The sequence below is a fragment of the Nicotiana sylvestris genome, chromosome 4 (assembly GCF_000393655.2).
Source record: "Nicotiana sylvestris chromosome 4, ASM39365v2, whole genome shotgun sequence".
Classification (NCBI taxonomy): Eukaryota; Viridiplantae; Streptophyta; class Magnoliopsida; order Solanales; family Solanaceae; genus Nicotiana; species Nicotiana sylvestris.
The window spans coordinates 17,188,658-17,260,746 of record NC_091060.1 but is presented as its reverse complement, the minus strand read 5'-3'; the positions used below and the strand labels follow the sequence as shown (position 1 = coordinate 17,260,746).

Below are 72,089 nucleotides of genomic sequence, written 5' to 3'. Positions count from 1 at the left end.
AGTCGATGTTTTAGCATGAAGGGTTGCAGAAATTTAGTTTTGTGCAGGTGTAATTTTCCTATACACCTGGCGCAATCATTTTTATTCAATGAATGGTATATTCATGGTCAATTCTTTTTCTTTCTTTCAGAAAATTATTATTATAAGTTTAGTCGTTTTCCTCAAAGCACCTTTTAGGTGAGGTTTTTACTATTATCAAATTAGTTTGGGAGTGTAGTTATCTTCACAAAATATCTACAAATCTGATTCGAATCACTTTAGCCAATTTAATTTGTCAGTTTATCTATGGCATGTGCAAACTAATAGCCCGAATGTATCTTTTTCAATTTCATTGCTTTGAAGCTAATATGTTAGTAAAAACATATTGGATCACGTATAAGGCACGGCAACCCATATCTAGTATATAAACATACAAAAAAATAATAATATTAAATAAAGTAAAACAAAGAGAGTAATATAATCTATACGGTCAATTGCTCACTTCCATATCAAGCGATATGGTGAGATGATAGAGATCTCTGTCTCGACTTTTTGAATAGAGAAACTTTTGATATAAATACAAAATATTTGAATTAATCGAGTCAATAAATTAAAAATTTAGATAATGGTTAAACCCAATAATAATATTCAATAAATGGTGAGTTCATTCCGTCTAAAATAAGCCTCTTCACCAACTAGTTCCGCTAACCTAAGCCTTTATGCGCATTATTACCATTTTACACACCATGCCCGTGGGGCTCAAACTCACCGCTAGTTTCGCCTCTATTTATGGCCACAAGCCCTACACTTTCTTCCCCACCTTCACTTCCACCACAACCTCCACCTCCACCGCCGTAAATACAAATCATCAGGCGGTGCCGCCGACACTCATCTACCGTTGCCGGAGGATCGCAACTCCGGCGCCGGCGTATCCATTTCCGGCGAAAGTCTTAGGTGTTTCCTGTCTTAGCATGGGCTCTGCATTTCGGCCGTCATCATCTCCGTCAAAGTCTGCTAAGTTGCTTACATTGCCTACAATTTTGACGATCGGCCGGGTTGCCGCAATCCCGATTCTCGTAACCAGTAAGTTCTGCTAAACGAAACAAAAAGTTATTTTTCTTAACCCTAGCTAATGAGAGTGTGTAATGTGGTAAATTTAGTTGTGATATTTGAAATTGCAGTTTAATTAAATCTGATTTTTCTCCTTTTCAGTGAGTTCTTATGTTATTGAGCTTTGATTAGTAGAATTGATGCATTTAGATTGACTATTCAACTAAGTACGTATACATCTCACATTAAAGTTACTAAATTTGGCCCTAGGGGCTTTGGTCTAGTGGCAGTGGATTTTCACTAACGAGAGTCAAAATATAAGGAATTAAATATACGAAGAAGCCAAGGGTATTCAACATATAGTATATGTACATTAAGATTGATCTATCAACACTGTATAATTTCCAGCTACAGGGTGTCAATTGACTCCCTTTGGACAAGGGCAACTCCGTCCCTGTGACTAGTTTCAGGGACTAGTTCAGACACGGTTAGGCACACATCAGGGCCTCTAACAAAAGCCTGTTTGAAGTGGAGAAGGATAGAGGGCAGGCCCATTATCCAGTTTTTAACCTTGCGCCATTGGCTCATTTCTCGATTATAAAAAAAGGGTTACTCAATTAGGTGAGATGATTGGTTTAGTAACTAATGGAATCTGGTCTTTAGTCGTATTGTATTTAGCTGTGGAGAGGAGATGCACTGATATCCTGCAAATATTCCGTGCGCTAAAAAAACTAGTTATATCTTTGTGTAATGGAATAATGGTTTAGGAAATTGAATAAGGAAAGAAGACTCAGTTTTTCATTTCCCTTTTCTTTGTTGAACTGCTAACTTGCGGAACACGGTGCATACTGCTTAGAGACAAGAGACAAATGATACATCACGAGGGAAACTGTCCCGGACTCTGGGTCTAACCGTTGTAAAACTTCCGAATATTTGAATAAAGAGAGTGAGAGTTTCAGACATCTGATCATTTAACATAGCTGTCTTGTTATTAGTCTATTGTATGCTTTTATGTAATGTTTTGTAATGAGTGGCTCATTAGTTTGCTGATCTGTTTCATTACTTAATATAAGAAATTCTTGGATTTTAGTTTCAGTTATTTCCCTTTACACAGCTATTTTACAAATTATGCCATAGCATTCTGTGATTCTTTTTTTGTGGGATAGCATAATTTGTTTTCAAATTGATACTCTGTTAAACAAAACTGATTTTGTAAAGCCTTTTCAATATAGCATTTTATGTTGATAGCTGGTGGGGACCAACCGCTACAACAGGTATATTTATTGCTGCAGCAATAACTGATTGGCTTGATGGATACCTTGCTCGCAAGGTACATGCTTGTGGTATTTAATAGAATCGTCTCTTCTCGAATTTTAAATGCTTATATCTCAACTTACAAATTTGGATGGTTTGCCACGTCCAGATGAACTTAGGAACTGCCTTTGGTGCATTTTTAGATCCAGTGGCTGATAAGGTATTTTCTCTTTATTCTTTGGTCCACATGCATATTGCCTGGAATTTTTACAAGTTTGCTAGCAAAGTTGTTTCGATTATCTATAATTTTTGAGTCACTTCAGCATAGTTGCTTGTAATGAAGGTGCAAATGTCCTGATACAATTCTTCTTGACTGCAACAGCTAATGGTTGCTGCCACCTTGATCTTGTTGTGCACTAGACCTTTGGAGGCTAGTGTGTTTGGGCAATTGCCATGGTTACTAACTGTACCTTCAATTGCGATAATAGGCAGGGAGGTGAGTGATCAACTGTACTTTTGTTCATTGTTGAATTTCCTTGCACCTGGTATACTTTCACAAAGAAAACTGTAACTCTATGATATTAATTTTCATGGGATCAGGAACATTGACATAGTTCCTTTCTCTTATAGGAGATAAGACCATAATGGAATCGTATTTTCCCTTTTTTACATGGTTTTAGTTGCTATGCACCAGAGAAACATTTTGGATACTGAGTTTCTGGGAGAGTTTTTAAATGCTCAAGGTGTAACTAAGATTATATTTATGTTAAATATAAGGTACCCTGGCCTTTAGGGAAATTGAAGATGTTAGATGGCCATGAAAACAATAAGGATCGCATGAAGGCTTTGATCCTTTTAGCATTCTATGCACCCTATCTGTGGCATCCGATTACGTCTCATGGAAGCATGTCACATGGTGGTCGTTTTCCACTGCACATTGTAGTTTTTATTTATTTGTTTTTTCTGAGGATGTGGGGAGGTTGGGCGGAGTAGCAGGGGCCATCAGGAGGCTCTGAAAGAATAGGAGGTACCTTAGAAAACAAGTTCAAGCTTCAAGGCATATAGTGTAAATTTTGATTAGCAATTTGAGCATCTAGTATGGTTTAAGTACAAGTTTGAAACCTGAATTCTTAGCTTCTGTAAAAAAAAGTATAGTAGTAAGTAACCACAAATCAGTGTTATAACTTATAAGGAAGGGAAAGGAAAATGCCATCTATCATGAGGTAAATTGTGTTAGTTAATATTACTTTTTGAAACTTACTGAAGTAATAGCTTATTTTCAGTCATACATTCGCCACATATAAGTTTTAGTTGTTCAAAAGATGATATCTTTGCTGTAGTTTCCCACATAATTTGGGATTACATTCCACTATTTTTCAAGAGTTCCATGAAGCTATAGTTCATATCCTTCCTGAAATGAAATTTTGGTTATAATTGTTTTTTCTTTTCATATCTCATTTCTGTTAAGTAAAGTAGGAAATATCATATTCTTAAGTAACGCCGGTGGATAAATTTCTCTGAATTGCACTAGCTGCTAATCAACTTAGATTGCAAAGAGGGGAGGACTTTGTGGAATACTTGGGGGGGGGGGAGCGGGGAACTATGCCTCTTAACAAAAGAACAAGGAGAAAACTTAAAACACTTTATGCTGATGTAGACCATATTAAATAAAGTAATTTAATTGATGTTGCATATACTTAACACGTTTTAAGTCAATTATGTTTCCTAATGTTATTCTCTTTTTGTTAATGGGAAAATATGAGCATTAGCAACAAGAGGGACATTGAGTAACATAATGGAAGCTAAACATACTATAATCAAACCATCAATAGAAATACATTAAAATACCATTAAGCATTACCCAAGCAGAACAACAAATAAACAAGAACTAAAATATAAACTAGTCAATGCTTGGTGCAAGGGATCTAGGAGAAGTGTAGAACTAGCCTGCATTGTCGAGATGGAGAAGGATGCTACACAACATATTCTTGCGCCTGCAGGTTTCATTGTTGACACACTGATTGTGATCAAAGACGAATTCCATGGCTTCGTCCACTATGTTCCTAATAACACCGACACATAGACTTGTTGAGCTACTTGCTGATGCCTTAAGCGTCGCTTCTTCTAGGAGGTATTTTTTAAGGTTTAGGGTGATGTGATGGAGAGTGACTTGATCCGATCTCCTTTTGATAGGAGAATGACATAATTTGAAAAGCTATCACTAATTAATACAAGTATGTGAGACATGGGGGTAGGTAAGAAGTGCCAGTTAAATTTCGGGTAAAAAGAGAAGTTTGGGAAAAAATTTCCAAAATGAAACTTTCCACGTCAAAAAGTTTCATTTGTTCGTGAAAGAAAAAGTTTCCATATTGTTGCTTTGGGTGGAAGAAAATTAAATTACTGTCACGACCCTAACCTCGAACCCGGTCGTGATGGCGCCTCTCATGAAGACAAGGCTAGCTAGACCAAAACAGAACACCTCTTTTAAACAGTTAAATACCATAAATAGTTCTAAAACATGATATAATAACCATAATTTGCGGAATTTACGATAACAACAGTGGAAACCATCCCGACACAACCCAAACCGGGGTGTCACAAGTCATGAGCAACTAAGGATCCTGATACGAGTCTACTAGATATAATATCTGGTACCACTGTTTGAAGAATATAAAAGTAATAAGATAAGGGAGGCACGTGGGCTGCGGATGCCAACAGCTACCTCGTAGTCTCCGAAAACACTGCCTGGACTGGGAGGATCAGCTCTCAGGAGCGAACTCTGCGATGCCTGAATCTGCACACACGGTGTAGGGAGTAATGTGAATACTCCGACCAGTGAGTAATAATCATAAATAATGGCTGAAAGCAAGAAAACATGTAAAGACACAAAGCAGTTCTATATCAATCAGTAAAATCACTTAAAGCAGTAAATCAGTGAAGAAGTCAAATGGAATCCCTTTAAACCAAGTAAAACAGGTATTTAACAAGTAGAAATATGCCCTTCGGGCACAATAACAATCGCTCAGAACAGTATCAGCCCCTCGGGCTCACTCTCAGTACAGTATCAGCCCCTCGGACTCACTCTCAGATCATGATGGGTACCCGCGCTCACTGTGGGTGTGCAGACTCCGAATGGGCCCCTTACGGCCCAAGCGCTATATCAAGCCACCTCGTGGCATCATCTCTCGGCACTCGGCCTCACATCACTCAAGCCACCTCGTGGCATATAAAAGTATCTCAGGCCCTCGGCCTCATATCACTCAGCATATCCTCACATATGGCCCTCGGCCTCACTCAGTCCGAAAATTCATCACAAGCCCCTCGGGCATTAGTAAAACAATAGTTTTCAGCCCAAAACATCATTTAGAAATATCATTTAAGTTTCAAATATGAGTAACAACGGTTGAGTTTTTAAAACAGTAAATATCAACAGGATTGAGTTCAAGTAATAAGTCAAAACAGTGAGGAATTAGTGAAAAAAAAATCCCCGAAGGGTTCAAATAATTGGCACGAAGCCCAAATATGGCAATCAGCCCAAATCGTGATGATAACAATTAAATTTCAGTCAAATACACGGTAAAATTATCAATCGGAACGGACTAAGTCACAATCCCCAATAGTAAATGACCCCACGCTCATCATCAAGCGTGTGTCTCACCTCAATATAGCACTACGATGTGCAATTCGGGGTTTCAAACCCTCAGGACATCATTTACAATCATTACTCACCTCGAACCGGCTACAACTCTAGCTCGTGACGCCTTTGCCCCTCGAATTGGCCTCCACGCGCATCGAATCTATCCAAAATCAGAACGAATACGTCACAATATGCTAAGGGAACAAAACCCAAGCGAAAACAATCGAAAAATATCAAAAATCCCGAAATTAGCAAAACCCGATCCCCGGGCCCACTTCTCGAAACTCAGAAATTTTCACATCATTAGATTCCTTATCACCCCACGAGTTCATACATATCAAAAGTTCTCCAATCCGACCTCAAATGGTCCTTCAAATCCCAATTCAAAAGTTCAAAATCCCAAGCCCTAGTTCTTCCATTTTTAGCTTAAGTTCCAAGAATTTCTAGGTTGATTTCACAATAGAATCACGTTTTTAGGTTCAAAAATCTTACCTCCCATCAATTCTCCTTGAATCCTTCTTTAATCACCCTCAAAAAGCTCTCAAAATGCTTAACTATGGAAGAAAAATGACTCAAAATCGCGGATGAAATAACTTCTAAACTTTCTGCCCAGGTCTGACTTTCCTTCTACGCGAACGCGGTCAACCTCTCGCGTTCGCGTAGCACAAATTTACGTTGACCAACTTTTACCTTACGCGAACGCGACACGTCAGTCGTGAACGCGATGCCTCTTCCGCCTTGACCTTCGCGAACGCGAAGAGCAAATTCCACTAGACCCCAAATCCTTATACGCGAACGCGGAGAGCCTCATGCGAACGCGAGGCACCTCTCGCGAACGCGAAGGCTTAATTCTGGCCTTCCTCAAATTCTTCTACGCGAACGCGAAGATATAATTCTCTTCAATAGCTGGGCAGATTTTTCTGCAACTTTCAAACTCCAAAATGGTCCGATTGACCATCCGAAACTCACCCGAGGTCCCCGGGACCTCAACCAAAAGCACCAACACATCCTAAGGCCTCATTCAAACTTGTTCCAATCATCAAAACACCTCAAACAACATCAAATCCATCAATTCACATTGAATTCAAGCCTAAGTTTTCTAAAAACTTCTGAAATACACTTTCGATCAAAAATCCAACCAAAGCACGTCCGAATGACCTGAAATTTTGCACACACATCACAAATGACATAACGAAGCTACAACAACTCTTGGAATTCCATTCCGACCCTCGGATCAAAATCTGACCTACCCACCGGAAATTGCCAAAATACTAACTTCGCCAATTCAAGCCTAATTCTACACCGGACCTCCAAAACCAATTCCGATCACACTCCTAAGTCATAAATCACCTCCTGAAGCTAACCGAACCATCAGAACTCACATCCGAGCCCTCTAACACATAAATCAACACCCGGTTGGCTTTTCCAACTTAAACCTTCTTAAAAGAGACTAAGTGTCTCATTTCTTACCAAATCCTCTCCGAACTCAATCTAATCAACCTGATCACCTAAAACACGAATAATGAAGCATAAAGAAGCAGAAATGGGGAAAGCGGAGCGGTAATTCATGAGACGACTGGCCGGGTCGTCACATCCTCCCCAACTTAAACAAACGTTCGTCCTCGAACGAGTCAAGAAACATACCTGAAACCTCGAATAGGTGAGGATATCTGCTCCGCATCTCCCGCTCGGTCTCCCAGGTAGCCTCCTCCACGGGCCGACCTCTCCACTGCACTTTCACTGAAGCTATATCCTTTGACCTCAACTTTCGAACCTGACGACCCAAAATAGCTACTGGCTCCACATCATAGGTTAAATCATCATCCAACTGAACCGTGCCGAAGTCCAAAACATGAGACAGATCCCCAATATACTTTCGGAGCATAGAAACATGAAATACCGAATGCACACTCGACAAGCTGGGTGGCAAAGCAAGCTCATAAGCCACCTCCCCAATCCCCCGAAGTACCTCAAAAGGCCCAATGAACCGCGGACTCAACTTTCCTTTCTTCCCAAATCTCATAACACCCTTCATGAGCGAAACCTTCAGCAAGACCTTCTCACCAACCATGTAGGACACATCTCGGACATTCCGGTTCGCATAACTCTTCTGTCAAGACTGCGCTGTACGAAGCCTCTCCTGAATCACCTTCACCTTCTCTAAGGCATCCTGAACCAAATCTGTCCCCAATAGCCTAGCCTCGCCGGGCTCGAACCAACCGACTGGAGATCTACACCGCCTCCCATACAAAGCCTCATATGGAGCCATCTGAATACTCGACTGGTAGCTGTTGTTATAAGCAAACTCTGCAAGCGGTAGAAACTTATCCCATGAACCTCCGAAATCGATAACACAAGCACGCAACATGTCCTCCAGTATCTGAATAGTACGCTCGGACTGCCCGTCCGTCTGAGGGTGAAAAGCTGTGGTCAACTCCACCTGAGTACCCACTCGCTGAACAAACTTCCAAAACTGGGAAGTAAACTGAGTACCCCGATCTGAAATGATAGAAACTGGAACACCATGCAGCCGAACAATCTCTCGGATATATAACTCTGCTAACCGCTCTGAAGAATAGGTAGTACACACAGGAATGAAGTGCGCGGACTTAGTCAGCCGATCCACAATCGCCCAAATAGCATCGAACTTCTTCAAAGTCCGTGGAAGTCCAACAAAAAAGTCCATAGTGATCCTTTCCCACTTCCACTCAGGAATGACCATCCGCTGAAGCAAGCCACCCGATCTCTGATGCTCATATTTCACCTGCTGACAATTGAGACACCGAGCGACAAATCCCGCAATATCTTTCTTCATTCTTCTCCACCAATAGTGCTGCCTCAATACATCTTCGCGGCACCCGGATGAATGGAATACCGCGAGCTATGGGCCTCTTCCAGAATCAATTCCCGAAGCCCATCCACATTGGGCACACAAATCCGGCCCTGCATCCTCAACACCCCAGCATCACCAATGGTCACATCTCTAGCATCATCATGCTGAACTCTGTCCTTAAGGACAAGCAAATGCGGATCATTATGCTGGCGTTCTCTGATGCGATCATATAAGGAGGACCGAGAAACCACACACGCCAACACCCGACTGGGCTCCGAAATATCCAACCTCACGAACCGATTAGCCAAGGCCTGAACATCAACTGCAAGAGGTCTCTCCCCAACTGGGATGTATGCCAAACTCCCCATACTCACTGCCTTTCGGCTCAAAGCATCGGCCACCACGTTGGCCTTTCCCGGATGGTACAATATAGTGATATCATAATCCTTAAGCAACTCCAACCATCTCCGCTGCCTCAAATTAAGATCCTTTTGCTTGAACAAATGCTGAAAACTGTGATGATCGGTGAATACCTCACAAGATACACCATACAAATAATGCCTCCAAATCTTCAATGCACGAACTATGGCAGCCAACTTCAAATCATGAACGAGGTAGTTCTTCTCATGAGGCTTCAACTGACGAGAAACATAAGCAATAACTCTACCTTCCTGCATCAATACACAACCAATCCCAACTCTCGAAGCATCATAATACATGGTATATGAACCTGAAGCTGATGGCAAAACCAATACTGGAGCTGTGGTCAAAGCTATCTTGAGCTTCTGAAAGCTCTTCTCACACTCGTTCGACCATACAAATGAAACACCCTGCTAAGTCAACTTGGTCAAGGGCGATGCGATAGATGAGAATCCCTGAACAAACCGGCGATAATAGCCCGCCAAACCAAGAAAGCTACGAATCTCTGTGGCTGAGGACGGTCTGGGCCAACTCTGAACTGCCTCTATCTTCTTTGGATCAACCTGAATAGCCTCGCTGGACACCACGTGCCCCAAGAAAGCCACTTAACTGAGCCAAAACTCACACTTGGAGAATTTTGCATAAAGCTTCTCCTCCTCAATCTCTGCAATACAACTCTCAAATGCTCCGCGTGCTCCTCCTGACTACGCGAGTACACCAGAATATCATCAATGAATACTATAACGAACGAATCAAGATAAGGCCGGAACACGCTGTTCATCAAATGCATGAACGCTGCTGGGGCATTGGTTAGCCCGAAAGACATCACAGGGAACTCGTAATGACCATATCTGGTCCTGAAAGCAGTCTTAAGAATATCTGAATCCCTGATCTTCAACTGGTGATAACCCGAACGAAGATCAATCTTGGAGAACACCCTCGCTCCCTGAAGCTGGTCAAATAAATCATTAATGCGAGGCAAAGGATACTTGTTCTTAATTGTTACCTTGTTCAATTGCCTATAATCAATGCACATTCTCATGGTGCCATCCTTCTTCTTCACAAACAGGACTGGCGCACCCCAAGGTGACACACTAGGCCGAATGAACCCCTTATCTTAGGAGTTCCTGAAGTTGTTCTTTCAATTCTTTCAACTCTGCTGGTGCCATACGATATGGCGGAATAGAAATGGGCTGAGTGCCCGGCACCAGGTCAATACCAAAATCAATATCCCTGTCCGGTGGCATGCCCGACAGGTATGCAGGAAACACATCGAGAAAATCCCTCACAACTGGGACAGAATCAATACCGGGAGTCTCAGCTCCAACATCCCTCGCAAACGCTAGATATGAAAGGCAACCCTTCCCAACCATACGCTAGGCCTTCAAGAAAGAGATCACTCTACTAGGAACATAATCAGTCACGCCACGCCACTCGATCCGCGGTACACCCGACATAGCCAAAGCGACTGTCTTAGCATGACTGTCCAGAATAGCACGACACGGAGATAACTAATCCATGCCCAAAATAATCCACCATGCTCAATAGCAATAGATCCACTCGGGTCTCCAGACCCCCAATAGTCACCACACATGACCGGTACACACGGTCTACAACAACAGTATCGCCCACCGGGGTAGATACATGAACAGGTAAAGCAAGAAACTCACGGGGCGTACCCAAATAACGAGCAAAGTATGATGACACATAAGAAAAGGTGGAACCGGGATCAAATAATACAGAGGCATCTCTATGGCAGACTGAGACAATACCTGTAATGACAGTATCTGAAGCAATATCATCGGGTCCAGCTGGAAGTGCATAGAAACGAGCCTGGCCACCGCCTGATCGACCTCCCCCTCTAGGGCGACCCCTGGCTGCCTGACCTCCACCCCTAGCTGGCTGGGCAGGTGGTGAAGTAACTGGAGCAGAAGTCGAGGGCTGACCCCTCTGTTGGGACGAACTAGCAACACGACGAGGACACTGCCTCCACACATGCCCAAACTCTCCACACTCAAAACAACTCCACACATGCCTGGCCACCGCCTGATCGACCTCCCCCTCTAGGGCGACCCCTGGCTGCCTGACCTCCACCCCTAGCTGGCTGGGCAGGTGGTGAAGTAACTGGAGCAGAAGTCGAGGGCTGACCCCTCTGTTGGGACGAACTAGCAACACGACGAGGACACTGCCTCCACACATGCCCAAACTCTCCACACTCAAAACAACTCCCAGGTGCTGGAGAAGGGAACTGAAGGGAACCCCTCGCACCGGAGTGACTAGCTGATGCACTCTACATATAAGAACCCTGAGCCGACGGGGCACGGGATGAACTTTAAGCTGGGAGGGCGCTGAGTGAAGGCTGGCCTTGCTGAGACCCATGATAACCACGACCTGATGCCCCGCGATACTCTGGGCTGGCTGACTGAGCAAGCCTGAAAGAACGACCTCTACCATGCTGAAACTAGCCCCTCGAAGGAGCACCACCATAACTGCCCGATCCTCGAGGCTCCGCTCGCGAACGCGAAGAGATAATTATCTGCAACAGCTGGGCAGATTTTTCTGCAACTTTCAAACTCCAAAATAGTCCGATTGACCATCCGAAACTCATCCGAGGCCCCCGGGACCTCAACCAAAAGCACCAACACATCCTAAGACCTCATTCAAACTTGTTCCAATCATCAAAACACCCTAAACAACACCAAATCCATCAATTCACATTGAATTCAAGCCTAAGTTTTCTAAAAACTTCCGAAATACGCTTTTGATAAAAAACCCAACCAAAGCACGTCCGAATGACCTGAAATTTTGCACACACATCACAAATGACATAACGAAGCTACAACTCTCGGAATTCCATTCCGACCCTCGGATCAAAATCTCACCTACCCACCGGAAATCGCTAAAATACTAACTTCGCCAATTCAAACCTAATTCTACACCGGACCTCCAAAACCAATTCCGATCACTCTTCTAAGTCATAAATCACCTCCCGAAGCTAACCGGACCATCAGAACTCACATCCGAGCCCTCTGACACATAAGTCAACACCCGGTTGACTTTTCCAACTTAAATCTTCTTAAAAGAGACTAAGTGTCTCATTTCTTACCAAATCCTCTCCGAACTCAATCTAATCAACCCGATCACCTAAAACATGGATAACAAAGCATAAAGAAGCAGAAATGGGGGAAAACGGAGCGGTAACTCATGAGAGGACTGGCCGGGTCGTCACAATTACCTAATTAATTTTCTAAAACGGATGGAGAAAACTTGAAAATCTTCTAGAAATTCTCATAAATAACTTATTTCACCTAATGAAATTGTAAATTTTAATTTTATTGAAAAAATAAAAATTATTTTATCCTAATGAAATATTATGCTTTTTTTGATTCTTATTGGGATAAGAAAGCTATTCTATTTTTTTTTGATTCAAAGTTGTGAGAACTATCGTGGAATTAAACTCATAAGTCATACAATGGAACTCTAAGAAAGAGTGATAGAGTGTTGACTTAGGAACACAGCAAGAGTGACAGAGAATCAATTTGGATTTATGCCTCGTAGATCTACAACGAAGGCTATATTCTTGCTAAGAGTAATGAAAATTTATCGCGAAAGGAAAAAAATCTCACATGGTGTTCATCGACCTAGAGAAAGCATATGATAGAGTACCAGGGTAAGTCCTTCGGTAGGTGATGGAGAAGAAAGGAATTCATATTGAATATATAAATGTCATAAAGGACATGTATAAAGGAGCTGTCACTAGCATGAAAATAGTAGTAGGAGATACAAGAGAGTTTCCTATAACAATGGGTTTACACTAGGGTCCTATATTGAGCCCCTATTTATTTACCCTAGTTATGGACAGGCTAACCAACAAAATACAAGATAAGGTCCCATGGTGTATGCTATTTGCTAATGATATTATGCTAATTGACGAAACTAGTGAGGTTGTCAACCAAAAGCTTGAGTTATGGAGAAACACCTTAAAGATTAAGGGTTTTAAGATAAGTAGAAGTAAAGACTGAGTACATGCAGTGCAAGTCAAGTTTAGTTAGCAGGAGAAGAGCGAAGTGGAGGTTAGACTAGATGGAATTGCAGTACCAAAATGTAAACAATTTAGATATCTATGCTCGTCATTTCAAGAGAATGGAATTATAGATGAAGATGTTACTCATAGGATTAAAATTGTGTGGTTGAAATGGAAGAAGTGTTACCGGGGTGTTATGTGATAGAAGGATGTCGACCAAGGTGAAAATTTAGTTCTCAACTATAGACCGGATATGGTATATGGTAGTGAATGTTGGCCGCTAAAGTTCAACACATCCACAAGATGAGTGTGTTGCAGAAATGTGAATGCTAAGATGAATGTGCGGTCACACAAGATTAGATTAGATTAGAAATGATCACATACGGCAGAAGGTGCAAGTAGAACACATGGAGGATAGAACAAGATAAGGTTGCTTGAGATGGTGTGGTCATGTCATGCGTTGACCTACAGATGCGCCGGTCAGTAGGTGTAAAACCATGGTAGATGAAGGTGTGAAAAGGGGACTGGGTAGACCTAAAATCACATAGAATGAAGTTGTTTAGAAAGACCTACAAATCCTTGGAATCAATGCAGACTTAGCTAAAGATAGGGCACAGTGGAAGAGAAAAATCCATATAGGTTACCTACTAGTTGGGAGCCTTGGCGTAACTGGTAAAGTTGCTGCCATGTGACTAGGAGGTCACGGATTCTAGCCGTGGAAACCGATTTTTGCAGAAATGCAGGGTAAGGCTGCATACAATAAACCCTTAGCGTCCGGCCCTTCCCCAGACCCCGTGCATAACGAGAGTTTAGTGCACCGAACTTCCCTTTTTGTTGTTGTTATTATTACTGCGTTTATATATATATATGTATTTTTATTTTATTTTGGTAATGATGATGATGAGTTGAGCTAAATGAAAGGAATGAGGATTTATATACGCCAACCCCAACTTGCTTGGGACTGAGGCGTAGTTGTTGTAGTACAATATTTTCCATCCCCTATTTAGTCTTCTCCTTCTTTCGCTCTTAAGAGACATTGTTCATCGATTCCCATCACAACATAGAACATAAATTTCTCTTGAGAATATGAATTTAAACTTTGGGTACTTTTGAACCTAATTAATAGTTCACTAGAGATATATTCGCCTAGACATTGTTATTTGGATTTTAGCTTATTAATTTTTGCGTAGCATATGGCATTCTGATACTCTTTGAGATATATTGGTACAGATTTAACATGGTAGTTTTGCAATAATAATGTAGGACTTATGGTGAAGATTCATTTCTTCTTTCTTTTCCAATAAATATATATCATATGATGCTCTTCCTTGTGCGGCTAAAATCTTTTTTAACTGATTTTTGGTTCATTCTCCATCATGGACGAGCGATGAACACTGATCTTTTATTCATTTTGCACATCTTTTTGTAGATTACTATGTCTGCAGTTAGAGAATGGGCAGCTTCTCAGGGTGGTAAACTTTCAGAGGTTAACGATTAACCTATTATTGTTTACTTTAGAGTAACCCACTTCATGATTTAATAACCGCAGTAATAAGTAATGAATTTCCCAGGCTGTTGCTGTGAATAACTTGGGGAAGTGGAAAACAGCCACTCAGATGATTGCATTGACCATCCTCCTGGTTACCAGAGATAGCAGGTATCTTTTGTGTTCTAAACTCATGCTAATGTTTAAAGTAACAGGGAATGCTTATTGGAAATTCATCTGATTGTGGTTTGACCTTGGTAACTGTCCTCTCTTTAGTTTATCAGGGGCTGGAATTTTTGTAGCGTCCGGTGTGATCTTGCTATATGTTTCAGCGTGGCTTGCTGTATGGTCTCTGGTCGTGTATATGAGAAAGATATGGAAAGTATTGTTGATGTAGAAATCATGGCCATTAATTGCATTTGGCTCATGCTACTAGCTGTGGAGGAGCAGGTTGTACACAAGCAGATCCATGATTAGTGCAAGAGGAAGCCGCCTTTTTGGAGCCCTTTGCAGTCACATGTTGAGTGCAACCAAAGTTGCTAACTCAATTCTGACATCCCTTACTCCATAATTCTCCGGTGCATTTGGTTGTGACAGGAAGAGAAATGAAAATGTTGGCCGTGCTCAATGTTTCGTTTTCCACTTCATTCTTTAACCATTTTAGCGAAATTGGAGGCTCAACAGGAATTAGGATCATCAAACCCGTGAATTTGGTATATGTAATCTATTCTGACAGGAAAAATAAAATATCAAGTGTTTGTTTGGGTTGAGCAGGCATTTCACCGTTCTTTTGGGAATGTTAGGTTGGGTTCTTATGGCTCCTTTTTGTCAATATTGCCGATGCCATAAAGCACATTTCCCATTAAAATCTGTATGTTATCGCCATGGTGTTTGTTTAGAATAGGTGGGCAGTGTCATTTGAAGTAGACACCTTTCTCTTTTTGTAGTTCATTATCCCGGCAACGGTGCAAAATTTCCACTCGTGGGATTACACTGGGTTTCTTGTTCTTGTTATCTGTCTTATAGAGAGGAAACATTCATGAATCTGGCCGAGTAAGCAGCTGTGGCAGTTGAAATCACTATGCAGTGACTTTTAATTTGTCCTAGGTGATTATGATGAGAAGGGAATTCCACTCGACTATGCATTTTGCACAAGGTTATAGTAGTAGAAGACTGGAAGTTACTATATTTTAGTATGAGTAATCCAAGTTTATGAATTAATGGAATAAGCTAAAGTAGGCATAAATGCAAAGAAAGCTTTAACAAGACCAGGTAAATGCTTGAACGTAAAGTGAAGGTAGTAAATGAATTGAATTGAACTGATAAAAGGGAAAGGGAAAACCAGAATATGTTGATGTGCTGTATTTAAGTTCTTCTCACGTTACTGGATTTAAATTCAGCACGTTGTAGATAGATATTATTTGAGTGGTTTTATGCTTGATTGCCTGTCTTCTTCTGCTTAAGAGCTACGTCCACTAATCAGTCTTTATCACACATTCGATTGATGTTCATCGTATTTATATACCATTAAACAAGATATGAGTATCAACTTAATGCAACTTATTGAAAGTAACGTTTACATTAAAGCACAAAGTCCCTAGAACGTTAGATGTCAGACATGATTGAGAAGGCAAATTTATCATTATCACTACAAGTAAGGACCATAATTTCAATTGTGGTAATTAATATTTGACATAATCTATCTATATCTATATCTATATTATTATAAAAGCATGAATAAAAAGTTGGATTACAAAAATAACCTTTTAATATTAAACATAATAATTTCACAATAAAAGGACATAATCGGAATTCTAGACATTAACCTTGTAATCCTATTAGTTTTTGGACATAATACTATACATTAAGAATTCTACATGATTACCTTTAGGAATCCTACTATTATAATTATTTTCGGACATAGATATTAGATATTAAAATAGATGTGCGTCCTAGCGAAATATAATTATGTTGCAATTCATAAATTACTTTCTCCGTAGTTTTGTAGCTTTAGGAGAGAGACTTGTGACTTTAGTTATGCTATATAATGACCTAGATACATGCATATATACACGTTTGATTTTCCAAGTTAAGGTGAAACATATTATAGTTATATATTACGTACATAGTTCTAATAAGGAAGTAATTTTATAAGGTTAAAATCTTAATCAACTTTAAAGTCCTAAATATTAGGATTTATTACATAGTTCAAATAAGGAAAGATTTAATGAATAAAATTTTAGTTGATTGCTAAATCCAAAATATTAAGAGAATGATTAAATTACAATTTTGTCCAATATAAACTCTATTTTTAAAGAGTAAAAAAGGTTATATTGCCAAAATCCATTTAGAAACAAGATAGTATATATTATTATAAAGGCCGATTATTAAACAGAAGAACTCATAGGAAAAAACATAGTTGTAATAACTTTTTTTTGGACTACAATAACTTTTATGTTAATTTTTTTAATATTTAAGATTTTAAAATTAATACAATCTTGTCTATTAACTTCTTATTTAAAATATGTAGGAAGGTTTAAAAAAAGTCAAATCCATAAGAATCCTTCATATTGATAATACATTGCCACTCTATAATATTCAATACTAACAAAAAAAAGTAATGCTAAACGGACTGCATAAAGCTTTGAAATTGAGAAAAAAATTCTCAAGATAATATATTATTATAGTATATCTGAATGGTTTCCTACTCAAATAATAATTTTTTATAATCAATTTTTCGTGTAATATAGAAAAATATACACAATTATTAAAGAACAACTACGAAAAATTTTAAGAATATAAATGTGTGAGAAAAGAAAGAAAAAGTTGGTAAGAATCCATACCACTAATGATTACAAACATAAAGATCTAAACATAGAATGTCATCGATCTTTTTACTATTTGAAACTTATGGTGGATAAAATTATAATTACGGTTAAATATTCAAACATGAAATGAACTAATATTAAGAATCTAAATCAACAGAAAATAAATTATATTTTATGTTAAAACCAAACAATCAAATCTTTCAATTAATTATTTAGCAAGAGAATTCAATTAAATTGTTTAATAAATCATCATATGAGTAAAATAATTTTTTAAGTTAAAAAAATCTTAGGGTACATAAATTTATTCCATAAAAAGTGTATTAGAGATTAAAAAAAATAGATCACAAAGTAAAAGAGATTAATATAATATTAAGAAGGCCATACAAGTGTTTGAGGAAGCACAACTAAAGCTAAATCCTAAACAAAAATAAGCTTTCAAGACTATATTATAAAAAAATTGACTATGGTATAGTGAGATTATCCTTTGTAGATGTCTCTAGTGGAATCGAAATAATATTTCTATGTCAAGAATTACTTGCAAATGTTAGATCAAGAGGCATGATATTGTTAGCAATAAGAACAAGTGGTGTACCAGCAACGATTTTATTATGAGGTCGTACAACTCACTTCAAATTTGATATACCTCTTCAAATAACTAAATTAATCATCATAAATATCAAATCGGAGCAATAATGCTAAATTTATAAGGAAGGCAAAAGTGATAATATGGGATGAAGCGCTTTTGGTTAAGCGTCATACGATTGAAACAATCACCCACAGTTTTGGAGATATGATGGATATCGATGAACCGTTTGGTAGAAAAATAATAGTTTGGGAGGTGATTTCTATCAATTACGATCAGTAGTTCCAAAAGTGACCAAAGCAGAATTTGTAAAAGCTAGCTTGCCAAAATTATACTTATGACTTCAAATGAAAAATATTCAAATGACAAGAAATATAATAGTAAGAACAGATCCAACATTCAGTGACTTCTTGCTTCGTGTAGGAAACGAAGAAGAGCAACCAATAAAAGATCATTTGATTCTTCTAGAACACTTGGTTATCAACCCCAATGGTAATAATAGTGCATTTAATAAGGAAAATATTTTTATCATTAGATTAAAATGCAATTTGTGCAAATTACATGATAGAAATTAAAGAGCTTTCTTAGCTAGCAGAAATGAATATGTTGATTAACTAAATAAAATATTGATTGCTAAGTTTTATGGTAAAAACAAAATATTTTTCAGTTCTGACTTAGCAGAAGATGATACCAACAATAACTGCCAAGAAGAATACTTAAATACTTTAATACCAAATGGCTTTGTACTATAATACTTAAATACTTTAATACCAAATGGCTTTGTACTATACATGTTTGTTGTCAAATTCATTATTTCTTACGTATGTTAGTGTCTCCATATATATAATAGACTAAGTTAAAATTGATCTTCCATTGCATATAGGTTGATTTTGAAGAAAAATATGTCCGTCATGCTACTGAAAACTTAGATTCACTGAATAGCTTATATAATAGTACACATGTGGTATATAGAAGTTTTTACAATAACGTCATACATGCAGAACTTATGATACTGCTCAATGTGCTTCTAAGTATGTGTTTATTCCCGAATTCAACTTTTGTCTTTCGAAACTAAAGAATATCCTTTTAAATTTGTTTGAAAATAATTTTCAGTATGTTTATGTTTTGTAGTTATAATAAATAAAGCACAAGGACAAACATCCTAAATATTGAACTATATTTACCACAATATGTTTTCTTACATGAATAACTATATTTTGCACTTTCAAGAGAGATATCAATATAAAGAAGTGTTCGGTAAGATACTATCACATTAGATAACTTTATACCGTAATACATAATTATCCACTTAACATCACTAAAATTGATCATTTATGTAAGTTCTGATGATATCCTTTCATTTTGAATTCACGTATTGTGCTAATGTAACAATATTTTTCGTCATTTAGATGATTGTTGTAATATTATATATAAAATTTCTCTCATTAATTAAATTCTATTGTTCCTTCATAAAATATAAATATTTAAATCATCATGTGCTATTATTAACATGCAACACACATATATAGATACTAAATTCAATTTGACATAATAGAAGTAAATGAGTCGATCACATATCTAAACTTAAAATATAGAGGGAAAATGCATAAAAACACTGTAGTAGTTCCACAACTCCATATGGCATACTTCTTTATGCCATATGCTCCGTATTCTTTATGCATAAAAATTATTTTAGTTGTTAAGTATTTGCCGGTTATTAGCAGACTTAGGTAATTCTTGTGCGTCTAGCACTCCTGCTATCAGTGCATCTAGCACTTGTACTGCTTGTAATGTTACTTCACACTTAACTAAATTCGCCAGTTTACCAAGAAAATAGAGATATGAAATCAAAAAGAGGGTAGAGGGGCCTCCAAAGGGGGCGACTCAACATTGTTGGTGGCCTAAAGCAAAATTTAATGATAGACCTTGATTTTTATTTTTTTTTAAAAAATTATATATTTTTATTTGAAGTACATTTTTCTAACTTTTTTAGATGCAAAATTATTAATAATTTTCTTATAATCGAGTTATCCTAATAATTCTTTTTTCAACTGATAATACTGCTAATCTAATCCAGTTAGCTTCTCGTGAGACATTGTTAATCCAATACAAGATTTTATCAATTTTAATTTGGAAAAGCTTCTTTCCCCGATGCAATTGTTATAGTATATTTTATTCTATAAGGAATAACATTGAAAAAAAATCAAGTCTTGTTATCTTATTAAGTATGTCGATTAGAGTTTTATCTTCTACTTGTAATATTTTTTTAATGCTATATAATTTGAAAAATAAGCCTAAACTATCATGCCAGAGTGGCTATTATGTTTTAATCAAGGCTAAGTCAATATTTTTTTCAGTTTTTACCCACTAAACAAAAAATTAAAAATATTTGTATATGCTTAAGATTATTTAAACTGAAGGGTCAATATCAATAACAAATTAATATTTTCTTTTCCTGTTTGTAAGTTTTTTTTTTATTTTAACTTTAAGATAATCAATTTTTTATATAAAAAATTAATTTATAAAATATTGTCAATTGAAAATGGCACCCCCAGAATTTGGGGCCTAAAGCCACTGCTTGGGCTGCTTTACCCTTCAGCCATCGTTGGGCCTCCATATGCTTTTCCGGTGAAGTTTGATATCTTACGAATTTTCACTTTGTATTTTGCGGTTAATAGTTTTCTATGAAACAGTTAGTTAGGAGTTCCTCCTTGTCCTACTAGTAATATTAGCACTAGTCTTATATTTTTTTACTCCTAGTTCTTTGCTACTACACGATGGATCGTCATTATTATCAGCTGTTGACACTAGTCTTGTATTCTCGTATTTCTTGTTCTTGGTTGTTACATGTTTTGCCATTTGCTCCTGCTGCCTTTTTTCTTGTTTTTGCTATTAATTAGTTATTGCTTCCTTTCACCGTTCTTGAGCCGATGGTCTATCAGAAACAACCTCGTCTTCACCTTCATAAGATAGAGGTAAGATTTCCATCCACATTACCCTCCACATACCCTACTTGTTGGATTCCACTAAGTTTTGTTGTTATAATTTTCTATGAAAGTAAGAGAATCTACTAAAGTATCAGCAGATGGAACTTGTTGCCCTAAATTGGTAAAAAGCTTATACAAGTACCCATATTGCTAACATATTTCACTAAAAGCCAAAGACTGACTCAGGATTTACATTGATAATCTCAACTTTAGGCTCTTATCTCGGACCCAGCATAAATGTGGGATGCCTTGAGCATTATACTACCTTTTTTAGTTTAGAATTTAATATGAATCTAAGTTTTATGTATTAGCGATATAAATAATATATAATATATTAAATTACACTGACAACGTATAAATTTATTTACTGACAGTAAATATAATTTAAATCGCCATTATAATATAATTTAGATGTGGTTTGATTTTCGAGTCGTAGCCGTCCATGCACGCCCTTTCATCTTCAATGCACCGATCACTGTCACACTCTTGTCGGGTTTTAATTTAATTTGTCTGTATTTACACTTTTAAACCTTAAATTATGTGGGAGCTAATTTTCATTAATGCTTAGTTTTGCGCTGTCACGTGATTCTTCCTCTAAACACTAAAACCTAGTCAGCCAGACAGTCGGTCAGTCTGTGTTCGGAACGAGGTCGTTTGGTTCACATACTACTTCTGTGAAAATTATAATGAAGGATTATAACGAAGAGATTTTTTGTGAGGTTATTATAATTAATGAAGGAATTAATATGTGATAATTAATATTCCCCTGGTCCATAATAAATGACCAATTTGCTTTTTTATTTTGGTCCAAAATAAGTATTTATTCATATAATCAAGAAAAAAATCAATTTGGTTTTCCAAAATTACCCTTGTGTACGTATCCCTGAAAAGTCATTTACTCCTCACATTTGAAAAGAGAAGTAAGTGCTACTATAACTATGCTGTAATATTTAATTAAGGGTAGTTTAGTCACACTAACTATTTTTGTCTATAATTTAGTATTTCTTTAATGGTATGCCCAAAGCAAATTGATCAATTAGTGTGGATGAGAGGAAGTTATAATAATGAAATTACTATACATGAATTACTTGTTTTGAAAGGGTATTTTTGTCTTTAAGTAGTTTAACCCGCATTACTAATACAATTTTTTTTGTTTTGTATCATGCATAAAGTAATAAAGAAATTCCGCATAACTTAATGTAATATTTAATACCTCAAACCAAATGATACATTTGAGTTATGCGGCAATTATTATATGTGGCCAATCGAACATTGCTTTATCTTATGCGGAATTTTATGCTAGAATGAAGTATTCATGCATCAACGAAACAACCCGTAATTAAAGAAGAGAGTTTTTAGCAAAAATCATCCTTGAAGTATGACAGAAAGTGAGAGTACATTCTTGTTTTACCCCACTAAATAAAAATTATCCCTATATTATTTAAAGTGTTGCAACAATCATTTGCTCCATTAAATTTTATCAAAAACTAACAACATCCACTAAAAGAACATGATGACCCATCATGTGAAATTTTCCAAAATTGCCCTTCTGCCCAATTGTTTTTTCCAAGCATGTGATGACCATACTTTTCCAACTTTTGCACGTGATGTCCCTTCTGCCAACTTTTGCTAAGTTTTGTCAACAACCAGGCAAAACTTTTCCTTACCATACCAACTTCAGAGTTTTATCTAGGGCAAAGATATGGGCCAAAATATAAGCTATTACCTCAGATTAACAAGGTACTGTGGGAGAAGCAAAAGAAACAGTAGAAAGAATGTTGGCTCGATTTTTAAGTGATCGATCATCCACACCCAACTATGGTTTTATTGATATTCAAGGCCTTTAAGTCTTTTTTATTGAATATTTTGTATCTTTAGTGATAATTTAGTATTATATGCATAATAATTTTTACAACAAATTATGAAAATACTACAAATTTTGCAATGTCGTACTAATTTTTTATTTATTTATTTGATATAGAAGTCTGCTATTTTAATATTTCTTTGTTGGCTTTATACATTCATATTTATGTGTCGATCCTATCTATGAGGCCTCACTTTTCACAAATTGAAGTACACCATGGTGGATCATTTCTGCATACTCCAACAGAATTCTTCATCATTGCCACCTTCTTACTTGATGATGAAGAAGAAAGGGAGGAAACAACAACTAAGAAGGAAAGAAGAAGATCAGCTAGGAGCTAGTAGGACGAAATTAAAAAAGAGACAAAATCAGTTGATTGTAAGAAATGTGGCCACAACAGTAGAACTTGCACTTCTTCCTTAAATACTGTTGAAATCCACCCATCGGACTACCTTTGTAGTTTGGACTCCATTATGATCGAGGGAGCGTCAAGTTCTCATAATGTTGAAAAGCTACCGGTAAAAATTTATTTATGTTATGAATAGTTTGTACATTGGATACTACTTTGGATACTACATTGGATACTACATTGGATGCTACATTGGATGCCCATGTTGTGAATAACTTAAAGATTAAATTTCCTATTTTATGGCCATCATCTTTACTTTTTATGCCTATAAAAGGCCATGTAATTGCAATGAAAAATTACACCAAAGTGAAAGAAGAAAACACTTCTCCATTCTCTCTATCTCTTCTTGTTTACATTTGACTGCATTGCTTTTATTTTATAACACGTTATCAGCACGAAGCTCTAATTTTATTCTTAACTCCCGCTAAGTTAAGCCATATTTTATTAAGGTATGTATCATTATAATCATTTTATTTATGGTAGTACATATCATATGCTCATTGTTTGCAGATTACTTGTGCGCTTGGGCATCTTAAATAGTTTAAGTACATTGCAGTGATAAAATAACTATTTCCTTCCGTGCTCAACTCTTAGAGGACCTCAAAGTCATCAAACTAGCTATGCACTAATGTCATACTTATAATATTCATGGACTCCCTAGATCAAAACATATCTTTAAGGCATTTTGAAGAACTGTGAGAAATAAATTGACAAGCAATAATTTTATAGTTTAATTACTTTATATTTATTGGAACATATAAATAATGTTAGTCACGTTCAGTTCTATTAACACATATATATCAATAATATAAAGTGAAATGAAACAAGTATGTAATTTCTACTTTATGGCAAGAATAAAATGAAATAGTAGATTGTTAACATGATATAGCTCTATTTTCATTTCTTTTACCTTAATCGTTTTGTTTTCATTAATTGTTTATTATTATAATTATTTCTCTAACTTATTCATCTTTTATGATAGTTTTCACTATGTCAAATTTATCAAAACTTGAATTTGTGGCACTTGACATCACCGGGAGGAACTATTTATCATGGGTTCTTGATGCTGAAATTCACCTTGACGCTAAAGGTCTTGGAAATACTATTATACAAGGAAATGAAGCATCAAATCAGGATAAAGCGAAGGCCATGATTTTCCTTCGTCATCATCTACATGAAGGGTTAAAAACTGAATATTTAACCGTAAAAGATCCACTTGAATTATGGATTAATTTGAAGGATCGATATGACCACCTAAAACTTACGGTATTACCGAAAGCTCGGTATGAGTGGATACATTTAAGGTTGCAAGACTTTAAAACCGTAAGTGAGTATAATTCTGCTATCTTTAAAGTAAGTTCTCTATTAAAATTATGTGGAGACACTATCACAGATGAGGACTTATTGGAAAAAATATTTTCTACTTTTCACGCTTCAAATGTGGTGCTACAACAACAATACCGTGAAAAAGGTTTTAAGAAATATTCTGAGTTAATCACATGCCTACTTGTGGCTGAGCAGAATAATACTCTATTAATGAAAAATCATGAAGCCCGTCCCACTGGGTCAGCTCCATTTCCGGAAGTGAATGTTGTAGCAAACATATGATAAGTTTGAAAGAAAACAAAATAATTACCGTGGTCGTGGACATGGTCGTAAACGTGGACGTGGCAGGGGGCGAAACAATTATCGTCATTATGGTGGAAATAAATTGGAGAACAATAAGGGTTCTCAAATTAATCATTCAAAAGGTAAAGCTAGTATGTGTCACCGATGTGGTATGAGAGGTCATTGGGCACGCATTTGTCGTACGCCAGAATATTTTGTCAAACTTTATCAAGCCTCCCTCAAGAAAAAAGAAAATAATGTGGAGGCACACTTGACCTTTCAAAATAATGATGATGAAGCAGGTCCCTCAAATAAATATGATTCTAAGGCACATCTTGCATATAAAGATGATGATTTTGAAGGCCTAACAAATATTACTCATTTAGAAGTTGGGGACTTCTTTGAGGATATTGACTGAAGAACTAATCATCTTACTGGGGAATGAAGCTATAAAAGTTGTTATGTTTATGTTTGCAACTAGTTTATTTTTCTTGAGTGTATTTTCCTAATGCATCATGTGTTGCTAGTTTCTACATTTCTAATGTATTTCTTAATGTTTTTTTCCTGCTTGTCTTTCATATTTCTTATGATGTATTATTTGTCTTTTTTATGAAGAATATGAAAATTCCCCAGTCTTCAGTTGGACTCAAGATTAATAAAGATGATATATGTCTTCTGGATAGTGCTACAACACACACTATTTTAAAAGATAAGAGATATTTCTCTTATTTGGTAATGAAAGAAGCGAATGTTAATACAATATCCGGTAGTACAAGATTAATTGAAGGTTCTGGAAGAGCCAATTTATTACTACCAGGAGGAACAAATTTGGCTATTGATGAAGCACTATATTGTAGTAAATCTCAAAGAAACTTATTAAGTTTCAAAGATATTCGCCAAAATGGCTATCATATTGAGACTACAAATGATGAAAAGATTGAAATATCTTTATATTACTACAATAATGTCCGGTAAGAAATATGTGCTTGAAATGTTACCTGCTCTTTCCTCCGGCTTATACTACACAAGTATTAGCAGGATTGAAACACATGCCATAGTAAACGAGAAGTTTACTAATCAAGATAATTTTATTATTTGGCATGACCGGTTGGGCCATCCTGGTTCTAATATGATGCGTAAAATAATTGAGAATTCACATGGACATGCAATGAAGAATCAGAAGATTCTTCAATTTAAGGAATTCTCTTGTGCTGCGTGTTCTCAAGGAAAATTAATTATTAGACCATCAACTATTAAAGTTAGGATGGAATCCCCTGCATTTCTGGAACGTATACAGGGTGATATATGTGGGCCCATTCACCCTCCATGTGGACCATTCAAATATTATATGGTTTTGGTAGATGCATCTACAAGATGGTCACATGTGTGCTTACTATCAACTCGCAATATGGCATTTGCGAGATTGTTGGCTCAAATAATAAAGCTAAGAGCACAATTTCCAGATTATGCAATTAAGACAATTCGTCTTGATAATGCTGGTGAGTTTACATCCCAAACCTTTAATGATTATTGTATTTCAACTGAGATAACAATTGAGCATCCGGTTGCTCATGTTCATACACAAAATGGTCTAGCAGAATCATTGATCAAACGCCTCCAATTAATTGCTAGACCAATGCTTATGAGAACAAAACTTTTCATTTCAGTATGGGGTCATGCTATTTTGCACGCAGCAGCACTTGTGCGGATAAGGCCCACAAGTTATCATAAAGTCTCCCCATTTCAATTGGCTTTTGGTCAGGAGCCAAATATTTCCCATCTTAGGATCTTTGGTTGTGCGATATATATTCCAATTGCTCCACCACAACGCACAAAGATGAGTCCTCAAAGAAGGTTGGGGATATATGTTGGATATGAATCTCCTCTATTATAAAATATCTAGAGCCGATGACTGGAGATTTATTTACAGCAAGATTTTCTGATTGCCATTTTAATGAATCAGTATATCCAACATTAGGGGGAGAAAATAAGCAGCTGAAAAAGAAGATAGATTGGAATGCATTATCATTGTCTCATTTAGATCCTCGAACAAATCAATGTGAACAAGAGGTTCAAAAGATTATTCATTTACAAAATATTGCAAATCAATTGCCAGATGCATTCACTGACCTACCAAGGGTGACTAAGTCACATATTCCAGCTGCTAATGCTCCAATTCGAAGTTGATATCCCGACAGAACAATTAATTAAAGCAAATGAGTCTAAGCCATGCTTGAAACGTGGTAGACCAATCGGTTCTAAAGATAAAAATCCTCGAAGAAGAAAAGGAGCAAGTGATCAAAGTGAACATAACACAGAGGTAGTGGCTCAAGAAGAGCCCCAAGACGTAACAAATGATAAGACCTTAGGGGAGGTCCAGGTACCTAAAAATAATGAAAATGAAGAGATATCAATAAGTTACGTCTCAACCGGGAAAAGATGGAACCGAAATAATATTGTTATCGATAACATTTTTGCTTATAATGTTGTTGTTGAAATAATGCAACAAGATGAGGATCTTGAACCAAAATCTGTCAATGAATGTAGACAGAGAAATGATTGGCCAAAATGGAAAGACGCTATCCAGGCAGAGTTAACTTCACTTGGAAAACGTGAAGTCTTCGGACCCATAGTTCGAACACCTGAAGGCATAAAGCCAGTAGGGTATAAATGGGTTTTTGTGCGAAAACGAAATGATAAAAATGAAGTCGTTAGATATAAAGCACGACTTGTGGCACAAGGGTTTTCCCAAAGGCCTGGAATTGATTATATGGAGACATATTCTCCTGTAGTGGATGCTATCACCTTCAGGTATCTCATAAATATGGCAGTGCAAGAAAAACTTGATATGCATCTAATGGATGTTGTTACAGCCTATTTGTATGGATCATTAGACAACGAAATTTTTATGAAAGTACCTGAGGGATTTAAAGTGCCAGAAGCATATAAAAATTTTCGAGAAACTTGTTCAATAAAGCTTCAGAAATCTTTATACGGATTGAAACAATCAGGACGTATGTGGTACAATCGCCTGAGTGAATACCTGTTGAAAGAAGGGTACAAGAATGATCCAATTTGTCCCTGTGTCTTTATAAAAAGGTCTGGATCTGAATTTGTTATAATCGCCGTGTATGTTGATGATTTAAATATCATTGGAACTCCTAGGGAGCTTCCAAAAACAGTAGACTGTTTGAAGAAAGAATTTGAAATGAAAGATCTTGGAAAGACAAAATTTTGTCTTGGTCTACAAATTGAGTATATGAAAGATGGAATATTTGTCCATCAATCGACATACACCGAAAAGATTTTAAAGCGATTCTATATGGATAAAGCACATCCATTGAGTACCCCGATGGTTGTGAGATCACTTGATATAAAGAAAGATCCATTCCGACCTCATGAAAATGATGAAGAGCTTCTTGGTGCCGAAGTACCATATCTTAGTGCAATTGGGGCATTAATGTATCTTGCCAATAATTCCCGACCAGATATAGCTTTCTCAGTAAGCTTATTGGCAAGATTTAGTACTTCGCCAACACAAAGACACTGGAATGGTATTAAACATATATTCAGATACCTCCAAGGGACCATTGATATGGGTTTATTTTATTCAAATGAATCCAAGCCATCATTGATTGGTTATGCAGATGCAGGATATTTGTCTGATCCACACAAAGGTCGATCTCAGACAGGCTATTTATTTACAAGTGGAGGTACAGCCATATCATGGCGTTCGACAAAACAAACTATGGTTGCTACTTCTTCAAATCATGCAGAGATAATAGCCATTCACGAAGCAAGTCGAGAATGCGTTTGGTTAAGATCTATAACTCAACACATTCAGCAAACATGTGGTCTTTCTTCGAAAGAGAATATTCCAACAATATTGTATGAAGACAATGCTGCATGCATAGCTCAATTGAAAGGAGGATATATCAAAGGAGATAGAACAAAACACATTTCACCGAAATTCTTTTTCACTCATGATCTTCAGAAGAATGGTGAAATAGATGTACAACAAGTTCGTTCAAGTGATAATTTGGCTGATCTGTTCACTAAGGCATTACCAACCTCAATATTTGAAAAGCTGATATATAAGATTGGAATGCATCGTCTTCGAGACATTAAGTGATTTTTCATCAGGGGGAGTAACTACACACTGCACTCTTTTCCTTAACCAAGGTTTTGTCCCACTGGATTTTCCTGGTAAGGTTTTTAATGAGGCAGCAAGCAATGAATATTATAAATAACTATGTACATCCCAATATTTTTTGTAAGTTTTTAATGAGGCACATTATCTTACATGGACATCCAAGGGGGAGTGTTGTGAATAGTTTGTACATTGGATACTACATTGGATGCTACATTGGATGCCCATGTTGTGAATAACTTAAAGATTAAATTTTCTATTTTATGTCCATCATCTTTAATTTTTATGCCTATAAAAGGCCATGTAATTGCAATGAAAAATTACACCAAAGTGAAAGAAGAAAACACTTCTCCATTCTCTCTATTTTTTCTTGTTTACATTTTACTGCATTGCTTTTATTTTATAACAATTTAAGTTATTTTCATTTCACTTTACAAATATAAAGAGTCATATTTTGCGTTTAACTTGTTCTTTCAGGTTAGAAGAGGTACATCACAGGTTATCCAACAAAGTTACAGCTTTCGGTCATCTCAACAAGGCGACAATTGTTGAAAAATTGTGCCTCATTCTATTGAAGAAATACTGATATTTTCTTGTCTTTAATTCGTGTTGTTGGTTTTTGTATCTTTTGATTTCTGATTTATGTATTAATATAATACTGATGGTTTTATCTTTAATTAATCAATGCCATTGTAGTATATGAATATTATTTTTTCCTGATTATTTGTTCTTTTTTCTGTTATTTGTCTTATTTTTACCTACTCATTATTTGCTTATGAGCGTATGTAATGAAAGTTTAATTCATCAAAAATAATTTCACTTTTCCAAAATAAAAAAATTCAAATACATAATGTCCAAAGGTTGGAAAAAGATGGAAAATGTTATGAATAGTTTGTACATTGGATACTACTTTGGATACTACATTGGATACTACATTGGATGCTACATTGGATGCCCATATTGTGAATAACTTAAAGATTAAATTTCTTATTTTATGTCCATCATCTTTACTTTTTATGCCTATAAAAGGCCATGTAATTGCAATGAAAACTTGCACCAAAGTGAAAGAAGAAAATACTTCTCCATTCTCTCCATCTCTTCTTGTTTACATTTTACTGCATTGCTTTTATTTTATAACGCGTTATCAGCACGAAGTCTCTAACCTTAAGGTTGAATTCCACTTCTGGTAAGGTATATCTTGATGATCTATTGTCATAATATAAACTTGAGCATCTTGTTCATGAATATAGTATAGTTAAATTTTCGTGAACTAATAATAGGTGGCATGCGTTAGACTACATAATTTACAAAATTACAATTATACTTTATTATGTATGCTTATGGTTTTACCGTATAATACAATTTAGTATGCCTAGTATAATGATTATACATTGTCACATATAATTAATATACTAATAATAATATTCGTAACTATTTTATTTTGATAAGATAAAATATTAGTATAAGAGGTATGTACTATACCAAATTTTTCATTAATGATAGTTCTTATCAAATTAACGTGTTCAATCGTTTCTATATGGAAATATGTGTCTTTATTTGCTACATCTCTTATCAGACAACGATAATATTCCAAGTAAGCCGCATTCTATCATTTCTACTCCATCTTGTGGTATGAAAATTCGGTGCAATTTTTTTTCTTTAACTAACTTTGGATCTTAGTTCCATTAGAAACTGTGAAATAATTTATACTTTGGTACAATTCTCATGGCCTTTTAGTTTCACGGACAGATATATGTTTGATCGGAATAGTTATTAAACTAATCAATTCTTTCCTTGTTATTGGTTACTGCCTTCATTGAATTGTTCATCTAATTATATGAACTAATGACTTTAAAAGCAAAGTAACATGGTTTTGCTGGTACCTGGCAATAGTGATATCATTATGTTTTATAGCTAGCTAGCCTATTGGAATATGTAAACTGTCTAGCAAAATGTTATTACTTTCTTACTAACTTTCTGAAAATTGAATTGTGATATATAATAAAGCAACAATACTAGTTATGTAGCATGTCAAATCACTTAACCAAATTATTACTGGAATTGCTTGATAAAGACCTTAGTGCAATAAGGGTATTCATATTAACCAGTATTGTTCCTACATGTATTTAGTACCTTTTAAGTCATGCGAATTAAGTTATATAATTTAATAATGTATACCATGCACTAACTAGACATACGGTTTAGACATATTTTGGTATTATCTAATTTACGATTTTTGTCAAATTATTATGATGTTTTTATATCATATTTATGCACCACTTAATTCATTTTATTCAAATTAGCGGACGTGATATTTGCTTTGGGTTATTGAGATATTGATGTTCAATTTTTAATCAATACCACAACAATTAGTTATTTAGTGTAGAATAAATATTTTTATAGTGTTAGTTCATATGAACTTACAAATATGATATCACTAGAGCACTAATTGGTTTTATGCATGTAATCATTATAAATTCGCATTATTTTTAAAGCTTGGGGTAAGACATGGATTTAAATCCTGATAGAGTTTCAAGTCATTCTGGTCAAACATGCCTTTACATGGGTAATACATTGGATTCGAGTCCTAATGCACCATATTGATGATATAATGAAGACTAAAAAAAATAATATATTTTTCATTAAAGGCATGAAGATTGTCCCACTTGATTTGCTTCATTCTTGAAGTGAATGTGGTAGCAGTACATAATAAGTTTAAATGAAGACATGTGGTTGAACAATGAACGTGGGCATTCCAAAGATCAAAATAATAATAATCATCACTATGATTTTAAAATAAAACAATAAGGGTTCTCAAAATAGTCCTTCAAAATATGAAGTCAATATTTACCATAAAATTGGTATGAAAATAATAAAGCACGTCGCTGATTATGATCCATTCCTTGAAGAGAATGTGACTTGTGATAAGCATTGAGAATGCAAACCCATTCCTAAAGTTGAATGTGTCAATATGTGATAAAAACAATGAATAAAGACATGCAATTCATGATTATATGAATATCACACAACTCATCTCTAAGGGAGGTTTGAGTGAAATAAAGAGAATAAATATTATTGTGTGGTTACATAAATATGTCATTGGTCGCGTACATGTGATATGCCAAATATTATTTTGCCATGCCTTATAAAAGTTATTAAAGTCAAAATTAAAGCAATAAATGATTTTGCTTATGATAATTTTGACCATGACAATTTATTATAATATAAGTTTCTCCGTGAAGGAGACATTTACCATATGAATGGTTTGATAAAAGATCGTGTAGTACAAAAATTGTTAAGAGCTCCGGATGAATAAAATTATTCATGACATTGATATTGTAAAGTCTCGGAAGAAACTTTTTGAGTTTCAAATGTACAAGTCAAAATGATTATCATATTGAGACAATAAATGAAAGGAAGATTGAATATATTCATATTTCTATAATCATATCGTGTAAATATGAAAGGTTACCCAGTTTTATTTCTATTTGTAATACACAAATATAAGCATGATGCTTGAATCATATGCCACAAGTAAACTAGAGGTTTACTAAAATAAATATTAGTTGTCATAACCGGTTGACCATCCCGGTTCAATTATGATGCGAAAAAAAAATTAATTGAGAATTACATTGGCATATATTGAAGAATAGAAGATTCTTCAAGAATTCTCTTATGCTGCTTATTCTCATGATATACCAGTTAAGGTAGGGATTGCATCCCTTGATTTCTGGAACAAATAAAAGGTGATAAATATATGGGCCCAGTCACCTGCCATGTGGACCGTTTACTATTATATGGTTTTAATAGATGCATCTATTATATGGTCATATGTGCATTTGTTATCAACTTGCAGTTTGGCTTTTGCAAGATTTCTTGCTCAAATTATTAGAGCACAATTCCATAATATAAATTATGATAATTTATCTTAATAATACTGGTTTAAATCCAAGTTGGTTTAGCAGAAATTGTATGCCTCTAGTTATAGCTAAATCATTGGTTATGAGAACAAAACTCTAAAAAAAAAACAAAATTTTGTGTGAGATGTATTATTTAATATACAGCAGCACTTGTACGCATCTAGCCAAGTTATGAAAATTTCTTCCTATCACAATCGGTTCAGGGTCAGGAACCAAATAATTTCTATATAGAAATATGGATGTGTTATATGATTTAATTATTCTACCACAATGCACAAAGATGTGTTCCCAAAGAAGGTTGGGAAATGTGTTAGTGATCCCAACATTAGGGGGGAGAAAATGGGCAGCTGAGAAAGTGATACGTGAAATGAATTATTATGAATACATATAGATCCTCGTACAAGAAAATATGAATTTGAAGTTCAAGTGATAATTCATTTACAAATTATTGCCAGACGCATTTGCTGACCCAAAGCTAAATGTCATATTTCAGCTGCTAATGCTCCAAATAGAATAAAGTCCATGGGGGACAGAGTCTATGCCACGCATAAAGCGTAACAGACCAATCGGTTCCAAAGATAAAACTCCTTGAAGAAGGAGAGGGGCAAATATTCAAAATGGTCATAAAAAGGAGGCAAATGCTCTAGAAGAGCACCACGACATAATATTTCACAAGACCTCATGGGAGAGGCTCAGGTACCTGAAATAATGAGATAAAGAGATCTCAATAAGTTATGTCTTTATTAGGTAATAATTAAACCCATATAAAATGATCGTCGACGATATTGTTAACATAATGTAGCGCTCAATATTATTAATATTGACGAGGATCTTGAGCTCAAATTTGTCATGAAATTTGGACAGATAAATAATTGGCAAAATGAAAAATACCCAATGAAAGTTGACTTCACTTGAAAAAATATAAAGTTGGACGGAGTCCCAACACCTAAAAGTATAAATCCAGTAGAGGTAAATGTGTTCTTGTGCGAAAAAGGTCAAGTCGATAGACATAAAGATGACTTGTGTAACAAGAATATTTGTAAATATCCTGGCATTGATTATATAGAGACATGTTCTCTTGTGGTAGATGTAGTCATTTAAGATTTTAATCTGGCAATACATGAAAAACTTAATATGCGTATAATGGAAATCATTGAAGGATTTAAATTGTTCAGAAGCATATAAAAGTTTTCGAGAAACTTGTTCAATAAAGCTTCAGAAATCTTTATACAGATTGAAACAATCAGGTCGTATGTGGTACAATCACCTGAGTGAATACCTGTTGAAAGAAGGGTACAAGAATGATCCAATTTATCCTTATGTCTTTATAAAAAGGTCTGGATCTGAATTTATTATAATCGCCGTGTATGTTAATGATTTAAATATTATTGGAACTCCAGGGGAGATTTCAAAAACAGTAGACTGTTTGAAGAAAGAATTTGAAATGAAAGATCTTGGAAAGACAAAATTTTGTCTTGGTCTACAAATTGAGTATATGAAAGATGGAATATTTGTCCATCAATCAACATATACCGAAAAGTTTTTAAAGCGATTCTATATGGATAAAGCACATCCATTGAGTACCCCGATGGTTGTGAGATCACTTGATATAAAGAAAGATCCATTCTGACCTCATGAAAATGGTGAAGAGCTTCTTGGTGCCGAAGTACCATATCTTAGTGCAATTGGGGCATTAATGTATCTTGCCAATAATTCCTGACCAGATATAACTTTCTCAGTAAGCTTATTGGCAAGATTTAGTTCTTCGCCAACACAAAGACACTAGAATGGTATTAAACATATATTCAGATACCTCAAAGGGACCATTGATATGTGTTTATTTTATTCAAATGAATCCAAGCCATCATTGATTGGTTATGCAGATGCAGGATGTTTCTCTGATCCACACAAAGGTCGATCTCAGACAGGCTATTTATTTACAAATGGAGGTACAGCCATATCATGGCGTTCAACAAAACAAACTATGGTTGCTACTTATTCAAATCATGCAGAGATAATAGCCATTCACGAAGCAAGTCAAGAATGCGTTTGGTTGAGATCGATAACTTAACACATTCAGCAAATATGTGGTCTTTCTTCGAAAGAGAATATTCCAACAATATTGCATAAAGACAATGCTGAATGCATAGCTCAATTGAAAGGAGGATATATCAAAGGAGATAGAACAAAGCACATTTCACCGATTTTTTTTTCCACTCATGATCTTCAGAAGAATGATGAAATAGATGTATAACAAGTTCGTTCAAGTGATAATTTGACTGATCTGTTCACTAAGGCATTACCAACCTCAATATTTGTAAAGCTGATATATATAAGATTGGAATGCATTGTCTTCGAGACATTAAGTGATTTTTCATCAGGGCGAGTAACTACACGCTGCACTCTTTTCCTTAGCCAAGGTTTTGTCCCACTGGATTTTCCTGGTAAGGTTTTTAATGAGGCAACAAGCAATGCATATTATAAATAACTATGTACATCCCAATATTTGTTTTGTATGTTTTTAATGAGGCACATTATCTTACATGGACATCCAAGGGGGAGTGTTATGAATAGTTTGTACATTGGATACTACATTTGATGCTACATTGGATGCCCATGTTGTGAATAACTTAAAGATTAAATTTCCTATTTTATGTCCATCATCTTTACTTTTTATGCCTATAAAAGGCCATGTAATTGCAATGAAAAATTACACCAAAGTGAAAGAAGAAAACACGTCTCCATTCTCTCTATCTCTTCTTGTTTACATTTTACTGCATTGCTTTAATTTTATAACAGAAAAAACAAATTATAAAACACATAGTGCGTAAAAAAGCAGTGATGTGACGACCCGAAGGGTCATCACCGTAGTTCTTCCTTGTTCCGCGCTTTCAAGGCCTTGAAAACCTCGCTTTTAGTTGCCTCGATTGGCGTGCGCAGTTCGGGCGCGTAGCCGGAAAGTTTTTATATTAGAATATGTGAATTATGTGAAACATTTGATGAATTTTGGTATTAATATGCATAATGTTGACTTTGGTCAACATTTTGGGTAAACGGACCCGAACCTGTGATTCGACGGTCCCGGAGGGTCCGTAGAAAAATATGGGACTTGGGCGTGTGCCCGAAATTAAATTCCGAGGTCCCAAGCCCGAGAAATGAATTTTTGTGTGAAATTATTTTCTGAAATTAATTAAGGAAAATGAAGAAGAAAATTGATAAGAAAACTGTGGTATCGGGCTCGTATTTTGGTTCCGACGCCCGGTACGTGTCTTAAATATGTTTTAAGCACTATTTGTAAAGTTTGGCTAAAAACGGAAGTCATATGACGTGTTTCGGACTTAAAATGGGGAATTTGAGTTTATATGAAAGTTGAAAGAAAATCATGTGTTTGAGGCTTGATCCTATGTATATGATGTTATTTTGGCGATTTGATCGCACGAGTAAGTCCGTAAGATGTTTTTAAGGTTGTGTGCATGTTTGGTTTGGAGCCCCGAGGGCTCGGGTGAGTTTTGAATGGGTCCCGGGAGGTCTTGGACTTAGAAAAAAAAATATACAGGTTCAGATGTTGCAGGCCCAGCGCGGCCGCGGCCATTTCCGCGCGGTCCGCGCTGGCAGCCACGCGAGTGCGGTGCTTTTCTGTGCGGTCCGCGTGGTGGGGTTCAGAGGGTCGACCAGCGCGGCCACGCACCAAATCAGTGCGGTCCGCGCTAGGTGGGTTTAGAGAGAGCCCACTTCTCCCCTCCCTCGGCGCGGCCGCGGTGCATTTCTGTGCGGTCCGCGCCAGCCCCCAGAAAAATGTATAAATTCGGGATTTTTAGTCATTTTTGCACTTTTCAAAAACCCAAAACCTAAGAGGCGATTTTCCAAACAACTTTTCTTCTCCAAAACGATTGGTAAGTGATTTCTAACTTAATTTCTTTATTCCTTAACATCTTTTAACATAATTTCAACTTCAAATCAAAGATTTTCATGGGGAAAATTGGGTGTTTTGGGTAGAACCTAGGTTTTCTACAAATTGAGAAGTTGGACCTCAATTTGGGGTCCGATTTAAAAACAAATCATATATTTGGATTCATGGGGGAATGGGTAACCGGGTTTTGGTCCGAACCTCGAGTTTCGACCACGTGGGTCCGGGGGTATTTTTGACCTTTTTGGGAAAAACCTTGAAAAATCTATTTTCATGCATTGGGGATGATTCATTTAGTAATTATTAATGTGATTAAGTAACTTATGACTAGATTCGAGCGGATTGGTGGTGGAATCAAGAGGTAAAGCTGTACTAGAAGCGTGAGTTGAGTTTGGAGCATTCGAGGTAAGTGTTTGTTCTAACTTTGGCTTGAGGGAATATGATTAGGATGATATTTGCTACTTGCTAATGTAGAGTACGGTGTATAGGCATGGTGACGATTATCTATGCACCGGAGTCTAGCATGACCGTGAGTCTTGATTGCTTTTAATTCGAATAATGTAACACAAGCTCCTTGTTTATTTGATAAGTTTCATATAATGTGAATGGTTGAGGAAGAATGATTTAAAAGGAGAATGTGTTGTGAACACTCCCTTGCCGGGATGTGTAGACTGATATATATATATATATTCTCCCTTGTCGGGATATTTTGGGTTGTTAGCTGTACCCTTGTCGGGTTAAAGGTATTGAGTTGTTATTCTTCCCTGAAGAGGTCTACTATATGAAGTCAGATATTATATATGTTATTATGGGATCGTGTGGCACGCCGTCCACTTGGTTATTGGCCTCTGTTGCCGGTGACATATTGTGCACTGTGATAAAGATGAATTGGGATCGTGTGGCATGCCGTCCACTTATATATATGATATTATGGGATCGTGTGGCATGCCGTCAACTTGGTTATTAGCCTCTGTTGCCGGTGACATATTGTGCACTGTGATAAAGATGAATTGGGATCGTGTGGTACGCCGTCCACTTATATATGATATTATGGGATCGTGTGGCACACCGTCCACTTATATATATGATATTATGAGATCGCGTGGCACGCCGTCCACTTATATATGATATTATGGGATCGTGTGGCATGCCGTCCACTTATATATGATATTATGGGATCGTGTGGCACGCCGTCCACTTATATATATATATATACATCATGGGAACCGAAGTCTCTTCGTCTTATTTCCGATATTTCATTTTTTTATCTGTTACTCCCCGATAGCATGTCCCCTCCCAGTTTTACTTTGTATTATCTTGTTATTGTTTCCTTGCACGTGTTGTATATATATATATATATATCTGTACAGGTTAATTGTGGTAGGTACTGTCTAGCCTCGTCACTACTTCTCCGGGGTTAGGCCAAGCACTTACCAGCACATGGGGTCAGTTGTGCTGATGCTACACTCTGTGCATTTTTGGTGCACAGATCAGGGAGCATCTTACAAACCGCAGATTTAAAGTCTTCCGCTTAGATTTTGTCTCGTTATTATATTGTTTGAAAGAAAGCAGGAAAGGTGTTTTAAATATTTGGCTTGCCTAGCTCCGATAGTAGGCGCCATCACGACACCCGATGATGGGAAATCCGGGTCGTGACAAGTTTGTATCAGAGCACTAGGTTACTTAGGTCTCACAACTCACGGACAAGCTCAATAGAGTCTGAGGGGTCGGTACGGAGACGTCTGTATTTATCCCGCAGAGGCTACTGAGTTAGGAAAACTTCACCTTGTTCATTCTTGTTGTGCGATTCTGTTTCTCAAGTACTGATTGTCTTTCCACTCTGTTCTTTCGCAGATGGCGAGGACACATGCTTCCTCTTCTACCGCACAACAGCCTGAGCCTCCAGCAGTAGCCCCTATTAGGGGCAGAGGGCGAGGCCGTACCAGAGGCCGAGGCTGGGGCAGAGCTCAGCCCCGAGCAGCATTTCCAGCGACGGAGCCTCAGGTCGATTTTGAGGAGGAGGTTCTGGCCCCAGCTGTTCCAGTGGGCCTAGCTCAGGTCCTAGAGGGTTTTATAGCCACTCCAGTACTTCAGGGCGCTTTGGTCCGACTGGTAATCTTTATGGAGGGCATTTCTAGAGCGGGTTTGCTTCCCGTAGATCCAACCACATCTCAGGCTGGGGGAGGAATTCAGACTCCCGATACTCGTACTCCAGAGCAGGTAACTCCTCAGGCTCAGGTTCCAGCAGTTCAGCCAGCCGTGGCAGTTCAGCCAGCTGTGGCCGCCCAGCCAGGTATTGCGGCTCAGTCTAGTGATGGTGCGGCTATGTCCGCAGATGCTCTGTTAAGGCTAGATCGGTTCACCAGGATCTTCACTACCACATATAGTGGCACACCTTCAGAGGATGCCTAGAATTTCATATGCAGCTGTCATGAGGTTCTTCGGACTATGGATATTTTAGAGACCAATGGGATCGACTTCGCCACTTTTCGCCTAGCAGGCTCCGCCAAGACTTGGTGGAGAGATTTCTGTTTAGCCAGGCCAGCAGGGTCGCCATCATTGACCTGGGATCAGTTTTCAAAGTTATTTCTGGGGAAGTTTCTCCCAGTTACTCAGCGGGATGCCCTTCGCAGGCAGTTTGAACGTCTCCAGCAGGGTTCAATGTCAGTTACCCAGTATGAGACACAGATTATTTATCTTGCACGCCATGCCATTGTGATACTCCCCACCGAGAGAGAGAGGGTACGGAGGTTTGTTGATGGGTTGGTTCAGCCGATCCGTGTTCAGATGGCCATGAGTGCCGGTAGTGAGATTTCATTTCAGGAGGCGGCAGATGGTGCCCGCCGGATAGAGATGGCACTTTCTCAGGGAGGTGGTCATGGGTCTAATAAGAGGCCCCGTCATTCTGGTAGATTCAGTGGTATCTCATCTGGAGGTAGGGATTCTTATGGTAGAGGCCTTCCTTCAAGGCCCTTTCAGTCAGCTCTTCAGGCTTCTCATGGTACACCAGGTGGTCGCGGTTCTCGGCCGTAGTATTCTGACCAGCAGCTCTTCATTTCACCATCAGCACCTATCAGTGCACCACCACTTCGTTATTATCAGCAGCCGAGGGCTTGTTATACTTGCGGCGATGTGAGTCACATTGCCAGATATTGCCCTCGAGCTTCCAGCAGCTCGCAGCAGTAGGGTCCTCGCCCGATGATCCAGGCACCAGTTGCCCCACATCCTGCCTAGCCGGCTAGAGGCGGGGGTGGAGGACATAGAGGTGGAGGTAGAGGTCTTAGAGGTGGAGCTCAGACCGCTAGAGGTAGGGGTCAACCAGCAGCAGATCGTCCCAGGGATATGATTCAGGGAGGTGGGGCCCAGCCCCGTTGTTATGCTTTGCCAGCCAGGCCAGAGGCTGAGTCATCAGATGCTGTGATTACAGGTACTATTCTGGTCTGTGATAGGGATGCTTCTGTGCTATTTGATCCCGGATCTACGTATTCATATGTGTCGTCCTATTTTGCACCCTATTTGGTTATGCCTAGTGACTCGTTGAGTATTCCTGTTTATGTGTCAACACCGGTGGGTGATTCTATTGTGGTCGACCAAGTTCATCGTTCTTGTATCGTAGTGTTTGGGGGTCTTGAGACCCGTGTTGATTTGTTGCTTTTGGACATGGTCGACTTTGATGTTATATTGGGGATGGATTGGTTATCCCCGTACCATGCTATCTTGGATTGCCATGCCAAGACCGTGACCTTAGCCTTACCGGATTTACCCCGTTTAGAGTGGAGAGGGACTTCTGGTCATTGTACCCGTAGTGTTATCTCGTATGTGAAAGCTCGGCGTATGGTCGAGAAGGGATGTTTGGCCTACTTGGTGTATGTTCGCGATTCTAGCGCAGAGGCCCCTTCTATTGATTCTGTGCCCGTTGTTCGGGAGTTTCCTGAGGTTTTCCCTTCAGACTTGCCGGGTATGCCGCCCGATAGGGATATTGACTTTTGTATTGATTTGGCCCCGGGCACTCAGCCCATTTCTATCCCGCCATATCGTATGGCCCCGCCGGAGTTGAAAGAGTTAAAGGAACAACTGCAGGATTTGCTTGAGAAAGGTTTCATTAGACCCAGTGTTTCGCCTTGGGGTGCGCCGATGTTGTTTGTTAAGAAAAAGGATGGTTCGATGAGAATGTGCATCGATTACCGGCAATTGAACAAGGTTACAATTAAGAATAAGTACCCACTGCCGAGGATCGACGATTTATTCGACCAGCTTCAGGGTACGAGGGTATTTTCAAAGATAGATTTGAGATCTGGCTACCACCAACTGAGGATTAGGGCGTCTGATTTTCCTAAGACAACATTTCGCACTCTGTATGGGCACTATGAGTTTTTGGTCATGTCATTTGGATTGACTAATGCCCCAGCAACGTTCATGGAGTTGATGAACCGAGTGTTCAGACCTTATTTGGACTTGTTCGTGATAGTCTTCATTGACGATATTCTTATATACTCCCGCAGTCATGAGGAGCATGAGCAGCACCTCAGAGTGGTCCTTCAGACCCTAAAGGATAGTCAGTTGTATGCTAAGTTCTCAAAGTGCGAGTTTTGGTTGAGTTCGGTCACATTCCTGGGTCATGTCGTATCAGCAGCAGGTATTCAGGTAGACCCAAAGAAGATAGAGGCAGTCAAGAACTGGCCTCGACGAGCTTCAGCTACGGATATTCGGAGTTTCCTGGGGTTAGCAGGTTACTGCCGTCGGTTCGTGGAGGGGTTTTCATCCATTGCAGCCCCTATGACCAGATTGACCTAGAAGGGTGTCCAGTTCAGGTGGTCGGACGAGTGTGAGGTGAGCTTTCAGAAGCTCAAGACGCCTCTGACTACGGCACCAGTATTGGTTTTGCCCACAGGTTCAGGGCCATATACGGTCTATTGTGATGCGTCTCGTATTGGGCTTGGTGCAGTGTTGATGTAGGAAGGCAACGTCATTGCTTATGCTTCGAGGCAGTTGAAGATCCACGAAAAGAATTATCCGGTTCATGATCTCGAGTTGGCAGCCATTATTCATGCCTTGAAGATCTGGAGGCATTACTTATATGGCGTGACGTGTGAGGTTTACACTGATCACAAGAGTCTTCAGTATCTGTTCAAGTAGAAAGAGTTGAATTTGAGGCAGAGGAGGTGGTTAGAGTTGTTAAAGGATTATGATGTTACTATCTTATACCACCTGGGGAAGGCCAATGTGGTGGCCGATGCATTGAGCAGGAAGTCCGCCAGCATGGGTAGTCTTGCTTATATTCCAGTCAGCCAGAGATCGCTTGCTTTGGATGTTCAGGCCTTGGCCAATCGTCTTGTGAGGTTGGATATTTCTGAGCCTAGCAGAGTGTTAGCTTGCACGGTTGCTCGTTCCTCACTATTAGAGCGTATCCACGAGCGGCAGTTTGAGGATCCCCATTTGTGTGTCTTGAGAGACACGGTGCAGCGTGGAGGTGCCAAGAAAGTAACCTTAGATGATGATGGTGTATTGAGATTGCAGGGGCGAGTTTGTGTGCCCAATGTTGATGGGATTCGAGAGTTGATCTTAGCGGAGGCCCACAGTTCTCGGTATTCTATTCACCCGGGCGCTGCGAAGATGTATCAAGATCTGAGGCAGCACTATTGGTGGCGTAAGATGAAGAAAGATATCGTTGCGCACGTGGTTCGGTGTTTGAATTATCAGCAGGTTAAGTACGAGCATTAAAGACCCGGTGGTCTATTTCAGAGGATTGCACTTCCCGAGTGGAAGTGGGAGAGGATTACGATGGATTTCGTTACTGGACTTCCGATGACTCGGAAAAAGTTTGATGCAGTTTGGGTCATTGTTGATAGGCTGACCAAGTCAGCGCATTTTGTTCCTGTTGCAGCCACCTATTCGTCCGAAAGGTTAGCCGAGATTTATATCAGGGAGATTGTTCGCCTTCATGGGGTGCCGCTATCTATCATTTCGGATCGGGGTACGCAGTTTACCTCGCATTTCTGGAGAGCGGTTCAGCGAGAGTTGGGCACCCAGGTTGAGTTGAGTACAACATTTCATCCCCAGACGGACGGTCAGTCCGAGAGGACTATTCAGATTCTTGAGGACATGCTCCGAGCCTGTGTCATTGATTTTGGAGGCTCGTGGGACCAGTTTTTGCCTTTAGCAGAGTTCACTTACAACAACAACTACCAGTCCAGCATTCAGATGGCTCCGTATGAGGCGTTGTATGGTAGGCGATGTCGGTCTCCAGTTGGATGGTTTGAGCCGGGAGAGGCTCGATTATTGGGTACGGATCTGGTTCAGGAGGCCTTGGACAAGGTCAGGATTATTCAGGATAGACTTCGTACAGCTCAGTCCAGACAGAAGAGTTATGCAGACCGCAAGGTCGGAGATGTTGCTTTCATGGTCGATGAGCGGGTATTGCTCCGTGTATCGCCTATGAAGGGCGTGATGAGATTTGGGAAGAAGGGCAAGCTCAGCCCTAGGTTCATCGGTCCATTTGAGATTCTTGATCGTGTGGGAGAGGTGGCTTATAGACTTGCCTTGCCACCTAGCTTGTCAGCTGTGCATCCCGTGTTTCATGTATCTATGCTCCGGAAGTATCGCGGAGATCCATCGCACGTGTTAGATTTCAGCACTGTCCAATTGGACAAGGATCTGTCATATGAGTAGGAGACAGTGGCTATTCTAGACTGGCAGGTTCGACAGTTGAGGTCGAAGAGTTTTCCTTCGGTGCGTGTTCAGTGGAGAGGTCAGCCTCCTGAGGCATCGACCTGGGAGTCCGAGTCCGATATGCGAGGCCGTTATCCTCATTTATTTCCCGACTCAGGTACTTCTTTCTTTTGTCCGTTCGAGGACGAACGGTTGTTTTAGAGGTGGAGAATGTGATGACCCTTCGGGGCCTTGAAAACCTCGCTTTTAGTTGCCTCGATTGGCGTGCACAGTTCGGGCGAGTAGCCGAAAAGTTTTTATGTTAGAATATGTGAATTATGTGAAACATTTGATGAATTTTGGTATTAATATGCATAATGTTGAATTCGGTCAATATTTTGGGTAAACGGACCCGGACCTATGATTCGACGGTCCCGGAGGGTCCGTAGAAAAATATGGGACTTGGGCGTGTGTCCGGAATTAAATTCCGAGGTCCCAAGCCCGAGAAATAAATTTTTGTGTGAAATTATTTTCTGAAATTAATTAAGGAAAATGAAGAAGAAAATTGATCAGAAAACTGTAGTATCGGGCTCGTATTTTGGTTCCGACGCCCGGTACGAGTCTTAAATATGTTTTAAGCACTATCTGTAAAGTTTGGCTAAAAACGGACGTCATATGACGTGTTTCGGACTTAAAATGGGGAATTTGAGTTTTTATGAAAGTTGAAAGAAAATCATGTGTTTGAGGCTTGATCCTATGTATATGATGTTATTTTGGCGATTTGATCGCACGAGTAAGTCCGTAAGATGTTTTTAAGGTTGTGTGCATATTTGGTTTGGAGCCCCGAGGGCTCGGGTGAGTTTTGAATGGGGTCCGGGAGGTCTTGGACTTAGAAAAAAAAAATATACAGGTTCAGATGTTGCAGGCCCAGCGCGGCCGCGGCCATTTCCGCGCGGTCCGCGCTGGCAGCCATTCGGCCGCGGTGCTTTTCTGTGCAGTCCGCGTGGTGGGGTTCAGAGGGTCGACCAGCGCGGCCGCACACCAAATCAGTGCGGTCCGCGCTGGGTGGGTTCAGAGAAAGCCCACTTCTCCCCTTCCTCGGCGCGGCCGCGGTGCATTTCTGTGCGGTCCGCGCCAGCCCCAGAAAAATGTATAAATTCGGGATTTTTAGTCATTTTTTCACTTTTCAAAATCCCAAAACCTAAGAGGCTATTTTCCAAACCACTTTTCTTCTTCAAAACGATTGGTAAGTAATTTCTAACTTAATTTCTTTATTCATTAATATCTTTTAACATAATTTCAACTTCAAATCAAAGATTTTCATGGAGAAAATTGGGTGTTTTGGGTAGAACCTGGGTTTTCTACAAATTGAGAAGTTGGACCTCAATTTGGGGTCTGATTTAAAAACAAATCATATATTTGGATTCATGGGGGAATGGGTAACCGGGTTTTGGTCCGAACCTCGAGTTTCGACCACGTGGGTCCGGGGGTATTTTTGACCTTTTTGGGAAAAACCTTGAAAAATCTATTTTCATGCATTGGGGATGATTCATTTAGTAATTATTAATGTGATTAAGTAACTTATGACTAGATTCGAGCGGATTGGTGGTGGAATCAAGAGGTAAAGCTGTACTAGAAGCGTGAGTTGAGTTTGGAGCATTCGAGGTAAGTGTTTGTTCTAACTTTGGCTTGAGGGAATATGATTAGGATGATATTTGCTACTTGCTAATGTGGAGTACGGTGTATAGTCATGGTGACGATTATCTATGCACCGGAGTCTAGCATGACCGTGAGTCTTGATTGCTTTTAATTCGAATAATGTAACACAAGCTCCTTGTTTATTTGATAAGTTTCATATAATGTGAATGGTTGAGGAAGAATGATTTAAAAGGAGAATGTGTTGTGAACACTCCCTTGCCGGGATGTGTAGACTGATATATATATATTCTCCCTTGTCGGTATATTTTGGGTTATTAGCTGTACCCTTGCCGGGTTAAAGGTATTGAGTTGTTATTCTTCCCTGAAGGGGTCTACTATATGAAGTCAAATATTATATATGTTATTATGGGATCGTGTGGCACGCCGTCCACTTGGTTATTGGCCTCTGTTGCCGGTGACATATTGTGCACTGTGATAAAGATGAATTGGGATCGTGTGGCACGCCGTCCACTTATATATGATATTATGGGATCGTGTGGCACGCCGTCCACTTGGTTATTGGCCTCTGTTGCTGGTGACATATTGTGCACTGTGATAAAGATGAATTGGGATCGTGTGGCACGCCGTCCACTTATATATATGATATTATGGGATCGTGTGGCACGCCGTCCACTTATATATGATATTATGGGATCGTGTGGCACGCCGTCCACTTATATATGATATTATGAGATCGTGTGGCACGCCGTCCACTTATATATGATATTATGGGATCGTGTGGCACCAGAGTCTCTTCTGCTTATTTCCGATATTTCATTTTTTTATCTGTTACTCCCCGATAGCATGTCCCCTCCCAGTTTTACTTTGTATTATCTTGTTATTGTTTCCTTGCACGTGTTGTATATATATATATATATATATCTGTACAGGTTAATTGTGGTAGGTACTGTCTAGCCTCGTCACTACTTCGCCGGGGTTAGGCCAGACACTTACCAACACATGGGGTCGGTTGTGCTGATGCTACACTTTGTGCATTTTTGGTGCATAGATCAGGGAGCAGCTTACGGACCGCAGCAGTAGGACTTCTGGGAGTTATCTTCAGTCCAGGGACTCTCGAGGTAGCCTAGCTGGCGTTCGCAGGCCGAAGTCCCTTTCCATGTTTTTCTTTGTTTGTTTATCTTGTATCAGACAAACATGATGTATTTTCCCTTCAGACATTGATTGTAGTATTCTGTAGTAGTCCGTGAGCTAGTGACACCAGACCTTGGGTAGTGATGTGTATTAAACTTCCGCACTTTGGTTTTCAGTTGCTTTAGATTTAAAGTCTTCCGCTTAGATTTTGTCTCGTTATTATATTGTTTGAAAGAAAGCAGGAAAAGTGTTTTAAATATTTGGCTTGCCTAGCTCCGATAGTAGGCGCCATCACGACACCCGATAATGGAAAATCCGGATCGTGACAAGTGCAAAAGTTGGAAAAAGATGGCCATCACATGCTTGGAAAAAACAATTGGGCAAAAGGGGCAATCTTGGAAAATTTCATATGATGGGCATGCCCTTTTGGTGGATGCGGTTAGTTTTGTGATAAAATTTAACGAAGGAATGATTGTTGCAACACTTTAAATAATATGGGGATAATTTTTGTTTAGTGGGATAAAACAAGAATGTACTCTCACTTTGTGTCATACTTTAAGGATGATTTTTGCCAAAAACTATAACGAAGATTATTTAGGCCTATCCTTTCTTAAGTCGCTAAGATGGAGTTTGTTCAAAATCCAAGAAACCTAATAAAAACATTTCTTGGAGAAAACATAAAATATTTTGAACTAATTTTTCAAATTAATGCGACAATATAGCGGTTTGTAACAGCTGCATTTTTTGTCTACTGGTATCTTATTGTTGGCATAATATCAGTCATAAAACGTAATCACACTTCAAACTTATATTCTTTTACTTATAACTGTGCGAGGGAGGATTAGGTGAAAACCAAATGTAAGACTCTAGAAATAACATAAGAAATATAAATTATTAAATGTGTGATGTTTTCTCAAGATTTGATAATCAAATAAAATGGAAAAGAGTATTAAAAAGAATTATGATGTTTCTTCACCTCGTTTAAGTGTGGCACGAGAAAGAACACAATTGAAAGCATTGTTTTGTGAAAAGATTTAAGTTACATATATACACTTACATGATTAATATTTTTTACACTAGTAATTCAGTTTCATTTGTGATAGCACATCAGTCACCCATTTTTATTAAATTAACATTTAATGTTTATTATAAAGATTTATTTATAATTAACTTATAATTGATTAAATTGTGTAAATATTTTTTACCGAGGATAGACAAATAAAATTTCAAATTGTGTGCACAATATGATAGCACCATGCACTTCTATCTTTTCGAGGTTGCGTAAAAGTGCTCTCTTTTTGTCTATTTGCTTAAACGAGATGGCATTAAATAATCTAAAGAGTAAATTTTGTTTTTTGTTTTTACTACACGAGGACAGTAACATTATGCCACTGGTGCTTCAATTTTTCTACTTATAGTGATCTTCATTTGTCTTAAGAGTCACATCCGAATAATTCGAAGAAATCAGTGTGAGTTTATTTACAGAGTCGGTGAAAAAAGGATAACAAAATATGGAGAGGAAAATTTCTGGTCTTTTGTTTTGCCTTCTCATTTTGTTCGCCTCACGTAAGTCTTTTCTTTTCGCCTTTCTTTTTTATATGAACTGATATTTAGGAACAGATAGAGGAGCAATGCTTATAATCGATCTTACTTTAAAATGCTTATAATCTTTCGATTTTTAGCTCGATTTAAAGACTAAATTTTGATCACACCTTTGGATATCTAACACTTCTAATAGAAGAATTTACGTATAGCTTTATTTTTCAGTTTAAGTTCCGGACACTAACAATGATAGATTTTGAGTTTAAATGATATATACATGGTCAATAAATAGAATTTTTTACACTATCAGGTCACCCCAAAAGACATTTATAGGTAAATCACCTTAAAATGTAACATGATGATGTAAATTATATACAATAACGGTGTATACAACTTAAACTTTAAATTTTTTACACAATATGCATGCTAAATAATTGACTATAATAACATATAACTCTTCATAATAAATTTGATACGATAACAAGAAAAATAGAGTAACAACCATCTATAACTGGTTAAACGTCTGAACTGATAATGTAAAATTTCAGTATATTGTCAGTGTATAAAATTTAAATATATGGTTGCAGAAATGGCAATCCCACAAGTGGAGGGAAGAGTGTGCATCTCGCAAAGCCATAAGTACAAAGGGCCTTGCCTGGGTGACCATAACTGCGCTGAAGTGTGCCGTGGCGAAGGCTTCACCGGCGGGGACTGCATTGGCTGGCAAAGGAAGTGCTTTTGCACTAGGTCTTGTTAATTAATTAAGTGCCATTTTCATGACTCTTAATTAATTAGTTCACTAATCCTTCTCTGCCTTTTGTTTTTGGGAATAAAAAGTTGTAGGTGTTTCAGTGGGCATTATATTTATGGTGTTTGCATTGTAGCGTTCTTAGGGTTTATTTTATTTGGTACGATGATAACATGAGTTGAGCTTAAACAGATTAGTGGGGATTTATGTAGCCAATCTCAATTTATTTGGGACTGAGGCATAGTTATTATTATAGGATTAGTGAGGATTTATATAGCCGATCTCAACTTTGTTTGAATTTGAGGCATACTTATTATTATTGCATTGTACCGTTATTCATTAACTAATTCAAGGACTCTTTCTTTATTTCATTACTTTCAAACAAACAAATAAAAGAAGGACCGTACTAATTAACCTACTAATGGTTGTAGTATGTTAGCACTGTCTTTATTGTATGTTTATGATAAAGATCGGACAATGATCTCACTTTCCTCCTCATATTCAGTTTGACTTATGTTCATTCGCTCTGCGAGCGGAGTGGTATACCGAAAAAAAGCGACTACCAAAGCAGGGCTCGACAAAATTGAAAGTATCATAGTACGTCGTCCTTCCGTGAAATGAAACATTTATGCTGGAGCAAGAACTAGCATGAAAGTCGATCTATTACGACCAATGTGGTTGTTCCTATTTCATTTTCTTCTTCCAAGCCCTTCTTAGAAAGCACTCACTGGAACTCAAATAAGACCTTCTTTTGGTCGAGTGACTTCGTTCCTGGTTTTCCTATTCCCTTCGCTTTCCCAGCCGCTGCCTCTGAGGCCCAAGTACTTTTTTCGTTTGATCAAATGATTGATTTAGATTTGAAATTCCTCGATTTCTCATTTAAGTTACTATTGCCTCTTTTATTACTAGCTTGGGAATGATATTTGCATATTTATAGAGGCGTAACAACAAACATAGAGCCCGAGATTGTTCGGTTTACTTTTACTTGTCCACTTTAGACTTTTCACGTCTCTTATGAAATAATAATTGTAGTATATATCTTATCATATAACCCCTAATAACGATAACATTTCAAAAAGTTCTGGAAAATAAATTTGGAAATAAATAATTAATGTTAAGGGTAAAACAAAAAAAAAGTTGTCTTTCTCTTGATTTGGCAATATGGACAAGTAAAAGCGAAAATATATTTTTAGTATAGTAGACAATTAATTGACATTATGGACAAGTAAAAGCGAAAATGTATTTTTAATATAGTAAACAATTAAAAATAAATGGAGGGAATATATATTATCATTAAAAATAATAAAATATATTTTCGAAGAATTGATTAACATAGAACCTCTTAGTATTTGCAATGGTATCGCATTAACTGCAAAATAGGAAGGTTGAAAAAAAATAACAAATTGAGGGTGCATTAACAAGGACGACCATTGGGTAAAAAAAAAAAGGAATTTAATTCTTCCAAAGGTAACGGTGGAGTTGAGAAAATGGATATGGAGAACGAAGGAAAACCAAATACATGTTAGAAAACGACTATTATCGACCATGGTTTATTAGTGTATAATATCAGAGATTTTCATTTTTACTTAATTACAATGACTGAATATTCAGATGATGTGGACGGAGGGCATAGGCGGAGTATGTGTTCTGATTCGGTTCTAAATTTATTATTTGTACATATTTAATAAATTTTTAATATACTCATATTATTTTGTACAATTGTTATTGAGATCGCCAAACCTACATTCAGCCTTACTAAAGAAATTTGACATTAATAATATATTGAAAAGTTCTTTTTTTTTGGGAAAAAAGGTCCAAATTTATCCATCTACTTTCAAATATTATCTACATATAACCTTCGTTATACTATTCGGCCGAATAGGGATTAAATTTGGCCGAATAGTATAACGGGTGTTAAATGTAGACAATATTCGAAAGTTGGGGGGTAAATTTGGACATTTTCCCTTCTAAGAAACTTGAGGGCTCTCTACTTTTCACATTAACGGTTATAGCTAACTGAATGAAAACAACAGGCGAAAACAAAAGCACACGATCCACAAGATTTGGAGGTATTCAAATGTTATTCCTGAATTCTTTTATCATCTTTTTTTTTTGTTCCAATAAAATTTGTTGTCATTACTTCACATTTTTAATGCCTTTATGTTTGCATTTTAGCTTTTCATGAAAGTAATTTGAGCTCATTTTTGGAATCTGGATGGCTATTTATATAGGTATGAATTGATACCAATTTAATGGATTCCAAGATTTTCACGTCCGATCCAATCTTACAAACGAAAGGCTAGAGGTGATCTCTTTGTTCCTTTCTCTCTATGTGATTGTCACTTCCTATCGCGTGATATTGTAGTCAGTGGCGAAACTAGGAATTTCCTTAAGGTTGTTCAAACCTGAAAGAAGTCGGAAAAAAAATTTCCGACAAAGGTTGTTTAATATATGATATATTAACAGAGGCGGACGTAAGATTTGAAGGTCGTGGGTGCACTTTTGGATTGCATATAGGGTGCCCACTAGTAATATATCACTATTTTCTAAAGATATATATACACATAGAATTTTTGCCAAACTTTACGGGTGACGGTGACCCCTATTTGTATAGCATAGGTCCGCCTCTGAATATATACCTCTAAACCTAATATTTCACCTAATGTACGCAGTATAATTTTTCGACGAAGAGTGTGCAATTGTCACACTTTAAGATATGTAGCTTCGCCCCTGATTGTCCATTACAAATGTTATTTTAGTTTTATGACTTTTTAATAGGAGATTAGCCAAAAATAAGACAGGAGATATTAGAAATAACACGGGATAACTCTGTGTGGACATTTTCTTTTAAGGAGATCATTACCTCCTTCCTTTATGTGCTAGAATAGATGGCTTGATTTAAATGGCGTGATTTTTTTAATGCTTAGTTTGTGATTATTTACAAAATTTTGATGGTGTGGCGTTGGATTCTTTGGTTTATTATGTCTAAACTTGGAAATGCTCAATGTGGATTAATATTTGGTAGTAGAGGCTGATCCAAGATTTAAATTTAATGGGTTCAGCTTTTAAGATTTTCAGAATTGCAGTCACTGTACTGTTAGAATTATAGGTTCAAATCTAATATTATTGAAATTATTATAGTAGGTTTTTACATCTAAATTTATACTTCGTGTCGAAAATTATGGGTTCAGTTGAACCTGTAGCCGAAAGGCTACCTTCGCCCTTGTTGTGTACCACAATTGACAATACTAGTATCACTTTTCTTTCATCTAATGGAGGTAAAATTAATATTCTCACCATGATAAATACCTGAGCAAAGATGTGATGCAATCATAGACGGACCCAGAATTTGAAAGTTACGGGTGCACTTTTGGATTCAACCAAAATCTGATTTGAATATGGGGTGCTCACTACTAATATATCACTATTTTCTAAAGACATACATGTATACATGGAATTTTTGCTGAACTTTACGGGTGCCGATGACCCCCTCTGTATTGCATATGTCCGCCTCTGGATGCAATTGCCTGATTTGAGTTTAAGGAAAATGATTAAAAGGGGAAGAAAACATTGAAGTTCCCATCAAAGAAAACTCTCATATAGCCGTAGCACCGGTTTGGAAGCAAAGGTAGAGCCGGAGTTAAATTTGATGGGTTCAATTTTTATACTTGTTAGCAGTGACCAAATGGTACTTTTGAAATTATGAACTATTTGTTGAAGTTTTAGTGGTTTTGTGCCATTTTAGTTTTATGGCTTATATTTCATCATTCAATTCAGTTATAGCATTTTGTGTATTGCAGCTTTGAGTATTTATCTCAGTTATTTTTCTGTTGGATTAGCCAGTCCATAGCTAGCACTTTCCTTATATTCATTTTCAGTATCTGTGGTTAGTTATCTACCAGCCAAAATCACCTTGTCATGCTTTTGAAGTCTTATTTTTGTTTATGGGGTTTACTTATGTTCATTTTTAGAATCTGTAATATTAGAAGGGGAGTCTTGGCGTAACTGATAAATTTGCTGTCATGTGGACAAGAGGTCATGGGTTTGAGCCGTGGAAACAACCTCTTGCATTAATGTAGGGTAAGATTGCGTACAATAGACCATTGCGGTCCGGCCCTTCCCCGGACCCTGCGCAGCAGAGTTTAGTGCACCGAGCTGCCCTTTTTAGTATCTGTAATATTAATCATAAAATGTCATTTGTGACTGCAGTTTACCGTCTCATTGAACATGTCGGGAGCTTCTTTGGACACGGATCATCCTACAGATGAAGGGAAAATCAAAACAGCAGCACTTGAAGACGTGAAATTGGAGGAGGAAGTCAAATCAGCGACAATTGAGGAAGTGAAAGAGGACGGTCCACTCTTCCAATGTAATCTATGTGATGCAGAAATGGTTCAGAAGGTAGCGGACGAATTCCTTCCAGGATTAGCCTCAGCCTGTATTGACAACACGACTGGCGGTCTATTGAATAGCCCCGCTTCTGTTGCTGTTAATATTAGAAGAGAAATGGTGGACTATCTTGTCCGGAGAAGCGAGATGTTTGTTGCTGAATCTGTTGTCTTAGAAGGTGACGCGGTTACTGAAGTACTGTCGGATAATCCTCATGATATTATATCAGATTTTATTGATGATTTTGGGCAGTCTAAGAGGAATTTTTTCAGCAGAGTATCAGCATGGTTGCTAAGTGAAAGGAGAGAGGAAAGGATAGACGATTTCGTACAAGAAATGGAAGTAAACGGCTTTTGGTTGATGGAAAGGCGGATAGCAGTGGCGCAAACATTGATAAGGAATATTGACTTTAAGGGCAATTACCACTGCAATATGAAGTTTAAATCTGAAGAAGAGGTTTCAGAACATATCGCCATGTGCAGTTTCAGGGAATTGAACTGTGAAAATGAGGGATGTAATGCGCGATTTAGTGCAGCTCAGTTGGAACTGCACGACTCGACTTGTCCTTTTAAAACACTTCAATGTGAGCAGAAATGCCCGGAAACGCTCATGAGGCGCGAAATGGACAGGCATTGTATAACTGTATGTCCAATGAAACTTGTTAACTGCCCTTTCTATCCAGTAGGATGTGTATCTACTATTCCTCAATGCACAACGGACCAACATCGTCTCGAGAATCTGCAGTCGCACTTAATCTGCATCTTAAAACTTATTCACAAGGATGCATCTTTTGAGGCTTTGAAGAAAAGGACTGAACAATTGTTGGAGGTCAGTTATTTTACTGCTGCTTATCTTTGGAACTTAAATCTTCAACGACGCGTAGGAAATGTATAGCTCTTAACGTGGTTGTCAGACCTCTCTATAACAATATCACTATATAACAACCATTCACTATAAAAGCCAAGTTTCTTTTGGAAACAATTTCTGTGCTATGTTATAATATATGTTCTCTATAACAACACTTCGCTATAACAACCAAACAATTCTAGAACAAACGAGGCTGTTATAGAGAGGTTTGACTGTATCTTCTTTTCTTCAAAAACAGGCATCGTCACCTGGACGGCTGGCAACTGCTCGTGATGCAAGATCATTAACTGTCGCGATCAAGAGTATTGACACAAAGCTCGGACCCTTAGAAGTTGAAGAAGATACAGAGGTCAATGCCGAGGGTGCTGAGTTGAACGACGAAAAAGAAGACATCACTGATCTATCTACCAAGAAAAATTGTTCTATGGACTTGTCTCATAATGAAGAGCGGTCTTCTGACTTATCAAAGAGTCAGAATGATTCCACAGCTTCACACAACAAAATAGAGTCAATTGTCAATCCAGAGAATGTCGTGGAACCGACAGTTCAAATGGATTCATCAACTAATGAACACTGTGAGAATGCAGTTAAAAATAGGAGCCCGGGACCTCTAACAGAAAATAAGGTCTCGAAATCACCTGAAAAAAGTGGAGAGTCTCTGAGCACATCCAAAGAACATCAAGATTTCACAACTTCAGCACACAAATTAGAGTCATCCAAAAGTAAAGAGACTCCCAAATCGCCCAAGAAGCATCAGGTCGTACCAGCTTTTGAAGACAAAAAAGAGTGACGCGCCAAAACTAAGGACTTCGCGGAACAAATGAATCTCAGGCAGTGATCAACAATATATTGGCACCTGACTAAGGAAGATTTAAGAGAATCATTGTTGGAAAAGGAAAAGAGCCAAACGGTCCCCTATTAAGAGTGAATGCATGTGTAGCAACCAAATGAAGTAAAGAGAACACAGATTTTCTAAGTGGAAGACTGAGCACCTTCAAAAATAGAAGGTTATTTATTGACAGATATAAAAATTTTCTTGTATAGTTGATAACTAGCTAGTTTTTTGCTTGCTTATTCATTTTCGCATGAGCGTAATTTCATCTTTCCTTCTTTTGTACAAGACAGATTTATGTTTTTTCATTGGCATTCATTTTACTTCCACTCCAATCAAATGCATACCCCTTTTTTCATTCTAGTGAATTTTCTAACACTGCTACTTTGCTATTGCCAATTGGTACATTTTATTTCTCATTATCTGCTGAAAGTGATATCTCCCCTGATAGCTTTACCTAAATACAACTGCATCATTTTGGTGATGTACATACAATGATGTAAAAACTATACACCTATCTTTGTCGAACAATATAACTCTCAAGGCAGGATTGACTAGAAATAGTATACATTGTGCATATTGAGCCATCAACTGGTCAACAAGCACCAAAGCTGCCATTGCTTCCACCATTGGAACAGCCAGAGACGGACCTACCTTTAGGATAGGAGGGTCACCGCCCCCGGTAATTTAGGAAAAAATGTATGTACATATATGTATATATCTTAAATAATAGGTATATATTTTAATTGGTACTCTAAAACTCAAAACTTGGCAGCTGCATTGGTCGATTTGGGGCGGCATAACTTGACCTTTCGTGTGCTGTCTGGGTTTGATTCCCACTCCAACATTTGCTCAAATTTTTATTCGATAGTGGTGCCCCCGCCACTTTTAAATCCTGTGGGATCCAGCCCCATGTTTTAAGGAAGATGTCTTCTTCCTTTGGTAAATTGCCAAAGTTTGCAGATATGGCCAACCGGCCAAATATCTTTCACACTTTAAACATTGAAATTTTTGGTGCTTGCTTGAGTCACTGCTTATATCAGCAAGCCAATTTTCCCCCCATAAATAGGGAAGCATTTCATCAGTTGTATATACACCAAAATCTCAAACAATATATCTGAGTGAGAGAGAGAGCAAGGTATTCCATAGACTATAAGAAAATAGTCTGTGAAGAAAAATAGAGCGTGAGAGATATTGTAGTAAGGTGAAAAAGCAAAAGAGTATTTGTGAGCACGTGATTTTTGCCCTATATGAATTACTCCCATAAATTCAAAACAAAATAATTTCTTTTCATTATTTGCAATTTTTGTGGATTTTGTGGCATTTTCTGATAATGATTTGCATTGGTCTGTGCATTTTTATTTTTGTTTAATTAATGAATAATACAAAAATATGCTGCATCTGCATTTAGGATTTAATTTTACATTTTTTTTAGATTAATTAGTAAATTAGTTTGTTTTATAAGATATGAAAATCACAAAAATAGTTCATTTTGCATTTTAACTCTTTAATTTTGAATTTTATAGTTTTCTCTAAATTTAGGATTTAATTAATTATTGTAAATACTATGATGAGTGATTAATCTAATTGGGTAGGTTAATTTGGTTTTAAAAATTAATTTAGGTTTTATTTTAATTTGAAAAGAAAAAGGATTTGAAATTGAAAAAAAAAGAAAAGAATTTCAATAGGAAGTCTGTTTGGGCCATTTTTATTTAAAATTCCCTAGGCCTAAACAAAGAACACATCCAAACCATGCCCATACCCGACCCACAACCCTTCTGTCCCTAAAACTCAAGAAACGATGTAGTACAAGCGTGAAACTACGTCGTTTCGAGTTCATTAAACCTCAACAAATCATGGTCGTTCGTCTCGTTGTATCCAACGACCCAAAGCATTTCATCATTTTCGTTTAAAATTGTCCTAAAACCTATAGAGACAGTTCAGTTCGAACAGGCCCCTCCTCTCTGTTTACCTCTCTCATCTCTCTCACAGAAACCCTACCCGCCGCCCCTAATTCCACCACCTTAACCTGGCGGCGCCCCCACCTTTCCCCACCAAATCAACACCCTAGTGCCTCCTCGACCTCCTCTTCCCAAGTTTGTGACCAGCTCCCCTCGAATCTGTTTGGAACTCGTCGAATGTTGAATCTGAAACCCGAGCTTTTAAAGCCAAACCCAAACCCGTACATGCAGAGTTGTTCCATGATAAAAAAAAAGTACTTGACGTCATTTAGGAGTCCCAAACCCCAGGTTCGAGTTTCAGTTGGTGAGTCCGTCCTTCATTTCTTGGTCCACCTCTCCTCCTTTTTTGGTCGATTCAATTAAAACTCTGTTAATTGTGCTGTTTGAGAGTTGGTTGTGTTCTTGTGCTCTCCGTTAACTTTTGTTTTCCCAAATTGATTTCTTTAACTACTTTTGATCCATTAAGCACGACTTTGTTAGTATTGTAGACATGTGATTTTTGATCATCTCCAAGATTTTTTATATTTTAGCACGTAAATATTTAATTTAGGCCTAATATAGCTATTTCAACTCATTTTTACTCTTTTACTTTATTTTATTACAAGAAAAATCAAAATTACAAAAATTGTTCCATTAATGTTTTGTAATCATTTTTAATCTTGAAAATACAAAAAAAAATAGTTTAGTTTAACGGTCAGTCTAATTTTAACATTTGTTTTACTTAAGTAGGACTAATTAATAAATGAGATCGTATTTTAATCTCGTTCGCGAGGAAAGAATAAACTTGGGCTCGAGCAACTCATCTTTAGGCCTAATTTTTGGACCTAATCTATAATTACCAAGCCCAATTTCCTAGGCCTATACCCCTAACCTAATCCCTATCCCTATATAATAGTATCTATCACCTAATACCAAAAGGAATCCGCCGTTTTCCATCAGCTCTAAGGAGCTCCCCATAACCCCATTCTGAAAAAGAACAACAAAAGTAATCATGGCTTCTTCATTTTTCATTTCTCAAAAAAAAAAAAAAAACACCACAGAACCCCTCCCTTTGAAGAAACTCTAGCCTTCTTCCTCCTCACCCCTCACTCACGCCATTTCCACAAAAAGACCATGATTTTCGAAATTCAAAAATCCCAGATTTGGGAATTCAAAAGCTAAAGCTATCGAAAAAAAAGAAAGGAGACCGATGGAATTGCTGTTCGCTACTGCTCTGTTGTCCCTGTCCCATTGATTCACCTGTTCAGCCTTTATCTGGTTATTTTGGGATATTTACTTGGCCGTTGAGGTATGACTTTGATTTCATTCATGTAACTCGTTTGATTGGATGATGTAATGCTTAAATCTCATTTTTATAGGTTCTGTTTGTGTGAAAGCTACTTGTGATTTGCATTATGTTTAATATTAAGCTTGAGGAAATTAACTTGTGCGTTCTTCCTCTTTACGGATATTGGCTATTTCATTATCTTTTCTTTTATATGTTGTTCTATGAGAATGCTAATTTGTGTAGTTATTAAATGGTAGTAAGTCTTCTACGTTGAAAATAGCTAGATCTTAATGGGTTATGTTTTTGTTTTATTAATATTTTATTATTTTACTTTATGAGTCGTTCTAGTTGGAATTGGAAAATTGATATGGTAGAGTTAAGTTCATATATGTCTTGTTAGCGATTTATTTAGTATTAATGGGTTTGGGATTAACTGTAGATGAAATGTTTCAGTAAAGTAAGTAGAGAAGTTGCTTTCCTTCTTCATTGGACAATAATGAGAATGAATCATTTTAAGTTAAGTTGGTCCTACTTGTAGCTAGTTTATTTTTCATGTCTTTAAATAATTATACTTTAAAATAATAGGAACATTATCAAGCCCTTAACACAAAAATAAATATCCACAATCTTATAGCCTTCACAATAATCTCAAAGATTAGGAAAATAATTCAAGTGCGTAGTTGCTTTAGGCGCGCTATTTAAATTAATTTCCTTAAACTCGGGTGTGCATTTCATGTGACCCAAATCCAAATCTCAACAACGTTAACTAAAATGTGTCGTGGACCGCGGGTCCATTTCATGTGGCGTAGTTCAAAGACGTGTTTTAGATAACGTTGAATCTTTTTAAAATTAATTAAAAGTAGTTCATAATTTAAAATTATACCATAGGCTAAAACATGTTTTAAGATCAGATAATATGCCAATTATGATAGTTTAAGCGACCGTGCTAGAACCACGAAATCCGGGGGTGCCTAACACCTTCCCCGGGTTAACAAAATTCCTTACTCAGAATTTCTAGTTCGCAGACTTCAAAAGGAAAGTCGAAATCTTCCTCGATTTGGGATTTAAAAATAAACCGGTGATTTGGGACACCAAAAAACAAACTATCCCAAGTGGCGACTCTGAACAAAAAATGAATAATTAATCCCATTTCGAATAATGTCACTTAAATTGAAAAAACTCCCTTATACTACCTTCGGGTGTGTAAAAAGGAGGTGTGACAGCTCTTGCGACTCTGCTGGGGATCGAACCCAGAATCTCTAGTTCAGGGTTCAAGAATTCGAGCTTAGATGAATTGTTATAGTTGGCTTTATTCATTATCTGATTTTGTTACATGTTTGGACCTAATGGACTAAGTGTTGCTTTTACCGCTTTGATATTCTATGAACTGTATATAAATTGCTACGAAACCCTTCCTCTCTCTAAGTCTTCTAAATCATGGAGGAGTGTGCACTTCGTGTGACTTCTCTTCTGTTAGAGTCATATCCCAAATTTTAGAACGAGGTTCGGACAAGTTGCAAAGCCGGTGAAGCTTCTTTTTTCCCGGTACGTTGCCCCACCTCGGCTCAAGTTGTCCGCTCGGGTAAGCCAAGTCTAGAACAAATAAACCCAGGTTTTTAAACCTAGTATAACATAGCCTCATGCCGGATCCCTAGTAGGAACGCTTGTTTGCATCATGTACATTTTGACTTTGGAGACTCAACATAGGGGTTGAGTCCGTCTAGGACATGTGTACCCAAAAATCAAAAGACCATCTTGATGCATCTTACGTGCTACTTGCGTATCTGTTTGTTTCGGCTTGCATGTTGACTGGCTTCTAGAATAGGGAAAGAAAATGAAAAAAAGAAAATAAAAAAAAGAGGAGAAATAAGAAAAAAGAAACAAAAAGTGAGAGGTAGGTATTTAGAAAATTCTGAAAATCTGGAAAAAAAAGTCATTTCAAAACGAGCCAAAATTTTCAAGTGTCATGTTTTCCTGTTCCGTCAAAACTGGGCGAACTACGCGGGCCTGATTCTCACAGGATGTGAGATACGTAGGCAAACCTCATCGGTTCCGGCCCATAATTTTCAAAAAATCCAAAAATATTTTCCTTTACTTCCTCTCTAGAAAAGTCTTTTTTTTGGGAACCCAATTTTTAAAAAATCCAAAAATAGTTTCCATTACTTGCTTCTTTAGAAAGCCTTTCTTTTAGACCCTAATTGTTTTTAAAAAAATATACAAAAATATTTTCTTTTAATTTCTTCCAAAAATCCAAAAATATTTTCATTCTTCTTTCAAAATTGAAAAGAAAATTCAAAATTCAAAAATATTTTTTTAGAAGCATTTCTTTCATAAATTCAAAATAAAATTCCAAAAATATTTTCTTTCTTCTTTAGAAGTTTTTCTTTCAAAATTCCAGGAAAAATTCGAAAAAAAAAATCTTTCTTCTTTAGAAGTCTTTCTTTGCAAAAATGCTGAAGTAAAATCAAAATCGAAAAATGTTCCCTTTCTTCTCTATAAGTCTTTCTTTCGAAAAATAAAATAGAAAATTCAAAAAAAAAATTTAGTTTATTTACTTTATTCATGATCTTCCCGAACTACGCAAGATCTGATTCATGTTTCCACATGATACATAGGCAACCCACATCAGGTTCGATCACCATTAAAAAGAAATGAAAAAAAAGAAAAAATGTTTATAATAATAAGGACTGACTGAGTCCATTCTAACATGTTTTGTTTTGAATTATGAAGAAAGTTGAGGTGGTCGGTTTGTGGTAAGCGGACAACACAAGATCCAAGGAAAAATGATAGCTGACATCGAAGCTGTTACAAGTGCTCAAGAGACTCAGGGTTAGAGGGTTCGACAAGAGTCTACTGTGTTTGAGGAAAATAGAATACTGAAACAACAAATGACCAAAATGTGTCAAGCATGGGCCAATGGCCAAGGGCAGCTTTGTCATGAGTCAGAATTTGCTACACAGCAAGAGCAGTACCACTCTCCTGAGTACCACTCGTACTCGTTTGATCTTCCTGCAAATATTGAGAAGCTTGCCCGAAAGATGGTACAGGAAGAAATGACCCAAAGAGTGAAAAGCTTAGAACAACGGTTGAAAAACATGCAAGGGTTGGCAGGTCAAAAGAGTGTTGCCTTCAAAGATCTATGTATGTTCCCCGATGTCCACTTGCCGCCTGGTTTCAAGACTCCCAAATTTGAAACGTATGATGGACATGGAGATCCCATAGCCCACCTGAAAATGTATTGCAATCAACTGAGAGATGCGGGAAGAAATGAAGAATTGTTGATGGCTTATTTTAGGGAAAGCCTTACGGGAGTAGCCCCCGAATGGTTTATGGATCAAGACACGTTTCGCTGGTATGTCTGGGATGACATGGCATAGGCCTTTGTCAAACAGTTCCAATACAACATTGACATTGCCCCAGACCGCAATTCCCTTTCAAACTTGAAGACGAAACCATCTGAAAGTTTCAAGGAATATGCCATTAAATGGAGAGAGCAAGCAGCTAGAGTTAAGCCACCCATGGACGACCACGAGCTAATCACTGTCTTCCTTCACGCTTAAGAGCCAGATTATTTTCAAAACATGATGTCCGTAGTAGGCAAATCCTTCTCGGAAGCAATCAAAATGGGAGAAATGGTAGAGAATAGTCTTAAGACAGGCAAAATTATAAGTCAAGCAGTTTTTATAGCCGCAACTCAGGCTGTCCGGGTTGAGTCTGATAATTTTAGCGACACAAATGAGAAGGTTGAAGAAATTATGATGACATCAGGGTTGATAAGAGGTCCCAGGAGAACATATCGAAGGTATGAGCAACCTCCTCAAGTTTTCCATGACTCCCCTGAGCAGTATTATCCACCTCAAAACCCACAATACTCTGTCGCTCCGCATCAGTATGTTGTCCAGCCACCAAAACACCCCAGAAGGCGAGCACGAGCATCACAAAATCTCCACCAGCTTCCACAAAATTTTCAGGTACCCTATAACCCACATCCAAGCCAGAGGTATAGAGAGGAACAAAAATCGAAAGATAATTTTACACCAATAGGAGAGTCCTATGCAAGCTTGTTTGAGAAATTAAAGCATTATGACATGATTGCACCTATTCCTCCAAATCATATGGACCCACGTGCAAAAATCTTTGACCCTTCTAAAAGGTGTGAATACCATTCCAATGCCCAGGGGCACAATGTTGAAATCTGTCGGGATTTGAAAAGAGAAATAGAAAGGATGATCCAAGAAAACCTAATTGTGATCCAAGACTGTGACACCCAGAATATCGCACAGAATCCTTTACCCGCACATGATGATGTACACTTTGTGGGGATGACGCGTGGTGACAGGGAGTATGAGAATCCTCTTGGGAATTTGCTAACTGAAATTAATGATTTTGAAATTGGAAGGCTCTGCTGATTCTGATGAGCAAATTTGTGGCTAAATATCAAGCCTAGTAATTGAAAAGTCATTCCCTCCTCACTAGGAAGGAATCTTGGTAGCTTGTTTTGATGTTTTTCTATTATCTGGGTTATTTCAGGGTTGTGATCTAGATTTTATTTGTTTTATTGAGTCAAATCCTTCTATCCCTCCATTCTATTTGTGTGAGTCTTGTCTGTCTGTTCTGTTGCTATTTTCATTATTCGGGTTATTTTAGGGTTGTAACTTGTATTTTAGGTTGCTTGTTTAGTTGTAAAACCCTTTCATCCTTTACTCAATAAAATACAATTTGTCCTTTTGTGTCATTCTGTTCCTAGTTCTTTTCTTGCTAGTTCTAATGACATGACATGCATGGGGAAATTTTGGCCAGATCTTAGGAACTGATTTAATCTAGAATTGGATAACTAAAAAAATACTTTTGAGGATGAATAAAGAGTTGGAATACTTTGGAACTAAGGTCGAGTAAAATTCACCTTCAAAGCATTGTGAAGATCGGGCTTGAGGATGTTTAATCAATTGATGTTTGTTGGAAAGTTTGGCACTAAGGGATGAGAACTGTCTTGTGACCACGACACACCAAGAAGACAAACATGTTCGTCAATGCTGTGATCGCGAAAAGATACCATGTTTGATGTTCTTGAGGTTGGGAGGCCCTTTTTCTGCTACCCAAATACTTCATATCCTTTGCCACCCCTTTTAAGCATGTGTTATTTTTCTTTGACTACCCTCTTTTGGAATCAAGTTTATTGTAAAAAAAAAAATCCATGTCCCAAGAGTACAAACTGGGGCAATTCTTAGAAAGTTCAGAAAAAAAAAGAATTATCAAAGGTCCATGCCCTCAAAAATAGAAGCTGGGGCAAACAAAAAAAAAGAAAAAAAAAGAAAAAAGGAAAAGAGAAACAGAAAGAAAGATGAAAAATAGTTTAGGTCAGATGTTTGAACTACGTTAGACCTGATTCCTTTAAAATAAGGATACGTAGGCAGCCTCACGATTCAGTCCAACCAAATAAGAATTTAGAAGAAAAAGAAAAAAAATAGAAAAAATAAAAAAATCCAAAAACCCCCAGCATCTGAAACTGGGGCAAAGATTTAATTTCATTTTTGAAGAGTCAATTTCAAGAGTTGTAAGTCTGCAACCCCTCATTTTGAGTTTATTTTGAGCCTTTATGCCGACCTTTCTTTCCAACCCTATTCAAAAACCTTCCAAATAAAGACCTCCCAATATGCCTTCAAGAATGCCAAGAGACGCATGCAATGAGCGATAGTTGTCATACAACGTAGAACATCGTCGAGTTGCTCGCAAAAAAAAGGGAAAGAAAAAGAAAAATGAGAGTCTTATTAGTGAAAACCTTCACGGGCACAGTAAGACGACGGTAAGTAGAGATGAATAAATGAGAGAGGCTTGTTGGTGAAAATTTCTCGGGGCACCATTAGTCGAAAGTAAGTCGTGAAGCTGATGCAAAGGATTGGCATGGATAGGCCTGACTTCAAAGATCATAAGAATGGTAAAAGTGAAGATTTGGTCAGTTTGATAGATCGGCTGTTAAGTCCAAAATGCATGTCATGATCATTAAGGCTAGTTATTGAAAAAAAAGAAAAAAACATTCTTCCTTCCGTCTTTCCGACAGGGGCATTTCTTGTTAATACTTATTTTTTTTGCACCATTGTGTCCTTCACTCTGAGTCAGTCCTTGTCAAAACAAGCAAGAAAAGATCTCAAAACCGCTACCAGCTTTTCAGTTGCACAAAGTGAATTTGGCCAGCACACTCAGTTATTACTGTCAACATGCCTTGAGGATTCATGCAAAGGCTCCCCCTAAAGACTCTTGTCAGCCTACTTGGCGCAAACAAAGATAACTGATGATTCTCTCCGACAGACAAATTGCTCAAAAGTAGGAAGTCATTCAAGATATCGGAAAATGTCACCTAAGCAAAGATCTTCAATTGGGATAAGGTTGTTTGAGATGCAAATACAAATGGTACTGGTGTGAAACAATCAGAGTTAGTGCAGAACAAAAGTCTTTTGAGACCGACTCAAGCTGATTGAGCAGAAGCCAACTGCCCAAGACTCAAGGCCACAAACCGACCACCATTTTCAAACTGACAAATTTTTCTTTGTATGAAACAGGAACAAAGCGGTGCAAGGAAAGTGATTCAAAAAGAAGAAAATGAAAAAAACAACAAAAAAAGAGAAGAAAAAGAAAAGACGAGAAGAGCCGACAAAGGGAAGTTTCTCAAATCTTTGCCTTTATTTGTCTTGCTATTGTGCATAAAATCTTGACATTGATCTTCACATTTTTCCTCCTAGGATAAAAATTCCTAGTCTGATGAATTTTCCTCCCAATATAAATCTTAGTCTGATGAATTTTTCTCCTAAAATAGAAAACCTAGTCTGATGAATTTTGTCCTAGGATATAAATCTTAGTCTGACGAATCTTTCTCCTAAGATAACAAATTAGAAGACCTAGTCTGATGACTTTTCTCCTAGGATAAAAATCTTAGTTTGATGAATTTTTCTCCTAAGATAGAAGACCTAATCTGATGAACTTTCTCCTAGGATCAAAATCTTAGTCTGATGAATCTTTCTCCTAAGATAAGAAAAGAGACCTAGTCTGATGAATTTTCTCCTAGGATTAACGTCTTAGTCTGATGAATCTTTCTCCTAAGATAAGAAAAGAGACCTAGTCTGACGAACTTTCTCCTAGGGTAAACGTCTTAGTCGGATGAATCTTTCTCCTAAGATAAGAAAAGAGACCTAGTCTGACGAACTTTCTCCTAGGGTAAACGTCTTAGTCGGATGAATCTTTCTCCTAAGATAGAAAACCTAGTCTGACGAATTTTCTCCTAGGATATTTTGAAAAAAAGAAGTCTGAATTTGCAAAAAGAGAGGGGTCAATTTTTATTTTTCTTAAGTTATCAATGTTTAGTTTTCTTGAAATCAGGGGTCCCCCTGGAAATTAGGGTCAGTCTTTACTTTAGTCAAGCTTAGTTTATAGTTTTCTGCAAGCTCAATCACTTTTAGGAGACGTACATCCTAGTATAGTCTTTAGTTTACTCATCATCGCATCAATAGTATAAGTGGTTTACAATACTGCTAACAACTCACAAATCTTCCTAGTGCAAACTGGGGCAGAAAATTTTATTTGTTTTGTTGGTTTTGATTGCAGGCACCCACATGGAAAACAAGGGAACACAGAAAGTTTCAGCAATCAGGCGCCCACCTGGAGAACAAGGGAAAACGGTTCCAGTTTCGAAGGAAGACAGGTCAAGTTCAGCAATCAGGAGCTCACCTAGAGAACAAGGGAAGATAGTTCAAGTTTCAAGAAAAAGCAGTTTCGAAGGAAGACAGTTCAAGTTTCAAGGGAAAACAGTTCGAGTTTCAAGAGAAAACAGTTCAAGTTTCAAAGGAAGTCAGTTCAAGTTCAGCAATCAGGCGCCCACCTGGAAAAAAGGGAATTCAATTCAGAATGCAATTTAGGTCAGCAACAAAAGAAGCTCGCGTCAAGAATGTGAGTCAGCAGTCCGAGATGATCAACAGAAGTTTGTCACAATCCAGAACCAACCAAGACTCAAGATCAAATTTCAGAAGACTCATAGATTGGAATCTTGTAACTCGTAGCTGATAGGCGTAGTTAGTCTTTTTCATTTTTGATTTTGATATAATAACGGGACCGCAGACCGGAACCTCGATGGAACGACACCTCGACTGGCTCTCCACCTCGGCATACTCCATCATCTCACTCACTTCTGAACTACATGTGGCCTGATTCCTTTATAGCCAAGGATATGTAGGCAGCTCAGAGACCAGGGCTCGGTCAAATTCTCATTTCTCTTAATTTTTGGTCCCTGTAAATAAGGATCGGGTCAAAAAACCTGTCTAGTCGTTCTTTGTCTGAAAACTCTTTGCGTTTCCAGTCAAAGAGGGGCAGCTGTAGACATGCGATTTTTGATCCTCCCCAAGATGTTTTATATTTTAGCACGTAAATATTTAATTTAGGCCTAATATAGCTATTTTAACTCATTTTTACTCTTTTACTTTATTTTATTACAAGAAAAATCAAAAATATAAAAATTGTTCCATTAATATTTTGTAGTCATTTTTAATCTTGAAAATACAAAAAAAAAATAGTTTATTTTAACGGCCAGTCTAATTTAACATTTGTTTTACTTAAGTAGGACTAATTAATAAATGAGATCGTATTTTAATCTCGTTCGCAAGGAAAGAATAAAACTTGGGCTTGAGCAACCCATCTTTAGGCCTAATTTTTGGACCTAATCTATAATTACCAAGCCCATATTTTCTAGGTCCATACCCTAACCTAATCCCTACCCCTATATAATAGTATCTAACACCTAATACCAAAAGGAATCCGCCGTTTTCCATCAGCTCTAAGGAGCTCCCCATAACCCCATTCTGCAAAAAGAACAACAAAAGTAATCATGACTTCTTCATTTTTCATTTCTCAAAAAAAAAAAAAAAACACCACAGAACCCCTTCTTTTGAAGAAACTCTAGCCTTCTTCCTCCTCACCCCTCACTCACGCCATTTCCACAAAAAGACCATGATTTTCGAAATTCAAAAATCCCAGATTTGGGAATTCAAAAGCTAAAGCTAGCGAAAAAAAAGAAAGGAGACCGATGGAATTGCTGTTCGCTACTGCTCTGTTGTCCCTGTCCTATTGATTCACATGTTCAGCCTTTATCTGATTATTTTGGGATATTTACTTGGCTGTTGAGGTATGACTTTAATTTCATTCATGTAACTAGTTTGATTGGATGATGTAATGCTTGAATCTCATTTTTATAGGTTCTGTTTGTTTGAAAGCTGCTTGTGATTTGCATTATGTTTAATATTAAGCTTGAGGAAATTAACTTGTGCGTTCTTCCTCTTTACGGATATTGGCTATTTCATTATCTTTTCTTTTATATGTTGTTCTATGAGAATGCTAATTTGTATAGTTATTAAACGGTAGTAAGTCTTCTACGTTGAAAATAGCTAGATCTTAATGGGTCATGTTTTTGTTTCATTAATATTTTATTATTTTACTTTATGAACTATTCTAGTTGGAATTGGAAAATTGATATGGTAAAGTTAAGTTCATATGTGTCTTGTCATCAATTTCTTTAGTATTAATGGGTTTGGGATTAACTGTAGATGAAATGTTTCAGTAAAGTAAGTAGAGAATTTGCTTTCCTTCTTCTTTGGACGATAATGAGAATGAATCATTTTAAGTTAAGTTGGTCCTACTTGTAGCTAGTTTATTTTTCATGTCTTTAAATAATTATACTTTACAATAATAGGAACATTATCAAGCCCTTAACACAAAAATAAACATCCACAATCTTATAGCCTTCACAATAATCTCAAAGATTAGGAAAATAATTCAAGTGCGTAGTTGCTTTAGGCGCGCTATTTAAATTAATTTCTTTAAACTCGGGTGTGCATTTCATGTGACCCAAATCCAAATCTCAACAACATTAAATAAAATGTGTCGTGGACCGCGGGTGCATTTCATGTGGCGTGTTTTAGATAACGTTGAATCTTTCTAAAATTAATTAAAAGTAGTTAATAATTTAAAATTATACCATAGGATAAAACATGTTTTAAGATCAGATAATAGGCCAATTATGATAGTTTAAGCGACCGTGCTAGAACCACGGAATCCAGGGGTGCCTAACACCTTCCCCCGGGTTAACAGAATTCCTTACTCAGAATTTCTGGTTCGCAGACTTCAAAAGGAAAGTCGAAATCTTCCTCGATTTGGGATTTAAAAATAAACCGGTGACTTGGGACACCAAAAAACAAACCATCCCAAGTGGCGACTCTGAACAAAAAATGAATAATTAATCCCATTTCGATTAATGTCACTTAAATTGGAAAAACTCTCTTATACTACCTTCGTGTGTGTAAAAAGGAGGTGTGACAAGTATCTTTGTTTAATTATTCCAAACCCGCTTAGGGTTGATTTTGCTGTGTCAACCTTGTTATTAATGATCTTGTTACTTTTAATTCATAATTGTCAAGGTAATAGTCAGCGCAGAGTCAAATTGTTTACTCGTGTTGTTGGGGCTTTTTGGTCAGAATTTGAGTTTCTGAATGTTCATTGGGACTGATTTGGAACCAGCCTTGAGCTTTTGAGTCATTTCTGACCCAATTCAAGATGCCCGGTTGTTTTGCGCCCAAGTTTGTTTGGTTAGCAAGGTAATTAACAGGGTTTAAAAGGGTAAATTGAGAAATCTAGGTAAAGAATCTCTCTATAACTGAAATAGGAAGCTTCCCAGAAGCTGTCATTAGGACTTAACCGAAAATCTGATAGTTGCCTAGGGATATCTAAGCTATATTGCAAATGTAAAAAGGATCTAATTGCAAAAGTTGAATTCTTTTAGGCTGACCTAATGTCTTGCCTATAAAGGCATCAAGACTTGCTATTCAAGTCAGATTTCAAAGAAAAATACTCCTTGAGAAAAGCTAAAAGGGCAGAATACTTTTAGGTGTTGAAGTGCCTGCATTTCATTGTTAAAAAACCCATTAAATTTCTGCAGAATAGTTAAAAATTCATTCTAGCTGCATTTCTGGTTAAAAAAAATGGCTTGAGCTTTTGGTTTAAAGTTGATTTTGGACTTCCTTTACTGTTCCATTGAAAAAGCTTTTTGGTTGACTGTGGAAGATTTACTGTTTCATTGGTGTTGTTGGTTCTGGGCTGACCACTATTGCTTGCTGCCGATCTCTCAATCTCTTATTTCTTTTGCTTCCCAGGTACTTCCTTAGCCCATGAATAATGAGTGATTGTTGAACATGTGAATCGGGTGGAATACTAATTGAACGCAGGTTGCATTTGAACTTAGCTTCCCCTGTTCCTCCTACTACTTTAATCTTCTGTAGTAGATATGTAGTTTTAGATGTTATCTAAGCTATCACTTGCACATTTGATGCTGTGTATGTATGATTAATTGGACAATGTGTGCCATGGGATCACTGTAATAGATTGTCAATTATACCATAATCAATAGTGTAATAGTATGTCGTTTCACCTGCGGAATTGTTCTCTTAAAACCAGTTTGTGATTGATTGTTGAACTTACATAAGTTAGTTTGTTCTAGTTGTGCATTCCGATAGTATCCTGTTAGTATAAGGTTCTGGTACCTTTGATTAAGAATTTCAAATTCAATTTATTGTTTTGTTTAACTGCAGCAAGCTGTTAAATCATGATAGTCTTGGATATTTTTGGTTGACGCCATATTTTCCTTGTCATCAGTTTGGGGTTAGCATGGGCATGCAACAGGCAGTACATCGAGATGGGCCTCTTGGGCCTGTTATGCTACATTGCCGTTTCTTTGGCATATTCCTGGGCCCTTCATGTATTGTGTATCTAGTCGGGCCTGGCCTGTTTGAGGATATAAGGCTTGCTGTTGGCCTTAGTCTTATCAAATAGTCAAGGTATCAGTTTTTAATATCAGCCCACTAAGTATTAAGCTCATTGAACCTTAGCTTTAGAATAAAAGATGCGAACCTCTTTAGGTCTTCTAGTTAATTAGATCAGCCTTCTTTTCGAATCTAGAATTGAGGCATGCCAAGCCAAATAAAAATCTCAAATGCTTGGCCCTCGTTTAATTATTTTTCCTTAAAATACTTAGAATTCGAGGCGTGCCATTTAGCGAATTTTCATGGCCCTCGTAAAGTTAAAAACGCGTAGTTGCTTTAGGCGCGTTATTTTAATAATATTACTTTCCTAAACTCGGGCGTGCATTTCATGTGACCCAAATCCAAATCGTGATAGCATTGAATAAAATGTGTTTCGGATTGCGGGTGCATTTCATGTGGCGCGGTCCAAAGACATATTTTAGACGACGTTAAATTTTCTCTAAAATAAATAAAAGCAATTTTATGTTAAAATGCACGTAGGTGCAAAATGTTTTAAAATCAGATAATAGGCTAATTATAACAGTTGAGTGACCGTGCTAGAACCACAGAACTCGGGAATGCCTAACACCTTCTCTGGGTTAACAAAATTCCTTATCCGGATTTCTGGTGCGCGGACTGTTAAATAGAGTCAATTTTTTCCTCGATTCGGGATTTGAACCGGTGACTTGGGACACCATAAATCTCCCACGTGGCGACTCTGAATTTTTTAACAGTAAATCCCGTTTCGATTGTCCTTTAATTGGAAAAACTCCCTATATATACACCCTTATGGGGTGTAGGTAAAAAGGAGATGTGACAGCTCTGGCGACTCTACTGGGGATCGAACCCAGAATCTCTGGTTCAGGGTTCAAGAATTTGAGCTTAGAATAATTGTTATAGTTGGCTTTATCCATTATCTGATTTTGTTACATGATTTGGGCCTAATGTGCTAATTGGTTGCTTTTACCACTTTGATATTCCGTGAACTGTATATAAACTGTTGCGAAAGCCCTCTTCTCTCTAAGTCTTCTAAATCATGAAGAAGTGTGCACTTCGTGTGACTTTTTTTCCGTTAGAGTCATATTCCAAATTTAGAACGAGGTTCGGACAAGTTGCATAGCCGGTAAAGCTTCTGTATTTCCGGTACGCTGCCCTCCCTTCGACTCGATCTGTCCGCTCGGGTAAGCCAGGTCTAGAACAATAAACCCAAGTTTTGAACCTAGTACAACAAGACCTCATGCCGTATCCCTAGTAAGAACATTTGTTTGCATCATGTGCACTTGACTTAGGGGACTCAACACAGGGGTTGGGTCCGTCTAGGACAGGTATACCCCAAAAATTAAAAGACCATCCTGATGTATCTTATGTGCTACATGTTGCATTTATTCAAGGGTAAAAGGGTCATTTGGCAGACCAATAATAGCTGAGGGTAAATGAAGAAATGAAAAAAAAACAATGAAAAAAGAAAGAAGAAAGAAAAAAAAGAAAAAGAGAGGGAGAAGTGTGAGGATGAAGCGAGTAGAGCCCAATTATTTTGCAATTTTATCATTTTTCAAAAATCGAAAAAAAAAGAAAATCCAAAAATATTTTATATGTTTCATCATTTTTCGAAAAAAAGAGAAAAAATGTGTTTTCTATATGTCAGTTGTTTTTTTTATTATTCTCGCCCGTATCCAATCTGCTCGAACTACGCATACCTGATTCTCGTCTTTCGGGACATGATACGTAGGCAACCCACATAGGGTCCGGTCTTCCTAGTGAATCTTAGGTTCTTGGCTTTGCGGGGTCATAGCCAAATTTTGCACTTCTAGCCACCTTTTGGCCAAATAAGCCATTTTGCAAAAATAGCCTCAATCATGTCTTGCATGTGTCTTAGGGAATGTTATTGTCTCACATAGTGCTAGTTCAAACTTTCTCACACAGGTGTGGATCTACTTAATGGAGTTTGAGCATGACAGACACCCCGTGACCATCCGGTCAGGATCGCTCAGTCAGGAGTTGCTTGAGGAGATTTGTTTCATTTTTAAGTTTTGAGTCTGTTCTTCATTTTATGTCGTCTTTTACTTTCTAATTTTGTATAGTAATGTCGAGTTTTTTTATTACCATTGTAGTTTCTATTTTGCATCTGAAAAAGTGTGTTATAAATCAAAAGGCAAAAAAAAAAAAAGGATGTTGCATTTTATATTTTGTTATAAATTTTCTTTAGAATACTAATTCTAGCAATGAAATATTTTGAGGTTGTTTTTCCTTTAGGAAATTAATATCTAGGACTTAA

General features: G+C 37.4%; 2 protein-coding genes and 2 long non-coding RNA genes across 8 annotated transcripts; all 4 read left to right on the top strand.

Moving 5' to 3' along the window:
- The first annotated feature begins 622 nt into the window (after positions 1–622).
- LOC104226325 (CDP-diacylglycerol--glycerol-3-phosphate 3-phosphatidyltransferase 2-like) lies at positions 623–15,453 on the top strand. Its single transcript, XM_070171770.1, has 7 exons — positions 623–1,062; positions 2,262–2,359; positions 2,453–2,503; positions 2,666–2,779; positions 14,627–14,683; positions 14,769–14,854; positions 14,960–15,453. Exons 1-7 carry the CDS (start codon positions 699–701, stop codon positions 15,078–15,080), a joined length of 891 nt encoding a protein of 296 aa, XP_070027871.1. The 5' UTR covers positions 623–698; the 3' UTR covers positions 15,081–15,453.
- A 32,362-nt stretch (positions 15,454–47,815) lies between these two features.
- On the top strand, positions 47,816–49,033 carry LOC104237035 (uncharacterized). The gene is made up of 2 exons (XR_713545.2): positions 47,816–47,943; positions 48,507–49,033. It is a non-coding gene; the product is annotated as an uncharacterized lncRNA (long non-coding RNA).
- A 1,654-nt stretch (positions 49,034–50,687) lies between these two features.
- LOC104237036 (uncharacterized) lies at positions 50,688–55,034 on the top strand. Of its 3 annotated transcripts, XM_009791105.2 has the most exons (4): positions 50,688–50,736; positions 50,899–50,972; positions 52,877–53,884; positions 54,162–55,034. In XM_009791105.2, the coding sequence occupies exons 3-4, from the start codon at positions 52,895–52,897 to the stop codon at positions 54,711–54,713; spliced, it is 1,542 nt and encodes a 513-aa protein (XP_009789407.1). In that variant the 5' UTR covers positions 50,688–50,736; positions 50,899–50,972; positions 52,877–52,894; the 3' UTR covers positions 54,714–55,034. The 3 variants fall into 3 exon arrangements, with proteins under 3 accessions (XP_009789407.1, XP_070027657.1, XP_009789406.1); XM_070171556.1 differs by lacking the exons at positions 50,688–50,736; positions 50,899–50,972 and adding an exon at positions 50,803–50,898; XM_009791104.2 differs by lacking the exon at positions 50,688–50,736 and having other exon boundaries at positions 50,803–50,972.
- A 2,612-nt stretch (positions 55,035–57,646) lies between these two features.
- Positions 57,647–69,512, top strand: LOC104237037 (uncharacterized). Of its 3 annotated transcripts, none has more exons than XR_011406691.1 (3): positions 57,647–58,004; positions 64,541–67,149; positions 69,170–69,512. It is a non-coding gene; the product is annotated as an uncharacterized lncRNA (long non-coding RNA). The 3 variants fall into 3 exon arrangements; XR_011406690.1 differs by having other exon boundaries at positions 60,714–67,149; XR_713546.2 differs by lacking the exon at positions 57,647–58,004 and having other exon boundaries at positions 60,362–67,149.
- The last annotated feature ends 2,577 nt before the right edge of the window (positions 69,513–72,089 follow it).

Bases quoted from the DNA above. Each gene is read 5' to 3' on its own strand.
- LOC104237036 (XM_009791105.2), top strand. From the start codon at position 52,895: ATGTCGGGAGCTTCTTTGGACACGGATCATCCTACAGATGAAGGGAAA. The intron at 53,885-54,161 runs GTCAGTTATTTT...CTTCAAAAACAG, and splicing joins GGACTGAACAATTGTTGGAG to GCATCGTCACCTGGACGGCT.
- LOC104226325 (XM_070171770.1), top strand. From the start codon at position 699: ATGCGCATTATTACCATTTTACACACCATGCCCGTGGGGCTCAAACTC. The intron at 2,780-14,626 runs GTGAGTGATCAA...ATCTTTTTGTAG, and splicing joins TTGCGATAATAGGCAGGGAG to ATTACTATGTCTGCAGTTAG. The intron at 14,684-14,768 runs GTTAACGATTAA...TGAATTTCCCAG, and splicing joins AGGGTGGTAAACTTTCAGAG to GCTGTTGCTGTGAATAACTT.